We start from the raw sequence: 71,677 nt of genomic DNA, 5'->3' as shown, positions 1-71,677 counted from the left end.
TTTTTAAAGGGGGAACTTTGAAAAAAATGTAAATTATCACAGTTAATTTTTTTTTAAAATAGTACTTTTCAGTTTTTAGGTTATTTTTATGAACTTTTACACCTATTTTTTCAGTTTAATGTATATTTTTCTAAACTTAATAAAAATTTTTTTTTCTTTGAGCAGACCAAGGAGGTGCGAGATGAAACAGCAGATTTGCCTGTTTCACCCACAGCGTTAAAAAACAATTGAATAGCTTTTTCCGCTGAGGGTTCGCATCCAGCCTATACTTTAACATTGACAAACGGTTGGAGCGCGATAAGACCGTTTCAGTAAAAAAAAAAAAAAGATTAGAATTGCGGGAGAAGTTTCCGCGCTCGAAAATAAGAAAAAAAGACTTAACTCGCTCGAAATTACAAACTCGCTAACAATTGAATACCCCCCTAAGGCTTCATTTAATCCTTCTGGACTCAATGTTCTCCACTTAAAAATCCATAAGGTTTCTGCTTCACATAATTTCCTAAACCTGTCCCCAACTCTTAAAGTTTTGACAATTTGTTCAACCCCTGTTAAAAGTAGACCTGAAGGGTCACAATTATGAACTTGTGAAAAGTGTCTCGATACAGTGCGAGTTTGCAAATCATCATCATCATTTATTTATATAGCGCCACTAATTCCGCAGCGCTGTACAGAGAACTCATTCACATCAGTCCCTGCCCCATTGGAGCTCACAGTCTAAATTCCCTAATGCAAATCCAATTTAATGTTGCGTCTATGTTCTCTAAAACCAATTTTAAGAGGTCTCGTAGTTCTACCTATATATTGGTGTCCACATGGACACTGTAAAATATACACTTTCTGACTGATTAAAGGTATGAGTGAAAGATTAAAAGTGTTCTTGTTCAAAAATGAAACAAATTCATGTGCTAAATAAATCGTCAATATACCCGGTCATAGAACACCAGGTTTGCCCCATAAAGGCCATTCCAAATAAGTAGATCTTCCAACTGGCCCATATACAGATTGGCAAATCTGGGGGCAACTCTGGTGCCCATTGCCGTCCCCAGTACCTGTAAATAATATGTAGTGTCAAACAAAAAATAATTGTGGGTGAGAATAAAAAAAAATAGAATCTAAAATAAAAGAACAATGTGAGTAGAGATATTTTTATCTTTCAGAAGTGCCACTTTGATTGCTTCAATCCCAAGTGAATGAATATGCGTGTACAATGCTTGGACATCAAGCGTAAGGAAACCCATTTATGGAACCTAACTAAAACCTTTTAGTGCAGACAAAAGAGATAATATCACGAATATAAGAACATAAAGAGGTGACATGAAGTTGTAAAGAGTGATCAACGTAAAAAGATAAATTTGAGGGCAAAGATCCAATTCCTGAAATAATAGGTTGACCTGGTGGTTGTGTAAGAAACTTGTGAATTTTAGGTAAAAAATAGAACATGGGAGTGACAGGTTACTCAATAAGCAAAAAATTAAATTCTTCTTTCGATATTAACCCTTCATCAAGAGCTGACCTTAAAAATAACTGTAATGTCTGTTTATATTCAAATGTTGGATCCTAATGTATTATGAAGTATTCATTATCACAACTCCATCCCCTTTATCCATATACACTGAGATCACAGAGCCTTGCAGCCTCCAACTAGAGGTGGATCCAGAGAGACGAACACTGAAATAGCAGGATAGGTCAGTGTCCTTAAGACCTAGGCAATGTATGTTTGTATGAGGAGAGGTCAAGGAAAATTAGAAGAGATTAATGACATTTAGATTTAGCAGTGATGAACCATTGACAACCTTGAACAGTACAGAGTGTTGGGACAGAAAGCCTGACTCTTGACCATGGGCTGTTGTTACGGTTTGTTTAAGAAGTGATACTGCCACATAGTATATTAAGACTGATCAAGAGAGGACTAAATTATAAAATTTCATTTTCCCCATATGTCATTAAACACTAAAAAGATGCTGGTGTGAACTGTTTAGTTGAACCTTATATTGTTTCAATTCCTTAACATAATTTATTACATTATCTAACTGTAGATAACCTATCAACATGGACTTAAGTTTACCCAGATTATTCTTAAATAAAGCCTGGTCGTCTGATCATGTTACCAGAGTACAACATGGTGGATGTACGGTTTCCTGACCAAGGCATCACCCCTCTCTTACAATCAGGAAGTCTGGACTATCTACATCCCCTTCCATGTCAAAAAAGAATGGAAGGAAAACCATGAGGGGATGGCAGCTCTCCTCTCTCACCTTCATCCCCTTAGGATCTGAGAACCGAAAGCATCCTGGATGCAGGAATAATCCTGCAGTGTGGCAGGGAATTCTGAGCTGCTTAAAAAGACCCTTCAGGGGAGATTCTGGTTATTGGTGATGTTTACGAGTCCGGTCTCCACCCAGATCTAAAGGTTGACCAGATCGCAAACCTGTTACCTGGAAGAAACTCCGCTCCATTGTGATTCCTGCGACTAAGGCGCATCTGTGGTACGTATCCTGTGTACCCTCCTTGCTCCATCTGGAGTTGCTCATGGGTCTGTTCACCTGGTGAGCCTGCTGGAGCAGGGAGACTGGGGTTCAGATCCCGACCAAGTCGGTAGAGACCTTTTGGCCGCCTGGTTGGGCCCATCAAGCAAGTAGAGGATCACTGTGACAGCTTGGCCAGAAGAGTGTTTTGGAAGGACCCAGGCGGTCTGAAAGGATTTGCAGCTATATCTTCAGCACCAACTGGACTACAACTTGTCTCGAGAACAATTAACACAACAGGGTTTGTGTAAAGTAAAGATTGTTCTTTAACAGGGTTTTGTGACTTTATAACACTAGGGAATTTGGAGTGTTTTGAGCAGTTGGGAGTTGTTTAAAAAGGTATATTTCTTAATTTTGGCTATTGATTGCAACTGAAGTTTATCTGTTGTAATAAAGATACTGTTGTATCCTTCCTATCACTTTGTGTGATCCTGACCCCTGGATACCAGGACTTCCCTCTGGGTTCCTACCCTAAAGTCCTGGTATCATCACACTGAACTTGAAATATCCTGCCCTAGAATAGTCTACTGATACATAAACACTGGCAAATGCATCCTCGTCCCCTATTGGCCACAAAAGGGACCAGCTTTTTTTTTAATAGTATTGTTTCTCAAGCGGGGATATCAGATACTTGTATCCACCTTTAAATTGTCTGTAAGACAAAGCGTATGCTAATAAATATCTTTACATTTCTGTTTGGTTTGGCTATTCTGTGCTTTTCATCACTAATTAACGGCAGGCATTTCTAATATGATATATATGGTGGTAGCAATCTGGCACCATAGAAAGTTGAGATGATTTTTCCCATCACGGTTTACAGATTTTGCTGGTACCTGCGGCTCAGAGACGCACAATATGAGACGACACACTGCGTAAAGCGGCAAAAGACATTGTTTGTCATCTGTAAGCAACTCTCTCGGTGTTTGTCAAGCGAGGTAATTGGGAAATAAATCTCTCTTCTAACTTTTAGTGATGATAATAATTGTTAGAATAAAAGTAGGCGACTGCTAAAATTGACAGCCTGCTGAGCCTTACATTTCCAGGTTATTTTACTGTGAACATTATGAAAAACAGCGCTGAGCCTTTCTTTATAAAAAAAATCTGTAAAAACAAAACATCAAATCTAAAGAGCTGGAATAGTGGGGAGTGGGAGGGGGCGAGTGGGAAGGGGAGTGGGGGTGGTGGTGAGCGGGAGAGGGGGGGGGGTGATTGCTTAGAATATTCATGTATGTTTGGCAAATAAAAGGAAAATTAAAACTGACATAGATCTTATTCCTCATTATTTATGAGTATTTCTACATGTTTAACATACATGTAGAAATGTTAACACGAACTTATCCATCATTTACGGTATACTGTATGCCCACTATTCTGAGTTTCGAGTAGGTCTCCCGGGAGAGGATGGCATCCTCCCGCACCCTGCCCACTTCCTAACGAAGTGAGCGGGGTGGCATCTGTCATGATGCAATTTGCGGTGAATCGCATCACTTTAGGAAATTACACAACTGTATCCTGTGTTCCCCCTAATATTATCAATATCCCCAAATAATAACATTTTATACTCTAGAATAATATCACTGGACAGCATCCTACATGTTGCTAGGATTCTGGGTCGTGGACCTTTATTCTTATGCAATGAAGTGTGTGTTGATAAAGGCAAAAACAAAATCCCGCTGAGGCAGGTGACAATTTTTTCTCAAAGTGGGTTAAAGAAATCCTTCCTGCCCCTACAAAGGGAATGGCAATAATTCCCTATATGAACCTCCCTAATAGTGGCTGTAATATTTACAGCTGGAGATAACATTTCTTGCAAGAGGCTACAAATCCATTTTAGAAACCATGTAATGAATTGTCATCACCACCCCCCCAGGTGAAGAGTTGCAGATTCTGACTACGCTTACACTGATGAGCTCCTCTGTGTCGATGATGAAACAGTCTTTTTTTTCAGTTGCCACTTGCACAGCTCATTAGACAGATCTTTGTATTGACCTTGGATATATTTATACGTAGTAATTAGGTCACCTCTAAAGTGCTGTTTTTTTCCAATGTTATTTCATTAATCATGGCCTCAATACAAGATTCTCACATATATGGGATTCCTGAGTCTCATCCAAAGAGCAGGAGACACATCTACACCTCACGATGTAAGCTCACCAGTCATGATAGAGAGTTCTGATCTGCTTATTCCAAATAATTTAAAGATATGAATAATAAACAAGAAACAGAAATGAGATACAACAGCATAAGAATTAAACTACTGCATCATAAACCCACAAAGATAAAAGCAATCGCATTTCTTAGGACTCAGGTACAACTAGGAGTCCTCTCCGGGACATGACTATCGGCACTGTATGTAAATACCGATCTTATAACACCTTGTGATATGTATCATTGATCAATGTGCCGACAAGCATCCTTTATTATTCCCAGCACATAACGCATGTATAAATTCCCGTCTTTTTACATGGTCAGCTGTCTGAACAGCAATTATACCTGCACCAGGGGTATTGTCTGAGCCTTTTTCTTGCACCTTGTTCCACCCTAACATGAGCTACTGTCCAGGTAACCTGCAGAAAGTCTTAAAAAGAGTCTTGACCATAGATCAGTCTCTTTTTTAAGGAGAATTATTGTCAAATGAGGATCCTTTTTTAGTATAAACCCGTTTAGTATGATCTTACTGCCAAGCAAAACATGTAGCCAACGCATGTCGGAGTGCCCTCTGTGCAAGGTAATAAAAAGTGCCACATGGAATCACAATAGTCCAGATGTTCCTCACTCTCATGATTTATTCAGGGTGCTTTCAGTAGCATTCTAGGATATAAACATAAACGTTTGAGTAAAGAGACTGGGTGTGTTGGAGGGACAGGAGGCTGGATTTGGATGTTACATTTGCACAGTGATGTTCCCCCTGGAGTTACACTATTAGTTTGCAGGATGCAGAGAGGAGTTGTGCACCATGGAGTGAGCTGGGTGGACATCTAGGCTCACTAGTGCAAAACCACGGTGTCCTCCATTCACTGAAGGTCCAGCCACCAACATTGATATTCCACCATGACAAAATAATCCTTGCACCTGATCTTCTTAAACACCCCACCCTGTTTCGCCCAAACTCTCTGCCACAGCTCAGTCCTATCAAGATCAGCAAATGGGGGCAGTTGGAAGGTCTGCTAATGTTATATGTTTTAAAATAACTTAACTATACTTTTTGTAACATACACAAGATATTAAGAATTGCATGGTCTTTCTGAACGGCTCAAAGATAAGTAACTATAATAAAATGATCCAATTTTTCGCAGTGTAGGTAATAAAAAATATGCAAATACTGGAATTACTTCTAAAGAGTCATCAAAGGTTAATATACACACATACACTACAAATAATAATAATAATACAATGTAAGGTAGGTTTTATGGTGTATTTCAGTAGTTATGATTCTAATTTAAGATCAGATTAATATAAATGATCATAGGTGCTCAGAGCCACGGTCTGACTGGTATTTATTATTATTATGGTTTAATTTTGAAAGTTTTATTTATTTTGCAATAAAAGGAAGGGGAGAGTAAAGAAAAGAAAAGGGTAGGGGGACATATAATAATTTGGCACCCCCCCCCCCCCCCACCCCACACACACCTTCGTCTCCCTCCCCCCCAATTCCTTTACCCTTTAATTATACTTTGAGGTTCTGCTTCATTAAGGCAAAAGGAACGTGAATTACGTTTATTTTAGAATGCATATAAGTCGGGCATACGCACATCCAATCCAGCAAGGAGCGGAACTGAAGAAACGGCTCTTGTTAAATACTGATCTATGTCCGCTCTCCGCTGACAGACACAACGTACTGCAGGATACGTCCAACACATACAGTATGTGGAATAATAATAATGTAACGTCACAGCAGGACGCACAGGAACAATAAAGTATTCAGTTAATGTTACCTGTTAATAATATAGTCATTGATGAAAAAACATTTAAAAAAGTTTTTTTTCTTCATTTTCCCCACCCATAAAATATATTTATTATTATGTTACTAAAGTATACTATACATAAAGTACATTGTTACAGTTGCTGCTGACTGCAGACACGCTCTAACATGCACATGTGACCGCTATCACTCAGCATTACACCTGTCCTGACGCTGCTACAAGTGATACTGCTGCACGGTGCGCTGGAGCTCAGCACGCCCCTTACTGTACACGGGCTACGTGCAGGTACCTCGTCCCTCCCCTGGATTGTAGGCTGTTGTAAGGGTTCTTGTCTGCACTGGCATAGGGTCTGTTCTGGGCATGTGCAGAGCGATTTCATGCAAGTTACGGCACGTATTGTCATTTACATTCCTTAATGTTCTCCCAGAAGCGGTCAGGATGTGGAGGTTATTCTTACTGCTGCTCTCTAGTAGGCAACGTACCACCACTATCTGTGTGAGGTTCACAGATTCCTCAAGTTGATGCCGGCCACTTTGACGGACAGTTCCTGAGCCTGCAGGTGCTTCAACTCTAGAGTTAGTCACTAGGCATGGGTGGTAGATAAGGTATACACTGCCCCTTGGCACAACCTGTAAATACAGTGGCCACTATGTGGGATTTCAAGTCAAGCACTTGTTGTGGGGTGTTTTGCTTCCACAGTAATAAAAGCGTCTACAATCATCAGTTTGTGAGGAGGCGTTCCTGGAGGGTAGAGAAAGTTCACAGAGTAGATGAGCTAATCGTCATAGTTTGTTGAGCTGTCCATGGACTTGTATATCCTTAGTTCACCATGAAGATAGCGTAGCAGGTATTGAATGATGCCTTGGTGGGGTAATTCTTTGGTGTCAAAGATGTCACAATATTTAGTGAAACTGTTTAAGCCTAATAATTTGAGAGTTTTCCATGTCGCATGAAGACTATATTTTCATACATATCCGCAAATATGTAATTTTAACATTATTTTCATATAACATTTCAGGGTGAGATTTAATTCGGCAAGAGGTGACGCCGGAGCATCTGCGAAGACATCTCAAGCTGATGATTTGGCTGGAATCTGTGTTCCTTTTTTCTTGCATGAAAAATGAGCAGATTCCTAACGTAACAGCCGCTAATGTGCGCAGCGCCATCTCTGGGCACCACATCACCTGCAAATGAATCTTCCCCTTAGGTTGAAATAATCTTACCTTGGACTGTGAGATGTCATATATCGGCAGACACAGCAATAAGCAATGTGTGTATACGTTAAAAATCACCCAGGTGAACTGTTGCAATCAAAAGCGTCGTTTATTCAGCAGATGGCAAAACAAGTGAGTTGTACAGATACCCGTCAGAGGTTGGTACAAGCACATCGTATACACGTGACAGAAGTGCAGCTGCTAGTCACCTCAAAGATCACATTTACAGACCAAAACCACTGGTTATATAACCCTCATTATTCCCACAGTACTGGAGCTAAAGGAGGGTGTATTATGATGGTAGCTAGCTTGTGATAGGTGGTAAGATGATAGAGCCAACTCCGGAGGGTCGTCCCCTCGCTGGCTGTGGACCGTTGGTTCCCTGGGGAGTCTGGACCAGGGTACTATTATGCAATGACCGTGTTGGCCAGAGGACAAAGTGGATGATATGGAGTTTGTTTAGCCCACGCATCTTGTTTTGTCTAATCCCTGAGCACCTATTCCACCTGGTGACATTTGAGGCTGGGTATACACTACAAGATCTTCAGTCGATTATCGAGACAATCACACGACAAACGACCATTCAGCCTGATATCACATTACTATGTACGCTCCAACGATAAACGATTATCGATCCAAAGCACATCGTATAGTTTCATTTGATTTTTAAACCAAACTAAAAATCTTGTTCAACGATGGAATAATGTCGTTCAAATTCTGCAGTGTGTCTGCACTCAGGACCGGCAGTGTCCATAGATCTCTATGGAGGGTGCAGAGTCAGGTTCTTTTCAGCCGATGGTTATAACAGATGAAGAGCACCGATCTGAAGGTAAATCTTGTAAAACGTGTTTAGTGTGTACACATAATACACATGAATTGGCTGCTGTTCGGGACTTTTTTAGTTTTTTTGTCAGTCATTGGTAAAATCGTTAACTATATCGCATCAGGTGAAATTTTCTGTAGTGTGTTCCCAGCCTAAGAATCAATCTGTCTAACATATAACCAATAGCCTAAAATATACATGGAATATAATAGAGTATGTTAGCAAACGCATATGGACACAAAGTACAATAAACTTTAACACAGCAAAATGAGAACAGTTCAGTATGTATAAAGAGATGATGGAACGTAAATGTGTCTCATTCGCACGAGTCCGAACTGAAATATACAGCTCACTATCAGCTGATAACTGGCTGTTCAGTGACTTTTATACCAAAGCTGAGTGACATCATAGAGGCTGTTTATGATGTCACTCAGTAACATGATCATCCTGCTGCTCCCCAAACCATTAATAGTAATATGATGGGCACAATGAGCTTCAAGAAATGAAGACAGAATACCCAAGTAGCCCTTAGGTTAAAGTACCTCCATCACTACCTTAATTATACCACTCAGGACACCCCGTTGTTGAGACCCCAAAAAGTTCAGTAAGGAGGAATTAAATGAGAATGATCTGAATAAAGGGAGAGAATTTGCAGCTGGACAAACCCACATTGTGATATTTGCATGCAGGGAAATACTGGCTGCATTTGCATGCAGTACACCAAAGTTGTGCACTTTGTTTTTATTATGCAATTTAGAGTTGACCTACTACATTCCCTCAACTATAAATCTCTACGTACATTTTAAATTTGCACCCCCTGCAGTGCAAATGCACCTTCACGCTGGATTTACTTCCAAGTTTAAATGAGGCGCTGTGTTTATTTTATAATAAAATCTAACTAGACTCCTGACAGTGTGATCTAAAACCGTATGTAATGTAAGGAAAACATCACTTGTAATTCAGCAATAAAAGAATAATCAACTGTTAATTTAATGATAATTCTTAAGTAGGATCTTCCTTCAGTAACCTTTACAGAGCCACCACAGCATAAACGTAAATATTTGTTTAGCTAAAGCCGTCTACTGGAAATATCACAGACGTTGGCATTTTGTCACTGGGAGAGAGATTTGTGAGCGGCTGCGTGCACAGTGATGACAATCATTTCCATACACTTGGTTTAATGATAGCTACAAATCCTCAGCAAACTGCTTCTCTTCGGATGAGATTATAGAGAGAGATTGAAGCTCTTGTAGGATTGCAGCAAATTACTGGGAGAATGTAATTGATTTTACATTTCGGTGGAAATCACAGTAAAAAGGTGCTGCTTGACCTGACGAAGGGAGATGATCTCTCAAAAGATTGTCTTGAAAATAAGCTGTTAGTTCAAATTAACAAAGTATCACCAACTACTATACAGTATTGTAATTTGTACATTGTTATCCTAAAGTACTGTGTATTTGGCAGCGAGAACAACTGCTGTGATGAAAATAATCATTTTGCCTCTCCTTAAACTCTCAGGGCAGACTTGTATGTACAAAACTCCAGACATGAGATCTATCCCGTGGGCTTCCTTGCAGTGTTCCTAATAGCATAGCGCTGGGAATAAAGTTACAGACTGCCCTATACGTACAAATCTATGCAGTTGCATTTTGGTAAATTAATTTGAAATAAAGGCATAGTAAAGGAGAAGTGAGAGTTGCCATGTTTTTTTCATTATTGCTATTCGACTTACATTTCAAGTGAAGGAACCAAATGCCATTATGGTAGCTGGTCTCAGTAATCCAAAATAAGTGTCCCACTAAATACCTTCTAGGCTTCCATAGGTGTACTGTTTAGTGTACAAAGAAGCATATAGGTTTGGACTCCCCCAAAGTTCTTTATACTGTCTTTGAATCTCTACTTAAAGATATATTTACATTTACAATACACTTTTTAACTGTTGTCAACTTTACTGAATGAGCGGATTGTGGCCAACGGGAAACCATCTTGGACATTAACATTCCATCTTCTAACGCACTGTTTCCCAACTCCAGTCCTCAGGAAGCTCTAACAGTGCAGTATCCAGGTGACCAGTGATATAATTACACCACCTGTGGATGTGTTACATTGTGTCAGTCAGTAATGACTACACCTGTGCTCCAGCAGGGAGATATGGAAAACCTGCACTGTTAGGGGTCCCTGAGGACTGGAGTTGGGAAATACTGTTCTAACAGCTACAAGACGGGTCATTGCCAGTAACTGACTTAAGCTGCCTCACACTCTGTGATATTGTAGTGGGTATCTGACAATTGGCCCAAAATTATAGAGTATACAGGAAAGGCCACAATGCAGTTAATGATATTGTCACAAGTGATAGGATTGTTAACCGGCATGTTGGAAAATGCAGTCGGCAGGTGACCACTAATGGTATTTATGTGCCATTATATTGTGTGCGCATCACAATGGGCCTCAGTGACAGCAGAGTGGACGGATCCTGTGTAATTTGGTTACACGGTATACAATGAAGGAGTTTGGTCTGTGTCCCATGAATTTGATTATTGTGAGGAAACTCGGCTGTCTGTTGCAAATCTCTCCAATCGTCACCATGCACTCAAATATGAGATCTCGAATATTGTTCCACTATTGGAGTCATTCCTTCGGTCTGACCATTGGACTGAGAGAACGCAGTCCAAAATATGGACAAAACAAAACTCAACGGTCACTGACAATTATTATTATGCAGGAGACCATGTAATCAAAATATTTCCTTAACCAAGGTATCTGTTAGAAGCAGTAGGAAGGACTTTAAAGCTGCACTATCACATACATATTACTGACCTCATACCTCTCATAGCCAGAGCTCTGTGGCCCACTCCATGCAGCTGTCTTCCTCATGGTTCTGGTACATCTCACAGCCCTGGAGGAAAATAGATGTGGAAATAGGCTGTGAGCGGAAAAAGACCAATCACAAGCTGCAATGAAAACAAATGTGGCTTATGATTGGTTCGTCCATTTACACATTACCCTCCCTTTAATATATAGTGAAAAGAATTGATTTGCAAGTTCTGTATTGCACATGTCAAAGACCATTTTGCATTCATTACCCTCTTTTATTCGTCCTAAGTTATAGGCATGATATAAACCGTGTTTTGTAAACAATGATGTGATTACATAACTCTGACAGCTACAGATGACAGCTGTTAGTGCACCACACTTTTTTTTAACTAAAAAATATATACTTTATGTGCATAAGGTGTGCAAAACACAGAACTAGGAAATAAATCCAGAGTACTGCATTGCAGCGCAGGATAAACACTGTGATACATAAATCAGTCATACTTTATAGCAAAATACAGGGCATATGGTAAATGTGACATCTTACGCTATACATGTACTGCACTATTCATTCATCACTTACACAAGACAACAGCTTCAAGAGAAGATGAAGTGGTGATGTAGGTGGGGAAGAGGGTAAAGGACTGGGAATCACAGGCACAAAGCTTTACTGAAAGACAGAGACATACATGGGAGAAGGAGAGGGGTGTTCAGGCCTCTTTAAGACCTTCCATTATGGAAGTCTCTTAGCAGACTGTGAATCGGTCTGTGAAATTCCTGGATCGCCTTTGTCTCCCTTTTCAGTATGTGGCAACTCATGGTAAGCCACAGTGTCCTTAACACAGTTCAGGAGTCACCAGCCTTCATGGATTGCCCCAAAAGTATAAGTTCCAGGAAATAGTCCATAAAGAACCAAGTGGTAAGAAGGGTTATTCCTGGCCACACGGTTTCATAGTTCATATTTTAGGGCATCTAACTGTGCCTGTGCAGACGGACATTCCCAAGAGAGGTGCATAGCAGTATCTTCTCTCACAGGTCACCAGGACAATGTATGTATCTGCACAGGTTCTGGGAGAGCATGGAGGTCCTGTACAGAAGACTCTCCGTACAGCCACGTCTATGTCTGCTAGTGAGCGTCCCGGAGGCCACATTCTCCCATACAACATTTGTTGTTGCAGCAAGAAGCCCTGGAATAGACTCATATTATCCTTAGCTTTAATGAGCTTGTTGCTGGTTGTTGGTTTCCACAAGTCTGGCCTAACTCCCTTAAGTTAGTACTCCTCACACATCAAGGGAAAACCAAGGAGTGTAGTAAGAGATGTCCCAGCCAATGACCCTCCAGAAGGCTAGGAGGAAAAAGTGAGACATGGAGATAGAGTCCTGTGGATACAGTTATAAACGAAGACGGCTCACAGCATGGCCGGGGTATCAGGAATCCCTTTACCAGTTTTGAGGGGCTCCTTGTACATAACTGCCTACTTTACATTTTGGAGCCCCAGATAAAGTCAAACACTGTCCTAGTGATGGCCCTTCAGACTGCGACCAGAGGGGGCCCAGTCTAGGCCGTGTACTGCAGAATGAGAAGAATCTTGATGTGCAGTAACAGTATCTTCCCTTCAATGGGAAGGTCTCCGAGACTCCACAGTCCAATTTTCTGTTTTACTGTCACCCGTCTTTCTTCCCAACAGCTGAGGGTCACGCCCTCTCCACCAACCAGACTGCCAAGATCTTAATGAAGCCAAGCTTCATAGTAAAGAGGAATGAAGGTGTGGATAACAGTTGTCACTGCCTGAAGAGCACCGCCTTTGAATTCCCGCACTTAATTGCTGTCACCAAATGCTAATCTCCGCAGAAGACGGGTGACATCATCCATGTACAGCAGGCACATGGCTTCTGGTCAACTGGGTCCGGATGTGATGAGTGCTCTAAACTCTGGATTGTCTGATGCATACAGCGAAGAGCTCTATACAACACAATAAAAGGGAAAAAGCCTTGTCTGACCCCAGACAGAAGTTGAAAGGGGTTAGTCTTCCAGCCATTCAACAGCACCAAGCTGTAGATATCAAACTACATCAGGTTAAGACATGAACAAAACCACTACAACATGTGAAGATCCACCGCACTACTAGCTACAGACTAGTGTTAGTGCACAATAAACAGACAACTCCACATTCTTTTTCACTTACTGCAATCAACATTATTCTACAGGTCAACTCAATTAAGACTAAGAGACAACACCTGTATGCAGCCTTTATAAGGACTTACTCCTACCCCTCTCTGCACAAAGTTGGAGATTTTATTTCTCGGCTGGTGCTTCAAAGCGTCGTTTTATTTGCCTGTTTATCGTCTTTGGCTTCACCCTTAACTTCGGTTTTGTTCAGCCCCCTAACCCATCCACTTCAACTTTGTCCCTCACTACTCATCCTCTCTGGACCAAGCAGCTAGGCTGGTCATGGTGTGTCTCTGACAGCTACCCTAACTGGTTCTCTCCTGGAAGCAACCAGCACTGTGACATTCTGCCTCTACATGACCCACACCGGGGTAGAGCTATGGGGTGATGCGTTACACCACTCAGTGATACGCAAAGCAGAGATTGGCATCCTGAAGCAAACAGTTCTTGCAGCTGATGCCGCTCAGCCAGCTCATTCACCTGACAGAATCACAGATTTTTGTCTGGGAACCTAATAGCTACACCCTTGCATTTTGATGACAAAACCGAAGGATCCAGATTCACTTGGCAGTTCAAACTACAGCATTGTTCTCCAAAGAGTGGATTGAAGTGGGACATGTCATCTCCCTGCTGACTGGCCAGGCTTTGACATGGACTACACCACTTCATGAGAAAAACAAAACATTGATGGGCAACAGCAAGGAGTTTTTGGCCACACAAAAGCTGGTATCCGACTCTCCAGATCCTACCACCACTGCTTTTGCAAAAAAACGTGTTACTCAGTTGCCCCATAATGCCAGACTATCTCAGCAGAGACCTACAAGCCGCTAACCATTTATTTTCAGAGAGGATTGGCGGATTAATTTAAACACAAGCTCACTTGCTGGTATCTTCCACCTCCCTGGTTGGACTCATCGGACACATGCATTCAAGATTGTCAGCTTCAGCGTAAAGCTGGCTGCATTCCTGTTATGTCACCAGCCATCAATGATCTGCAGAGAACAAGCTGAGCTCTTCAAGGAGCCAAAGCAGCTATGGAGAAGTACTGATCAATACTGGGGTCAGATAGACTTTGCACAAATTATGGTTCCACATCCGGACCAATCTTTACACATTGGTAAATGTATACATGCTTTTATCTACCAGAATCAGTTTTATTTAGTTCCCTATTTCTTCATTGCTAGAACATGTTGCACTTGTCATTGGCGATGTTAAGACAAATTCAATGGCTTGAAGTCATCTAGAAGACAGCAACACTCTCTATAATATTCTCCAGCTGTAAAGTTTGGACATTACCTTGCCAGGAACGGAGAAAACCCAATTATTCTCTGTCTGCAGAGAGGCCCAATATTCACACAAATGGAGAATAATTTTCTTTTGTGGTGTAAAATAACTCCAGGTACTAAACTTTATAAAACCAGGAACGAGTAGAAGTTTATTGGTTATAGGTGTAACATCTGTACTAGGAGAGGTGACCGTGAAAAAAAGATTTTACCCATCAGATTTAATAAAGTTTGAGAGCAGATGGTGCATAATATATGCTTGCCCAGGCTACGGCATTCACATTGTAGTCAAGCAAATCCTGAGCCCCCTAAAACTTGTCCCTCAGTCAGAAACAACCCTTTACTGAGACAGATGGACCAGATTATGATTAATAACAAATCTAATTGACTTGATGTTGGATGGCCCGGTTTTGGCCGTCGCTGGGGGTTGAATAACTAGAGACGATTCTCCGCTTTGAGAGCAGACGACCTTCTCTAAAGTCTCCTCAGGATATTGACATACTATGAATATCGTGGTCAACACCGTTGATTCTTTCATGTTCAGATAATATTACACAGCCATACATGCACAGAATCCTCTTGTGTGTCACTGAATAGCCAATGGATGGGCTCATCATCTTATGCAATTCAATATATTTTAGTATCCTCATCTGTGCTCTGTTATTTCCCTATAGTTCTCTTGATATTCTAAAAATACTCAAGTTGCTTATTTCTGTTATTTAATTTCAGCTCCCATTCGCAAGGTTAAAAATCAGTGACTGTGCAATCAAGCGCTCATTGTACTAAATGTTTTTTCCTTTCCTAATCGTATTTGAAGGGATTGATGCTGACTGGATTCCAGTAAAAGCATCAGCCAACTCGAGCTTCCACAATAAAAATGATGCATGCACAAGTCTGTTGGCAATGACTGCTAGGCACTTGTGGTTTGTGGTTATATTCTATATGCATAGCGCTACTAGATATACACAGCAAAGATTAAAAGGATTCCAGACCCTATATTTTTATTTTCCTTTGTATCTGTTCAATGTAGATATTAAGAGACGGCTATAAAAAAAAATATTATTGCAGTAGGACTTTATCTAGTTTCTGCAATGGTTCTCGTAAGGCTACCAAGCTCACCAGTACAGTTCCATCATTTACTTTCTCTTTCTCCAAAACTTGTATCTGCATCCACAACCCTTCTGTCAGTCTTATTGAGCATTTACAATCCACTCACAATGAAAAACGTGAGGTCTTGGAAGTAATTGTACTTTTCATTAGCAAAACATTAAAGTTGCAAACACAACCTGAAATCAATATCTCCCCCATAAAATAAGTCAGATTCATATCTCTACAAATGGGTATTGATATGGACCAAGGCCGGACCATTCTTAATTTTATTGTTTTGAAGGCGACACACGTCTTAATTGTTACCCAGTTTGGTTAAAAACAACCTACGGCCTGATTCATTAAGGATCTTAACTTGAGAAACTTCTTATTTCAGTCTCCTGGACAAAACCATGTTACAATGCAAGGGGTGCAAATTAGTTTTCTGTTTTGCACATAAGTTAAATACTGACTGTTTTTTAATGTAGCACACAAAATTCAACTTTAAATTTCAGTGTACAAATAAGCTATCAAGTATTTGTGTGCTACATGAAAAAACAGTCAGTATTTAACTTATGTGCAAAACAGAAAACTAATTTGCACCCCTCGCATTGTAACATGGTTTTGTACAGGAGACTGAAATAAGAAGTTTCTCAAGTTAAGATCCTTAATGAACCAGGCCCCTAATCTGTAAATGTGTGTACCTTAATTATACCTCTTCAGACATTTTGTACGGATGGAAGAATCTGAAAAATAGGCACCAACTGTTATTTTACGCTTGTGGTAAAAGATCTGTGTCTCAGAGTGCATCCATACAGAGCAATTTATCAGCACAATCTTGTTTATTAATAATCTGTACTACAGAAACATAGTAACGCCCCATGATTCCCAAACAGGACATATTTTTTGTTTAAAAAAACCCCCATAATAATGCTGGAAGCCTTTAAGAACTGTGACTGTCTATGTGCATCAGGGGCAGTTGCCAACCATGTATAATACCCCTTTTTAGCCCTCTAGCCGGACTCCTCTGTTTAGCCCCAGTCTCTACATAACACTCCTTACACCTGAGCTCCTGCGTGGTCAAGCCGCATGCAATTCTGCTGTCACCCTCTAGAGGCGCTGTGTCTCCCAGCTACGTGCAAAAGTGTCACGCCTTCTGATTGGTCGCCGCACCACCGGTACCGACACACAATGGCCGGCATGGAAAATCAATTGATAATGACTGTAAACCTCCTTCACCCCGTTATCCAGATTACTGTTATCCCCTTCACGACCCGGGACCGTTCCCCGTCTCTATCCGCAAGTTATTGTGCAGCAACGTATAAAGGAGAACCTGCTACTTCCCACGCAGGGAACAGACCAATCAGCAGCTGCTGTTCGGTGGTTGCTAGGCAGATTATGCTAATGCAGGCAAAGCCACCATCTCTGCAGCTACCATTCTGAGGTAAGAACGGGTTGTGAATTTCCATTAAAATGAAATAATGTGACGGCTGGAGAGGGGCGGCCGGGGCGCTGGGGGCTCGTACACACCCCGTGGTAGGTCGGGGTGGGGGTAAAACCCGGGGGCACCGTGTCGAGCAGGTTTCCGTTGCTGTAGGATTTCTCTTCGTCCCCGTCCGGTTCTGTGCTGTGGGTTGGAACGGGGGTTGTTGTCGTTTTAGTCCCACCCAAAATGGCGCTAGAGCTAGTTTTCCCCGGCTCCTGACCAGGACATGCGGGCCAGGGAGCGGCTGGGGACGTGTTATGGCCGCCAAGGATGTTACTGGGGCCGCCTGGCCGTCCGCTGGCGCCGACACATCTAGGCCTCTCGCCTGTGTGCGCCCCGCTGCACAGCGCTCTGTGGTACAGTCCATCCCCCGCCCCCTTGGAGCTGATGGGACGCCGCATCTTACCCGCACCGGCCGGGGGGAGCTGCGGGGATTCCCGGGGCTGAGGAGGGAGCCTCTGACTAGACGAGGCCGGTGTCGGTCTGTGGCCTGTGGAGAGTGTAGGTCAGGGGTGGTACATGGCGGGTGTCATTGTCATGGAGCGACATAAGGGGTGCTGGTCACCCCTAACTCGCCGCGTCCCCCCCCTCCAGGATGAGGCTGACCGAAGGCCGCTTTCCCGCCATTTTCATTCTTACTGTCATCAACCTGAGGGCAGCATCTCCCTGCTGGTGACCCAGTGACAGGGGGTGATGGGGCCCCGGGGGGTTACCTCAGGGTTTGGTCCAGAATAGGAGTATAATACCCGTAGTCATGTAATAAGTGTCAGCCCCCTCCCAGCATCTGGTCCAAACAAATAATACAGTGTTACCCCCCTTCTAGTCCAGTATAGTGTATAGTACTATAAGAAGGGGATCCAAGTGCTGGTCCTGGGTTATTGAATAGTAATATAGGCTGAGGGGATACCATTCATAAAGTGCTGACATACTCCAGGAACAAATATACAATTGTGAAAATTAAATTAAATAAGACTAGATATTGCCATACAGGAATAATGTAAGAGCGGGGGGGTTAGTGCTGGTCCTTACTGAGCAGTAGTAGAAGACCAGAGGTTGTTCCTACTAATCATTAAATAATATTTATATAGCACCAGCCTTCTAGAACAATCTTATAACGTGGGACAAAACATAATATAATAAGACTTTGTATTATAATGCAGACAAAGCAGTACGAGGACACTGCTCATAACCACATGTGGTAAATGGCTACTTTCCTGTGGACTATAACCTTAGGTGCTACCAATGACATTGGTGCCACCAAATTGCAATGGGGAACGTGGTTATTGGGGTCACACAACAATGTTGGTCAGAGGGTTGTTTGAATATAGAAAGAGAATGTGAGTTTTGAGGGGTAGTAATCTGTAATACCACGTTCACACTGACCTAAATACCCGGGATATCACCCGGACGAGCCCCAGGGAGCTGCCAGTGTCAACGGTGCCACCCGGGTTTTTTAAGCCAGGTTATGCAGAAAGAAGCAGATTTAAATGACCTTGTGTTTGTCAGCCATTCATAGCTCCTCTTGTGATGACTCGCACTTAGTGCCAGGGCAGACGCGGGTTCAGTATGAACTGGGTCGACCTGGGAATTTCACGGATCCAAGGTGCAGTGTGAACGAGGTCTGATGAGCTGGGATGCTCTATGACACGGCAATATCCCGGCTTCAAAAACCCGGGATATTGACGGATTTGTAGTGTGACCGTAGTATTCGAATAGCCGGCCGTGAATCCCAAACTTTCTCAGTTCGAGGCAGCCTTAGGGTCTCCATCATTTTTTCAGGCACCCCTAAGCCAAAATGGTTACCAAGTAGTCCCCCGCTTTGCTTACCATTGGCCCTGGCCGCGGCACCCCTGTGAGATCGCCACGGCACCCCAGGGAGCCGCGGCCACAGTTTGGGAACTACTGGCCTAGGGAAATTAAAAGCTTCTGAGGTCATGCCATGTGCAATTCTCCTGTCGCCCTCTAGGGGCGCTGCATCTCCCAGCTACGTGCGGAAGTGTCACGCTTTCTGATTGATAGCCGCAAAGCAAAGGGAATTGCAAAATCAATGCGGGAGATTGAGTGCATGAACATGTCTTATATGCGCGTATTGTGGTAATGTTTCTTACACGTATGTAAAAGGATTTGGCTGCAGCTTGAACGTGGGTAACTAAGGGCAGTTCTGAGTCAAGGACCACAGCTAGTCAGTGAGCTTGAATGGTAGGATTTATTGTTGTATTGTCAATAGAAATGTCAGGTAGGTAATTTATTGACTGGTGGGAATATTATTCGCTCCGTTTTTGAAAGGTATAGGTGGTGAGAGGACATCTGATATGAAACGTCAGAAAGACAATTAGTAATACTGTCTAACACTGATGGCAAGAGTCCCGGAAATGATGGATATGTTTGGGTTTCATCCGTATAGTGGAAGACTGTATGATAGAAAAGATCAGGAGGCCTAGAACTGAGCCTTGTGGTCCTACTGATCGAGGAAGCGGAGAAGAGGTGGATCCAGATAAAGGACACTGAGAGATGTTTGATATGAAGGATGAGAATCAGGATAGGACAGTGTCCTGAAGACATAGGGAATGTAGTATTTGTATGAGAAGAACTATGAGTGCTGATCAGGTTTATTGAACTGTAACATAAGAGTAGGGGATATGACTTATTACTGGTCTTGGGTTATTCAATCGTCATATTAGATTATGGAGTTAATGTTATTGAAAAATGCAGTGCCAGGTGGTTTTAAGGTTCATGTTATTTAACTTTAATATCATGCAGGTGTCTTCTATGATTTCATGTTATTGCACAATATCAGGGCTCCTAGGACTAATACCATCACTGGTGGCAGTTTCAGCAGGAAACTGCAGCGTTGGCTCCTGCTTTCCAGGTAGCTTAGAACCCTGCGGTGCTCTTTAGGTGTCTGCGGAGAGTTGTATCTCATGGCTTATCCGTGTTTTTATGATGTTGCTTTATTTCTACTACTTAATGGTTGGACCTAAACATGATATCGCTTCACATTCTGCGCCTCTGATTTCATAGTATATTGGAATGGACAAGATTTCTTCCCAGCAAACGGGAAACGCAGAGCACCCGCCATTATGAAACACTAACTTCTAATAGGGCATTAATCCAGAGAGCTGTCCATTTGCCGGTATACAGTCAGGAAGGTCGTTACAATTATATGAATTGCTGCAAGTGCTTTCTCTTTTACAAAGCTGATTTGCCCGTATATTTTGCAGTCATTAATTTGAGGTAGTACTCGGTCTTTATACTACATAACCTTTTATCTCAAAGCATGTTTTCACACATGAACTTGGAGATGAACTACGTTGCTCCTGAAACATAGTTTGTTGTTTTAATTCCCAATGTTGTGCACCGAGTATAAAATGGAGAGAATGGAGTTTGTCTGCACTAAGCCCCAGTTAAGCCTTTAGCTATTGCTTAAATTCATTACATCTTCTCTGTGTAAGATTCCACTGAGAGAAAATGCTTTAGTACAAAGCGTTTCGCTGAGAGATGCCACATGTTAGCAACTGAATCCACTAATAATACAGAACCTTGGCGTAATACCCAGTTGGCCTTTATGTCTTTGCTCAACAAATTTCTTGTTTCACTAGTCTACAATACCCTGTTCTCATGTGTATATACAAACCTGCTGCATCAGCTCAGAATTTTGAGGCTTTTCTTCACCTGTTGACTGAGTGAAAGTATTTGCAGGTTTTTCTTCACATTAGGTATAGCAAGGCTATATACACCACGTGCGGTTATGCATTTTTTTTTAGGTGAGTCTGACTAGAACAATGTAACTTCTTTTTTTGTCACAAACAGCTATAAGCACTTCTTAGTTGAGTTTGTATTGAGTTCCCACTGAGAAGACATTTTTCAAAAATGTTCTCTAGTGCTAGTTAAACACACAAATATATACAATCCTATTTGGTATAATGTTTTGGTCTTTTTATTGTGTCGCTGTGCAAAGTATGCACATGGAAGCGTTTGTATCTGCTTCTTCCCGGGGGGGGGGGGGGGAGAGAGCCAGTCAGTCATAGAGCTCCTTGTGACAGAAGGTGGGGGCCAGGCCTGCTGAGAAGGGTGGAGTTCTAAATCCTCTACTTGCTATTACATGTCATGTGCCTGTGTTTGCCATGGTAATCGCAAGACCGCACTTAAACTAAATTGTTAATAGCATGATGGCAGAACGAGACAAAATTATGTGTTGTCTTACAGGTAACCATATTGACTTATGTTTAAGAAATGCACCTCATTAATATGGTGGATTGCACCTTAACGCCAGTATGTACATGTATCCATTGTAATTTTTGCGGCTAATCCTGATGTTTCACCTCTGCATGCACTGCAGCGTTACAACTTGGTGCATTTTTCCCACATTAAGGAGCGCCTGTTGCGTACACACAAATAAGTCATGTAAATGCAGCCCAGAAACTTTGTGCTTCCGTGATGACAGGATCTAGTATTTGATTTGGGGGTATTCACAAAATAGCTGCCTCCTTTATGTGCAAGCAATGAGCACTTTAACATGCAACCGGAAGACTAGCTGTTTAATCCTGTTACAAATATGCGCCAGACTTCTGTATAATGCAGATTAAATTGGACAGTAACTCTCCATGTATAATCGTCCAAATCTGGTGCCATGGAAATCAATATGTTGTATTGGTAATTTTATTTTCAAAAACATGTCATCATGTCCTTGACGTGTGTTCCAGCATTTACAGTGATGATAGAAGCTTAACTCGTCCTTTCAGTATTTGGTGTTTATTAATATACGTGAAAATGTGCAAGTAACTCAACCAGTTGCCCAATTAGTCTAATTTGTGTTGGATTGATCTTTATGAATTGCTTACTGTAGGTGAGTGCAGTGTGGTTAGGTGGGAAACCACCTCTGGTTACCCTTTAGCCCCAGTCGATCATAGCAGATGCTAAGCACAAAGCAGGGTTATTGCATCTAACCTCCGTCCTTTTCCTGACCAATAAGAAGCGCCTGGAGAGCTGAAGTGCAGCTGGTGCTGGAGGACTCTGCTCGGCCTGTGCTACTTGCATGCCAAGCGGAACAGGCATAGCTGTGCCTCCAGTACCAGCCTTCTTCCTGTACCTATGCCCTCTGCTCAGGAAAGCTGACAAAGAAGGTAGATGGTGCTGCCCACATTCGGTGCTCTACAGAGTGGACCTTCTTTTTAGGGATGGGGGGGGGGGGGGTCTGAGCATTTTACTGAACAATACAGATTACTAATCTGTAATCTTTTCAGTAAATTAAACCTTAATGACAGGTTCCCTTTAACAGTGTGTAATAGTATCCAAACATTATGTACATGGCCTGCTATTGCTTGTTATTCATTCCGATCCAACCTTTAGTCCGTGTAGTACATCATTGGGATTGCTTTGGAATGCAGAGGAGCGCCTGCTCGGTATGCACAAAGTGTGCATTTATTTTGAGAACCCCCTGACCACTAACCCAGCAGCATCCTTGGTAGTGTGACAGCTAGCAGTACTCCCGTAATGATCAGCTGCGCAAACACAATTATTGTTCGCTAGTGGTCAGGTACAGACTTCTGGAGACAAATTTATGTAGCAAGATGGTTTAATGTACACAAGTATTTACCATCTCCAGACAGTTGGACGCGTTTCACTCTGGAAACAAAGCCCCACATTTAGTGGCCTTTATGCAGAGATATTATTAGTCACTTTATATTGTACTGAAAACCACATTAATTATAAATAATATGAAGTTTGCACTTATCCCAAGTTCTTAGAGCAGTTAATACATCACCACAGACATTCTTGTACAGATGAAAGCAAACTATGAAGATTGGACTGATCACGGCAAACCACAAGAAAAGTTTATAATAAGATATTTGTATTACGATAGAGGCATCTCGTATATGTGCTGTAGGACAGATAAAATGCCAGAATTCTTCCACTTTTTCTCACACTTAAATTCTTTTCTGTCCTTCCCTTTCTTATAAATAACACTAATCTTACAAGTCACGTCTGTTTTTTCCGGTCACACACGTCTTACAAATACCAGCTGAGTGTAGTGCCAGCATGTCTGCAGCATTCACGTGATGTAATTGCAGCCATGATTTTATGGGGGAGATTTAATTCAACGGTCATCTCTGCTCCCTTTTCTGCGCCCATCTTTGGGAGCAAGGAAAAATGCAGTTTTCAGCCTGGATATCGCCTCGCAATGACTGTGGACTGTTCCAATGGCACATTGCGTTGGAAGTGAATCTCCCCCGTGTGTCTAGAATTACATCTCAAATCTCTTAACCCTTGTATAATGTAAGTAATTAGATCAGGACAAAGCATAATGAAACAATAGGTAACCTAGTGCTGTGCGCTAATTGTGCGTCCTGCATTTTCAGCAGACTCTAAGAGAACCTTCCGCTGATTTCTGTAGCGTGGTGGAGTGGTGCAATGTGACAGACGGGCCGCTGGCTCATACCTAACAACTCTCCTGGGAGAGTAGGACATTCTCACCCATCTGCCCACTAGTGAAGTGAGCAGCGTTTGGATCCTACATGACATGATTCTAAGGGAATTGTCATTTTGCCCTCCCCTTAGCCAGTAAAATTATGTATTTGCGTTATTGCATTGCAGGGGCGGGGCCAAAACGACGCAATTTGCCGAGTCCTGCCCCCACACTCGCACTTATCTCCTGAGGCTAACTTTTAAAAGTTGCCATGCTGTGTGCTTTGCAGTAGACCTAAAGGAACTAATAAAAAGATGAGTTTTCAGAGAGTGTTGTAAGATGTGAAGGAGGTGGGAGAGTCTGATTGGGCGTGGTAAGGAATTCCATAAGTGGGAGCAGCATGGGAGAAGTCTTGTAGGCGGGAGTGAGAGGTGGTTACCAGAGACTAGACAAGGTGCAGGTCAGAGGTAGATCTAAGAGGGCGGGAGGGAGAGTATTTTGATATGAGATTTGAGATGTATGCAGGGGGGGTGGTGTTGTGGGCTTTGTAGGTAAGGGTGAGTAATTTGAGTTGGATTCTGGAGGACACAGGGAGCCAGTGTAGAGAACTGATAAGTGAGCGGAGAGAGGAAGATCCGTCTTGTAACATTGAAGATGCATTGAAAGGGGGGTAGATGATGAGGGGAATGGCAGGAGGTGGTGGAGAGTGAAAGTGTGTATACGGGAAATGTTTTGACGGTGGAGGTGACAGGACTGAGAGACAGACTGGATGTGATGGTGTCGGAGCCTATGAAAGGTCTGTGGGGTGCATGTAACCCTGAGGCGTCAGTGGGACAGCCCTGCCCCGAACAAAACCTTCTTATCTTTTGTTGTTGTTAATATGATAAGACTATTTTCATGTGTGTAAGACGGCTACTCCCGGTTCACTTGTACAGGGCCTGCGCTTCCTCCACTTCCGTTTCGGAGGGATGATTATTGTGGCACCTTCTGCTGAAGTTTTCTTCTATAATTACAAGGCATATTAAATGCCATGAAATGAACTGCAGAGTGTAGCAGTCTCTGTGACCTGTGCACGTAACTGCCCAGTGGCAAAGTGATTTTCAATATCACAAGTGTTTGCTGCATAAATTGCTTGGCTCTTTTGAAGTAGAAAATCTCCAACAGGACAATCGTCTGGGGAGAAAACATCGGGAACGGGTTGTTAGAATATTTTTTTCTTGTGCCATCTTGTGGTAAAAGATGTCTCTTCAGTATAAAAGCCAGGCTTGTGTTTAATACACTTCTATTGAAATGTTTTATTAATCTGGTGCTGTGACACATTCTGTACAACATTCCAGGTCCCCATCAGCTCAAATACACATTGTATGACATACCTAAGGAATATGGGGCTGATATATACCGTTACCCCCATACTGTATCTATGTATCCAGTGTCAATGTGCCTTAATGTCTCTGACATTTATTTACTGGTACTGACAGCAAGAAAAGGACGAGCAGAACTGCGGGTTAATCTACAGGGATTGTTTTTAAAAGTCTAACACTAAATATTCAGCCTTAGTAAAAGCCTAATTACGGTGTAATATTATTAAGACACATTGTATTGTTGAGTAAGTCCACTATAAACAGTCCCTCCCTCTGTGTGTAATAAATACATTGGGCATTATTTAAATCACATTTCCCTACTCTTTGGACCAAGGGCCAAGTGACGTCCTGATTGGATCATTACTGGACTATTAGGAGGATTCTCTGAGTCCTACATGCTGTACAAAGCTCCTTCACATCTGACATTGACCACCTATACCTCTCATCGCACGTGTAACTGGTCCGCCGGGGACCGGCTGTCCCAAGTGACCAATAGGAATCTGGGTTTTGTTATTATGGAAGTGTTGTGTAGCTGCCATGATGACCGTTGACGTAAAAGGACTGTCCCCACATGGCAGTGATGGGTTGTTAGCCTCTCGCTGTCCTCTACAGATTTAACAAACATTTAATGTCTCCACTGCAGAGATTCAGCCGTTTCATCATATCCAGGGTGTCAGTAGATGAATGGGCGAGAGTCATGATGATGATTTATGGTGTGTGAGGAAAAAGAGGGACTCTGCCATGGGAACAGAGGGAAGATAAAACAAGGACGTCACTGTATTTGTTGGGCAATGAATCAGTGGATGAGCCAGGAGCAGCCTGTTCTATACAGAAAATAGCACAGGGCTGATCTGTGGAATAAAGGAGATATTTAGACGTATACCCATAGGAACAGGTACAGACGCCTCACCTGTAGGTGAAATAATTATCTGTCCTTCGTGTCATGTGGTGGGCTGGGGGCAGTGGTGACGGTCGCTGATCAGACTGTACGGTGTGTTGATGGGTTCTCTGTTACTGACTCTCCCCTGCAAATCCTAATATTGGAAGGAGCAGCATACGGAGATATGGGCTCCACCTGCGTTCTTTGTAGGACATACTTTACATCTTCTCTGGCTGAACAACATAAAAACACTGGTGAAATTAAAGTCTTTATTAGCTGTGCATTAAAAAAAGCCTATTCTATATTGCTCATATACTAAAAAAGCCCAAATAGTTTTACGTTTGCAATGTGTCCATAGAATTGTTGTAAGAGGCCGGTGGTAATAGCACCTAGCTGTGTGGTTAATAGTATAGTACCCAGCCGGTGGTGGGGTGTTCTTCTTACCCCCAGGTATATTGTGCTCTTCGGACATAAAGTTTAGTGACAAGTAACATTTCAGTGAACACTTTGAGCCAGATGACCACTGTCCGGTGGGAGTTCTCTTTCTCACCTTGGCTACAATATGACTCTGCCGGCTGTCCCTCCTACTAGAAGCCACGTACAGCTGCCACCACTTTTTTACTTGGGTATTTGATTTATTTCAGTGACCCAAATCCACAGCTATAATGAGCAGTATCGTTGGACATTCAGTGCCTCTCCATAAGGACAAGTTTATTGCCCCCACCCATCCTTAAGCTGCTCCAGGTTTAGGGTACCTGTCCCGTGGCGTGGATGTGCCTACATCACCTAATGTACACGCCAGCAGCCAGTGTCTGCACACAGCGGCAAGTGTCCTCTGTGTATATTACCTGGTACAGAACTGTACAAGCTGCCATTGATGAGCAGCAGAGAGACCTCTGCCTAGTGATTCCCGTTCTGTATCTCCTCCTCCCCTCTCTACATAACATCCTTACTGTGGGCACTGCCATCGTGTATCTGTACAATGTAGGAAGCTGCAGGATCACTGTAGAGAATCCATCACCCGGGTAATGGCTGAGCAGTTTTATTCTCTTCCCATCAGATAATGGATTAGTGAGGCAGGTGCAAGTGACACTTACTGCGTGGGAGGCTCCTACGGGAATTGGCTGATCTACACTTGTCTGATTATTGCTGCTGTCCCTGGTACTCTCCCAGCTTACTGCTGGAGCAGTGATGTATATCACAGGGAGCCTAGTATAACCACCTTACAGCAGTGATGTATATCACAGGGAGCCTAGTATAACCACCTTACAGCAGTGATGTGTATCACAGGGGACGTAGTATAACCACCTTACAGCAGTGATGTGTATCACACAGGGAGCCTAGTATAACCACCTTACAGCAGTGATGTGTATCACACAGGGAGCGTAGTATAACCACCTTACAGCAGTGATGTGTATCACACAGGGAGCGTAGTATAACCACCTTACAGCAGTGATGTGTATCACAGGGGACGTAGTATAACCACCTTACAGCAGTGATGTGTATCACACAGGGAGCCTAGTATAACCACCTTACAGCAGTGATGTATATCACACAGGGAGCGTAGTATAACCACCTTACAGCAGTGATGTATATCACACAGGGAGCCTAGTATAACCACCTTACAGCAGTGATGTGTATCACACAGGGAGCGTAGTATAACCACCTTACAGCAGTGATGTATATCACACAGGGAGCCTAGTATAACCACCTTACAGCAGTGATGTGTATCACACAGGGAGCCTAGTATAACCACCTTACAGCAGTGATGTGTATCACACAGGGAGCCTAGTATAACCACCTTACAGCAGTGATGTGTATTACACAGGGAGCCTAGTATAACCACCTTACAGCAGTGATGTGTATCACACAGGGAGCCTAGTATAACCACCTTACAGCAGTGCAGCAGATCCCAGCATTGTCTTAGAGGCAGCTATGCTGATTGTGTCTAGTACAGGAATACACATGTATGAGAGATATTATGTTATTGCTCTATGCCGGCCTTAGGGGGTTGTAACTGCTACAATTTCCCCTGTCTCATAGTTCTGGCTCTCTAGACTCCTCACACTATATAGATCACCCTCTCCTTCCACACCCCCAAATCACTCCATTGTGGCAGGATCATTGCACATGAATAAGATTGCCAGGAGCGCTTTGGTAGCGGATCAGGGGATTATGGGTACAGACACAAGACAATGGCAGTCTTCTGCATGGGTGGCTTTGTCAGCAGCCTGTTGGAATTCTTATACATTGGTCTTTACCTAGTTACATTAGACTGCACAAAGGGAAAATGTAAAATATATGGTTAGTTTACCTATTAAATGCATAGAGTTACTAGTCTATTCCCTACTCTCCCAAGTATTCCACAAGGACATGTATTAAGGATTTAATTACAGTGTTTCTCCACCTTGTGATCTGGATAAGGATGGTACTTGCCTGCATCTTGGTGTGTACTATGTACTACCTTACACAATAACATTCCAGTACATGCCAGTTACCACGATGGAATGATGTGGTGTGTTAACGCTAAACAAGTTCCAGTTTTAGAATGGAGCAATTGGTTAGTTACACCTGGAGTTTTCTTAATTTACTGTTACCTATTCATACAGTAAGTAAAATATATTGGAAATAAACTGAAATCTAACTGCACAATCCCAGCTTGGTTAGTGTACTCCCTGTCACTCTGAGCCTCTTGGGACTGTCCCAATTTTCATTAGACAATCTGAAGATATCTTGGGAAGAAGAAGTTGTGGCCCAACACTCACCTCCCGATATTTGTGAATCTGGCATTAGGACAGGGGGTGTGGCCTAATTTGTCCCATTTCTTTAAAGGAGTTTTGGTTTAGTTGTCTGACTTTGTATATCTACAAGACTTCATATACTTAAAGATTACCTGCCTTAACACAGCGGAGGCAGCCATTGCTGAAAGAATATCAATTGGATTGCAGCTGATCAGTTCTCTAGGACAGTTGGTATAGTGGCCGCATACAGCCCTCCAGACATGTCTGACACTGCAATAGGTAGCAGGTTAGTGTGTGATTGGATGGTGATGTCACAGCGCAGTCACACAGTCTATGTAGCAGGTTAGTGTGTGATTGGATGGTGATGTCACAGCGCAGTCACACAGTCTATGTAGCTGGTTAGTGTGTGATTGGATGGTGATGTCACACAGGGTGCGCAGTCACACAGTCTATGTAGCAGGTTAATGTGTGATTGGATGGTGATGTCACAGCGCAGTCACACAGTCTATGTAGCAGGTTAGTGTGTGATTGGATGGTGATGTCACACAGTGAGTGCAGTCACACAGTCTATGTAGCAGGTTAGTGTGTGATTGGATGGTGATGTCACAGCGCAGTCACACAGTCTATGTAGCAGGTTAGTGTGTGATTGGATGGTGATGTCACACAGTGAGCGCAGTCACACAGTCTATGTAGTAGGTTAATGTGTGATTGGATGGTGATGTCACAGCGCAGTCACACAGTCTATGTAGCAGGTTAGTGTGTGATTGGATGGTGATGTCACAGCGCAGTCACACAGTCTATGTAGCAGGTTAGTGTGTGATTGGATGGTGATGTCACAGCGCAGTCACACAGTCTATGTTACAGGTTATTGTGTGATTGGATGGTGATGTCACAGCGCAGTCACACAGTCTATGTAGCAGGTTAGTGTGTGATTGGATGGTGATGTCACAGCGCAGTCACACAGTCTATGTAGCAGGTTAGTGTGTGATTGGATGGTGATGTCACAGCGCAGTCACACAGTCTATGAAGCAGGTTAGTGTGTGATTGGATGCTGATGTCACACAGTGAGCGCAGTCACACAGTCTATGTAGCAGGTTAGTGTGTGATTGGATGGTGATGTCACAGCGCAGTCACACAGTCTATGTTACAGGTTATTGTGTGATTGGATGGTTATGTTCTGAGGCTACAATAAGTAAATAGGCAGGAATGTGTAACCCCCCATCTCTGCGTTCTCCTTACCCTTATCTGGTCTGCTATTGCCCTCAATATACTGATATAGTCTATATCCGAGATGTCTGTAACGGTGCCCTTATATAACCATCCTGTCTGGTTTCCATGCTCCTGGCACATTACTAATTGTCCTCTGTGTTATCTTGCAGCCATGTTGCCCAGGTGCTCCATCCTGTGTCTGAGCAGAGACACAGTGGACAGATGAGACCTTCCTACTAAGCTGCTGCGATCGCTAGCTCCAAGCCTCATACAGGATGGACTCTAAGCAGGACAGTCCGCACGTGTGGTCTCCTGCGGGGGATCAGCAGCCCGGCACAGCCCAGGTGACCATCCGCTTTGTTAGCGGACCAACATTTTACCAGCAGTTAAAAAGATCCGTACATAATATTGTCAGTTACATCTTTGCTCTTATTTTTGTTTGAAATAAGTATTTCCAATTTACTGATTGTGCTTTATTTTTCTTTTTGATAAGAATCTATCAGTCTGGTGTAGTCACAGGGATGTTATGTCAGCCCAACACTCAGTAAACCCTGTCTACAGACCCTGTAAAATCTTCTGTTCCCGGCTGCAGGTGCATTTTGTTCCAGATGGCGGCACCGTGGCACAGATCGTGTATAGCGACAACCAGGATCGCCCCTCGCAGCAGGTGGTGTACACAGCGGATGCCTCCTCATTCACATCAGTGGACGCCTCTGAGCACACCCTGGTGTATATACACCCTGTGGATGGGTCACAGGTATGGCGTGAGTGGTGGAGGGTTGATGGGAATACAGTGTGGCCAGTCTACACAGGTTTATTCTGTAAGAAGTGTGTTTATTTTAATGCTATAACAATATGCCTGTGTGCACATATAAACATATTGGTGGTTTGTGGTCTCCTCTAGGCTCTCTTCACAGACCAGTCCCAGGTTGCCTATGTTCAGCAAGATGCCACCACCCAACAGGTAAAGAGCCTTTATTTAGTGTGTTTAACACTGAGACTGTAGATGATGCCTATAATGTTGTCTCTGTGGCACCCACGCTTCTATCAGTCTGTATTGCACTATATGAAAGCTAATTGCTGATTGGTTGCTATGGGTCTCTGGACTATGCACGTTTACTCCGCTGTTCTATGAATGTTACATCCGCTCTTGTATCATAGGTAACGGTATTGCTGCCCGCATCCCAGAGTATGAATGCTGCCAACCTGGCCGTGCTTAGCAGTGTCCCCGAGTCTGGCCAGGCCATGTCATTAGAGCCAGTGTCACAGGTGAGCAGAATAACCTGTAGTAACGTGGAGTCTTGGACTATGATGATGTTGTTACATTGGTCCTTATACTGGACCCTCTACTTTCCTATAACCTCCTTCTGATGCTGATAGCAGCCACCCATTGTCTCAGGCTGGTTTTGCTGAACATGTCCTTTGTGTATTGCTGAAAGATTTACAGAGTGGAAGGTGTGACGGGGGAATGGATGACGGTTGTCCCCTGGGGGAACCAGCAGCTCTTTACTAATTAACGCTTTTTCCTCTCATCCCACGCTCGGCTCGGAGTCTGAGCAGGAGCCCGCACCTGTCTCTCGCTGTCTGTCTGTCCCGCAGTGTCTCTGTCTCTCCCCCTCTCTCTCTTTTGGGCAAACAAGACTAGAACAAAACATAGGTTTCCTACACGGCATCAGCTGCTCTGAGTCGCCCCTTATGCTAACTACGCCAATTAAGTCTGCAATCTAACGTCTATTCTCTTATTAAGAGGGCTGTATTATTAGGTGTAAGGTTCAATCAAAAGCTAATAATAAAGCGTAATGTGTGAAATACAGCATAGATCCTATTCAGCCTATAATTAGGGTTTATATATGGGATAATATACCCCCTGCTGTATATTAGTCACAGCCAGCGGCCACGTGCCTTCTATGGTCATGGAAGTTGGAGGTGATTTGTAACATCTGTAATAATGTATAGTCTGGTGCGTTATTCCTTATAATACACAAGTTTCCTAGCCGACAATGAAGCTTACTGTGTGTACAGGTATTTATGTGATATGTGGCATGTTTGATGCTAGCTCTGTCTGCTTCTTGTAATAATTGTGTCTAATCTTCTCATCGTTGACTTATTCAGGCATCGTTATCTGCCCATGAGAGGGGCTTACCTCCTGTGGAGGGCACAGCAGACATGCACACTCTGCAGGGCACAAATGCTCATTCTCAGGTCAAGATCGATGAAGACGACGATGATGATGATGACGAGGATGAGGACGAAGATGACGAGGAGGAGGAGGAAGACGACGACGGGGAGGATTCTGATGGAGATGAATGGGATCCAGATCCACCGCGGCCTTTTGATCCTAATGACCTGTGTGAGTGATCTAAGGCATAATTGTGTATTCAAGTTTAATAGGGAGAACCTGGTGTAGTGCCAGCAGATCTGTAGTTTATAAAGGACACTTTACATTTAAACTACAATTGTCTTGAGTTTACTATACTGTTCAGGATTGTGTGTTCTAGTTAGAAATAAAGGTAGTTACTGTAATATGGAAGTGTGCATTGTGACGTGGTGGATTGGTATCACTCCTGCAGTCTCTTCAGATACTAGCGCCTCTGCTTCAGCTCTGTACAGGATGATATGTCGTCTGAGTCCAGCTCGCTCTGCTGACTTCTGCGTAGCAATGTGTAGTAACAAAACTGGCACCAGGAGTGAGGGCCGGTGGGGGCGAGTCTTGTTTTACCATGTACTCCCCACAGGCTACATAGGTGGCCAAACCCTTTATTGGAGATGTTGTCTCCTTTTGGTGCCTGTTGTTGTTATACGGGCTCTGCTTGTGCATTCTAATGGGATCACACATCAGCTCAGATCAGACATGCAGGCGGGGCGCGTTTGGGGTGACGGACATGCAGGCGGCGGGGTGACGGGCAGTTGGCATGTTGGGGGTGATTCACTACTTGGGCAACATTATTTGTGAATGCAGTTACCCTTTAAGTTCGTTCCAGAGTGGACAAATGAGTTGGGACATTTGAGTGATTAACACGGACTGATTCATGTGCACACAGTCTGTACCCTACTGTCCGCCTGTGTTTGTGATGCTGTTTTGTCTTTTTATTTTGCAGGGTGTGAAGAATGCAATAATGCTCACCCCTCGGTGTGCCCTAAACATGGAGCCCTCCACCCAATCCCAAACCGTCCTGTTTTAACCCGAGCTCGAGCCAGTTTGCCCTTAGTCTTGTATATCGATCGGTTCCTGGGCGGAGTTTTCTCCAAGCGCCGTATTCCCAAGCGCACACAGTTTGGGCCTTTGGAAGGACCTCTAGTTAAAAAGTCTGAGCTGAAGGATTGTTACATTCATTTGAAGGTTGGTGAGAACATGCTGGAGCGGAGGGAAGAACGGGAACATTTAGAGTTACCTAGGGGGGGAAATATCAGCAAAGTGGCTGGACACTTAGTATCTTGGTAACATGAGGGAGAGACGACCGTGGAAGGAACAGTTATTGTTTGAGGAAGGAGAGTAGTGACTTATGGGAATGAGGTCTGGACTGTGGTGAGAATGGAGGAGCGGAATCTGCTGAATTTGGACAATAACTTTGCGGGAGAAAAACCAGTGGATGGTGACTTTTAAGCGGGGCAGGGTGGAGGTGACTTGTAAGGGGGGCATGGTGACGGTGACTTGTAAGGGGGACGGTGACTTGTAAGGGGGGCAGGGTGACGGTGACTTGTAAGGGGGACGGTGACTTTGTATATGACAGTATTTTTGTTTTCTTTCTAGATGCTGCTGAATAGTTCCCTAGAAGCCCAGGACAGCTTTCAGGAAGATCTGTGGTTTGATCTATCGGAGGAGAGTCTTTGTAACTGGATGATGTTTGTACGTCCGGCCCAGAATCACTTGGAGCAGAACTTGGTGGCCTATCAGTACGGCCATCACATCTACTTCACCACCATAAAGAACATCGAGCCCAAACAGGAGCTGAGGGTGCGAAACCTCACGTTTAATAATTATTGACCTGGACGGATGGGAAATGTGGGGGGAGGGCAGGAAAAGACGGGGGGACATTGAGTTACTTATTTCATTTGTTCCACCTGTTTTGGGTCAATATTTCACAACAAATGCAAATCCTAATGAATAAAGTATCTGGTGGCCGTGAAGTGGGGTGTAGCATTGGGATCATAGGTCCATCTTGGAGATGTAGCCGGAATCAGTAATACGTTTCTTGTCTGTAGGTTTGGTACGCTGCTTCCTACGCAGAATTTGTCAATCAAAAGATCCATGATATCTCACTGGAGGAACGTAAGGGTAAGAGCCGCTGTTACTAATAACTATCCTTGTCTTTAGATGAAACCTTGTAACTATCCCATGATTAGAAGGTTCTAGAAGTGATTCCCTATTTGTTTTTTCTTTCACACAATACGTTGCTTCCTGCACCATTTCTGTATTCAGTGCCCTCTTTATTACGGACATCTGTCTAATAGTTGTGGTTACCGATTAGCTGACACCAATATATATAATATATCATTTATTTATACTCTGCAACCACCGGCCAGCATTGTTGGCAGCCCCCTTCTATCCTTTATCCTGCCCATTCTCCTCCTTAACTGCCAGCATTGGCATAAGCTGCCCACTCGGTGTATTCCCTGTAACATTGGGCATTGTCCTTCCACAATGTAGTGCTGAGGGAGCAGGAGAAGAACTGGCCGTGTTATGAGTGTAACCGTCGCTTCATGAGCTCAGAACAGTTGCAGCAGCATTTAAACTCCCACGATGAGAAACTGGACTTCTTCAGCAGGTAACCTGGGACCTTACTCTGCACTGTGAGGCTGGTACAGGCGTGTTCTGTGACCATCACGTGTGTCTGTATGTCAGCACAGCATTGCAAGAAAAGATTCAAATGAATTTGTTGTGTAAATAACTTCCGCTGGTGTGAGGAGACATTCTGTGGTTATAATGTACCTGGCGCTCATACATGTACCGACCACCATGTTGTAACCATCATTCTGTGTCTTATTACACTTCATTGGTACCAGGAACAAGGGAAGAGGCCGCGGGAGAACAAGAAGGAAATTTGGACCCGGACGGAGACCGGGGAGACCTCCGAAATTTATGCGCTTGGATATCACTGTGGATAACCGGGATAAATGCGGTCTTGGAAGTCAGGTGAGTGAACTGTGCGGTACATTAAATGTCTGCACACACTGCCTCGTTCTTTATATATATATATATATATATATATATATATATATATATATATATAGTTAATGTATGTATTATATTATGCACTTCAGTCACCTGTGCCCGATTACCCTGTACTTAGATGTCACCGGAAGCAGATATGTTTTGGGTTATTTTTTTTTATTTTTGGGTCCCTGTTCTTATTAATATGGACTCTGCTTTCTGGGTGAGTGATATATTACATTAGTCAGTACATTAACTCTTTTATGGAAATTACTGTAGTACTACTTACCTTTCACTATTTTATTATAAACTTCTTTTTTGGCATGTACAGTGAAACATGAATATAGTTAGTTCATTAGATATTGTGGTGTATCTATACAATATATAGGGCTGTATTATGACCTGTGATGGTCTCTCTGGCTGCACGGAGAGGATCTTATAGACAGTGTTTATATGGTTATAATCTCTTGTATAGTCTGTGGTGTAGTTGGCCTTTACACATGTCCTAGCCTCCTCTGCACAAAGAAATGCTACTAAAACATTTTAATTGAAGCTAATTTCTCCCATTGCATCCTATCCGTCACTGTGAATTACTCTGTGCACAATGTGCTCTGACTCTTGCAGGACCTTCTGCAATTTCAAAATAAACTCCCCCTGTTTGAAGAGAGCGGTCATTCTGCAATCAACGGCATTGACCAGTCTGAGCTGTCTCTGGACACAGCCACACAAGGTACGGTGGATCCGCAGCCAGAGAGCCAACTTCTGCCGCCCGCCCCACCGGTGCAGCACCCAGCCACCGTGACTCAGAGCATCCTAACAGCTGAAGACATGCGACGAGCTAAACGCATCCGGGTAAGGCGCATTTTGTCCGGTCAAATAATTTTGAGTGGCTTAGACAGCAGTGTTATGGGTACAATGCTTGTAGGTTGGCATCACATGTAAGCTGGCATCTTTGATGTAGTTTGTAATTTGTAATTTGAGGCTGCCTGAGCCCAGTCCAGTACAGAACAGACAGAGTATACGATGCAGAGTGGAATAGGGGGATTTTGGGGGTGTATTTGGATTTTTATTTTTTTATATATTATGTTTTTCTACTCTTTTTTTAAGAATGGAAGTGAACATTGTGTCTGGCTCTAGCTTAACATTGAATGCAGAACATGTGGTTTGTTTCCCTGTCACATTGATTGAGTGGTACCAAGTACATGTGTACTGCATTCACCCACTAGTCTTGTCCCTTCCACCCCCTGCTGTTTCTCTGCTCATATCATTGGTTACTAGCGCTCCTTAGCCTGCACTGAGCTCTGGGTGACGCGGTGCGTAGTACAGAACAGGGAACGGACTACTATATCCAGTAAGAGGATGATGACATCTCCCCGTCTCATTAATGACACGAAGTAGTGTGTATTGTACTGTAGGGGGGCAGTATGGTATCCTAGTTACAATGATGGCTGACCGGAGTGTACTGTGTATTAGATTGGTTGGAGTGTAGACAGGAGGCTACGTACTGAAGATGGAGATAAGTGGACAGTGGGGGGCTCTGTATTGGAAATAATTATCATTGTTTATTTATAAGACGTAACAGATTCTGCAGGGTCAGACAGTCATTGTACAGATACAGGACTACAACATAGCAAATACATGAATACACGTCTGTATAATAAAAAACACAATTAAGCATAATAGCAGACATGTGATACAAAACCCCAACTATTGGAGTGATGCTCGAGCAATTATACACAGCACAAAAACAAGTGTGAGTAAACAATCTGCAGAACGATCAGCGCAGGACATCACAGGGACAAACGAGGTAGATATGAGACATATAGAGGACCCTGGCCACCAGAGCTTACAATCTAGAGATTGGACCACATGGAAAGAAGGATTATTATGCACTGAGTCACCTGTAAGAGGGGGGAGAGGCATCTTGTGCACTGAGTCACCTGGGGAGAGGCATCTTATTGTGCACGGAGTCACCTGTAAGAAGGGGGAGAGGCATCTTATTGTGCACGGAGTCACCTGTAAGAGGGGGGGCATCTTATTGTGCACTGAGTCACCTGTAAGAGGGGGGGCATCTTATTGTGCACTGAGTCACCTGTAAGATGGGGGTGAGGCATCTTATTGTGCACTGAGTCACCTGGGGGAAGGGGGAGGCATCTTATTGTGCACTGAGTCACCTGGGGGAAGGGGGAGGCATCTTATTGTGCACTGAGTCACCTGGGGGAGGGGGGAGGCATCTTATTGTGCACTGAGTCACCTGTGGGAGGGGGGAGGTATCTTCTTGTGCACTGAGTCACCTGTAAGAGGGGGAGGTATCTTATTGTGCACTGAGTCACCTGTAAGATGGGGGCGAGGCATCGTATTGTGCACTGAGTCACCTGTAAGATGGGGGCGAGGCATCTTATTGTTCACTGAGTCACCTGTGGGACGGGGGAGGTATCTTATTGTGCACTGAGTCACCTGTAAGATGGGGGAGAGGCATCTTATTGTGCACGAAGTCACCTGTAAGATGGGGGAGAGGCATCTTATTGTGCACGGAGTCACCTGTAAGAGGCGAGGCATCTTATTGTGCACTGAGTCACCTGTAAGATGGGGGTGAGGCATCTTATTGTGCACTGAGTCACCTGGAGGAGGGGGAGGCATCTTATTGTGCACTGAGTCACCTGTAAGATGGGGGAGAGGCATCGTATTGTGCACTGAGTCACCTGTAAGATGGGGTTGAGGCATCTTATTGTTCACTGAGTCACCTGTGGGACGGGGGAGGTATCTTATTGTACAGTACTCACCATAATGTGAGAATGTAGATTATGGGTCTACATGAAACAGAGTTCATACATCCATCTTGTTTTGTTGCTCATATCTTTCCTCTTTCTTGATGTATATATTTTCCTGATTGTAACTAGCCACCAAAATTCCATAAAATGTAGACCAATAAATTTCATAGACAGGAATAATACTATATTCCTGCTCAAAAATCCTCAGTCCCTAAGTACAGTTGCCCAAAATTTGCTTCCAATGTCCAAAATAGAGAACACAGCTGGTAACCGGTCTCTCTCTCTTCCCACGCTGACCTCTCAGCTGGAACTGCAGGTAGGTGGGATTCCTGCTATTCCCATTGGCCGGGCAAGAGATATCATTACACATTCTATGTCACCCTCTACAGAAATGAACCATCATTAGTAACACTACTGTTCCAGGTGCACACCCCTCACCACCATCCCAATCCTAGTGTGAATCACTACTTTTGCTAATGAAACTCTACCAATAACCGGTGACTTGTTCGTTGCAGAACGCTGCTCTCCAGCACCTCTTCATCCGCAAGTCTTTCCGGCCGTTCAAATGCCTGCAGTGTGGCAAGGCCTTCCGGGAGAAGGAGAAGCTCGATCAGCACTTGCGGTTTCACGGTCGAGATAGCAATTGTCCTCTGACCTGTGACATCTGCAACAAGGGCTTTATCAGCACCAGCTCTCTGGACAACCACATGAAATTCCACCTGGACCAGAAGACCTACTCCTGTATCTTCTGCCCGGAATCGTTTGACCGCCTGGATTTACTGAAGGACCACGTCTCCATACACGTTGTCGATGGCTGCTTCAGTTGTCCGACCTGTAAAAAACGCTTCTCTGATTTCATTCAGGTCAGATAGTTTTTCATTTTTCTTTCAACTATTCACAATTTTATAGTAATTTATCTCTTTCATATCTATAAACTCTTCAGTTATAAAATATTACAGTACAGTGGAAGATCTAGAGCACACCGGACATTGTGTTACCATAAATTAGGTTTGTCAGTACTTGGCGCACACATCCGCTTTTAACCTTCATGTGCATTAACCAGGTGAAGAAACACGTTCGCAGCTTCCACTCGGAGAAGATTTACCAGTGCACGGAGTGCGACAAGGCGTTCTGTCGGCCGGACAAGCTCCGCCTGCACATGCTCAGACACTCCGACCGTAAGGACTTCCTCTGCTCTACGTGCGGCAAGCAGTTCAAAGTGAGTCCTGCTCTATACACGCACACGGAGGTATCAGCAGGGTCCTATCCCATGTCTGCTGGGACGGAGTTCTATCTCCGTGCGTTAGAATATGTACATGTGGTGGGAATACAACCTGCTAGGTGACCTAAGGAGTTTAAGAGGTGTTTTATTGGTAACTTGAGAGATACTTGGAACACGCACAACGTGTTCAGAGACACTGACCTGTCAGGACAGTGATTTGTGTAATATCTGCTCGGGGAAGGTGGTGTTGAGCTTCAATGCTCTTCTGCTTCAGCAACGGTATCGTTGTATTTGCTAATGTGTTAAGCTTAGGTTTCTGGATGCCCATTGGGTTACTTATTAGATGTGGTAGTGAGAATTCAATCTGGGAACGTGTTTTTGGCTTTAACACCTCTTTCAGGTAAATTATGAATTGTATATTAATAATTGCAATTTATAAATGGTTTTTGGCTTGTTTTTTTCTTTTTATGAATAAAGCCATGTAATAACAGACACATATAGTACAAGTATAATACACACAATCTCCACCGGACACATTTGTAAAATCAGAAACTGCAGTCAGTGTAGTAATACAAGTCACAGCGACCCTCTGGTACAACATCCTCCACCGGTACTTTGCATTTCAACTGTGAATGGACTTAATAGACTGTATAGTTATTAAGATTCTTCTCTTTTATTCAGAGAAAAGACAAGCTGCGAGAACACATGCAGCGCATGCACAATCCAGAGAGAGAAGCCAAAAAGGCAGACCGCACGGGGCGCACCAAGACCTTCAAACCGCGTCTCGCTTCCACAGATTACGAAAGCTTCATGTTCAAGTGTCGTGTGTGTATGATGGGCTTCCGGCGGAGAGGCATGCTGGTAGGAGGGCGAGATAACTGCGGTGATCGCTCTATGGTCTGGATTATCACATGGCTTATTCTTATTTACGTTCTGCTTTAGGTCAATCACCTGTCAAAAAGACACCCGGAGATGAAGATCGAAGAGGTTCCTGAGCTGACCTTACCCATTATCAAACCCAACCGGGACTATTATTGCCAGTACTGTGAGAAGGTAAACTCTATATATGTCAGGAGATTATATATTACACGTTCTTAGAACGCTGTGCTGAGCTACTTTTCTATTGGACAGGTTTATAAAAGTGCCAGTAAGCGGAAAGCTCACATCCTGAAGAACCACCCAGGAGCAGAGCTGCCTCCGAGCATCCGGAAGCTCCGTCCTGCCGGCCCCGGGGAGCCTGACCCCATGCTCAGTACTCATACGCAGCTCACTGGAACGATAGCCACGCCGCCAGTCTGCTGCCCGCACTGTGCCAAGCAGTACAGCAGTAAGGTTAGTGCGAGCTGGTCCCCGGGTTTCTTATAGTCCTTTATTACTTATGGCTGAGTGTGCTTGGATTTACAACCCCACTGTTAATCTTTTTATTTAGACGAAGATGGTCCAACATATCCGAAAGAAACACCCAGAGTTTGCGCTGTTGCCTATCACAGCACAGACCACGATGATCAGTGCGGCGCCCACGGTGCTCACGGCTGACGGCACAAGTGGTGAGACTGTGGTGGTAAGTATCCTGCTGTTACTAGTCACCATGCTCTCCTACCGGCATCATCCTAACACGCTCGACCTCCTCTCCAGACCACCGATCTCCTGACACAGGCCATGACGGAACTGTCCCAGACTCTGACCACAGAATACCGCACGGCTCAGGGTGATTATCAGCGGATCCAGTACATCCCAGTATCGCAGGCCACGGCTGGCATGCAGCAACCACAACACATCCAGCTGCAGGTGGTGCAAGTGGCCCAGGTAAAGCTGGAAATGTGATAAATGCACAAAAACTATATTACAATATAATATAGACTCTGTAACCAACATGTTTAATTAATTGTGTGTTTGGCAGTGGGGTGGATGTTGTACAATATATATCCTTACATTCTTTTTGACTAGGAAGCGGCCTTTTTTGAGTCTCTTGTCCATTCCAATGCTTCCCTTTTCTTTTGTGCTTTTCATTCATTTATAAGTGCAAAGGGTACAAAAAGTGAAAACCATAAACTAAGTGCATAGTTTCTCCAATGAATAGATCTGCTTGAAGGATCAGCCCATCGTTACTCCCCCAATCCAGGGGTTGCACAAATTGTTGATGAGAGAGATTCTGCAACACTGAGAGACTTGTAGTCATTCACATCCGCCAGAGGCCAATTAAATTGCCATTATCTCTGTGGACATTTGGAGAAAACCAGAGTACTCCAATGATACCCACACAAATACAGAGTCCACGTACATAATGCTCTGGTCAGAATTAAATCCAGGACCCCAGAGGAGTTCAAAATTGGGAAGACATAGGGCCCCCGACATGTATATATTTAGTGATCTGTTCTCTAGCGTTGTGGTCTGGTTAGACGTGGTCATAACGTGCACTGATTTGGTTTGGAATGAGTGGAGTCTGACAATTGTTTCTCCTGTCCAGGCGTCCTCTCCTCACCAGTCCCAGCACTCCACCGTGGACATGGGACAGCTGCAGGACTCCCAGGGGTATACCCAGCATGCCATCCAAGTGCAGCATATCCAAGTGTCTGAGCCTTCCCCCAACAGCCAGGGCCCCTCTCAGGTAACCGCCCCAGGAGCTCTCCTGTAAGGGTAATTCATCCTTTTATTGCCTCATGTTTAGTTATTATGTTCTGGATGTTCTCAGGTTGGAGGGCAGCCTCTCAGTCCCTCATCCCAGGAAACTGAACAGGATGTCAGCCCTTCCCAGATGCAGACCTCAACTTCTCATACGCAGACCAGCTCCACAGTGCAGCACGCCTACTTGCCCAGCGGCTGGAATTCTTTCCGTGGTTACCGTAAGTCTGGATGCTGACGGGGTAGAGTGGTGAATACCTAAGTGTTCACCTTGTCCACATACAACGCTGCCCTGAGGGACCTTCAGCAGCACCATCTCTTTCATTCATATTTCTGATGGGCGATATGTGATCAGCTGATGACTGCTGCAAACTGTGTCTGATCATTGAGTCTGGTCGATCATGTCTGGCATGTGGCTATCTTCTTCATCCAGACCACATTCAGGTTAGGTGTGTCGGGTGCGGTCAGAATGCACTATTGTTACCCCCATGCAGTGGTTCCAGTAGGCTTGCAGGTAAACAAACGAGGAGTGCAACATAGTAAGTGTACTATAGCCTATCCACATAATGTATAGCAAAAGCAGAAAGGATAGGCAGCAGAGTAAGCACAGCTTATACCTAGTTTCTTTTTCATTTCGGGTCAGAAACTGCCCCCCTTTTTTTTTATTTCAAGATTTTGCACCCTTTCTAGCACCTGGTCGCAGGAGTGAACTATGCCTCTTTGACAGAGAGAACCTGTACCGCTCCGATCAGGTGGTATATCAGCTACATACGTAGCATAATTGATGCTCTGCACTAGAGGCTCCTCCTCCTGGGCTTGACAGCTTTGTTCTGCAGAGTGTGTATGGGGGTTGCTAGTGGGATTAGGCCCAGGAAAGCCGCTGTTTCCTCACTTTGCTCTCTTTCTTACAGCCTCCGAGATCCAGATGATGTTGCCTCAGGGGCAGTATGTTATTGCAGAGGCGGCTGTGGGCACCCCTGTCACCCCGGTTAACGGTGGTCGGGTGAAAGCAGTAACCCAGGTATGTGCTGAATCTCACATGATAAATATCTACTGATAATGTTCTGACTTCCGGGTATACTTACGTACTCTCTTTGTCTCCCGCCCAGACGCATTATGTCATAGCTGAGGGGCAGAGCGACTTGGAGATAAAGAAGACCTCTACTCTAACAGAAGAGTCCACAAACCCAGACCACATGGATCAAACAGCAGCCAATCCATCTCAAACACAATACATAATTACCACCACCACCAACATGAACGGGAGCAGTGAGGTACATATCACCAAACCTTGAAACCAAGCTGGAGATGAACCCTTTATGGAAACATCCCGCTGACGCGTTTTACTGCCCCAGGAACAAGTTTTAGAAGATTTTCCCCGGCAGAGTGATGTGACGTCGCCACAGTGCAAAACTCTCTAACTTACGTTGCATAATCTCTTGCTGCTTTGAAGGTGTCTTATTTATTAACATTTGCAGCACTGATTATCCTACACCAGGCTTAACATCAGTTGAGACCACTTTGGCATCGGACAGTAGATCAAGTTTTGGGTGTCGCCCAGGCGGTGATGTCTGATCTTGGTCGTCGAGCATGGCTGCACATTTCTTACCTTCATTCCATGTATTTAAAGATCTTCTCAACTGTATCAAAAATCAGACATGTTGCTGTCAAATTATTATACCTGCAATAGAGACGGCGAGTTTCATGCTGCTTACATCGACAGAGAAGTGGTCGTGCCAGCGCTGTGGGAGTCGCCATTTTGAACTATGTGGGAACCGTTGAAAAATGTTTAACGAGACATTTAAGTTTTATTGGTTTCCATACCTAATTCATGCCTGCCCACAACCGTTAGAAAAAGGATTGTTCCAAGGGCGTTCCATGGGATATACTGGAATTGCAAATGTGTTATTTTGTTTGGAAAGAGAATTTTTTTTTTAATGCAGATTTTACTTTTTTCGTCTGTACTTTTCTTTTAGAAATCCACATAATGCCAAGAGCTCCGTTTTAAGAATTGTTCAGTGTAAGAGTCCCTAATATAATTCCCCAAAAAGTTTCAGACCGACCTATCCCAAGTATTATAAAGTGCCAGGTTCACCCTTGATTCGTGTACAGAAATGGATGGTCGGTGTATACAAGTAATGACTGATCAATATATTGATTAGTGGTAGATTTTCCTAGAAACCTCTGTAAATTGTCCATTCACTTCTGCATATCAATCCATGCTTCCGGTGCTGTGATTGTACATGGGTGGATCTGGCACCATAAAGAGGGATAAATACCACTTACGTAAACAGTGTCCTACAGACAGATCTATGGTTGTCTTATGTATTCCTAGTGAGTGTCGGCACTGAGACGTGTCACTGACGGGATACAGAAACTCTCGTCTTCACAGCCCGTTCATCAGTCCGATCTCACATCTCTGTGAACGTTTTTATATCCCCCAAATAGTTGTGAGCTCTGACCCAAAGGTGCAAGGTACTGTGACGTCAGACCTCACTATTTGTCTTTCCTTAGATTACAGGGAAGATATTGTCCAGTTACAAATAATACAAAAATAAATACACTTTTTGAGCTGGGCAGAATTTCTCTTTTTTTTTTTTCTGTAGGAATCTGAGAATCTCCTGCATTCACCGATCCAACCATACAGCTCATCTTCATTTCTAAACAGGAATGTATTTTAACACAGAACTCTATGAAAACATATTACTTTATATTGTGTGTTTTCAAGTATATTTATAAATTATTTATTTTTTACTTGGGGCCCATCCTGATGCATTAAACAAGAATGATCATCCTGCCTGACCACGCTTCCTTGACAGTCATTATTTTGGGGTGCAGCGGAAAGAGTTGCCATCCTTCAACATTGTAAAGGTTTTCCATAGTCAGTGCCCCCATCCGCAGGTCGTTGTGAACCAGTCCCCGACGCGCAGAGGAAGCAGCCACTTTGTTGGCTGTACTACTACTGATAAGAATAGTCCGTTCTGTGCAAGCAGTAGATTACCTGTATTATGTCACCCTCGTTATACCAGCGATGGTGCCCACTTCCAGCCTGCTAGGGGCACTTCAATAAAATCTGAGCTTCGCATCCACTGGGATCCTGGTGGCATCCAGATAATTAGTACTTTCTCACAGTTGGTGATAATTGCGCCTTACAATTAACCTGATTGGTTCGCTTGACCAGTGTGGTCCTTGTGGTGTCAGTGGGGAATACACGGTGTATGAGCAGGAGAGACGTTTCCTATAGATTACTGATTCCAGCTGCAGCTTTGTACTAAATCTTGTGGTTACAGATGACTAGTGTGATGCCCATTGTCGGTGCCATGCTTGGAAATGGGTATTAGCTGTCTGGCATATTTTGGACAGGAGTTGCCTGTTTGTTAAATCCAATATATGTTGTATTTGCTATTGTTTTCTGGTAGTTGTCTAACATGCATATTTTCTGTCTCACAGGTGTCATAAAAGCCCTTTTATAGAGATATCTTATTTCCCACCATTAGTATAGACAGATTACTGCATTCCCTGGGACCCTTCCTTATTGAATAGGACTTCAGCAGTTCAATCCATAGATGGCTGATTTGTTTAATGCACGGGATTAAAGTTCCAGAAACGGACACCACCATTTTCACAATAAATACTACAAGAGGCAACTACTATAAATGTATCCGTCTTAGTTTGGGGGGAGTTTAATTTTAATTTCTCTTGCTAGGTACATTTGGGGGGGTGGAGTTGTATCTATTTTCAAAGCAGTGTAAGTTGCATCCTTCCACTCATAGGTTTTCCAGATCTAAGCTCTAGCGAGGTGATCCAGAGCCAAGTCACACTTTGTGACACAATTGTTCGGACTGTCACTACAGATCTGTCAGTCCCTCTATTGGTTTCTGAGGATGGAAAATATTAACAAGAGCTGTCCCTCCATTTGGGACTGGACCACAGATACCAGCCTACAGGGATGGAGAGCGGTGCTAGGACACAAAGCTACCCATAAACGTACTCAGAGTGCTGTTCAATGCTCTGGTAAGAGCACGGAAATTCCTAAGACTGGCCAATTCACATTCAGTTGGACAATGCTATGGTGATAGCATATCTAAATCATCAGGAAGGGGGGCACAAAAAGCACCCTAGCAATGAAGGAGACCACCAGGATTATTCTGTGGGTGGAACAGTATGTTACAGCAATTTCTGCAGTATTTATTCTGGGAGTGGACTTAAACAGATATGTCACTCAGCTCCGAGAATGATCTTTTGTCAGATTGTAGAGAAATTGGACCTTATACCTGAGATCCAGACTTTCATACAGGAAGTTCTACATGTAAAGCTATCTTCTGTCCCACTGCTAGCTTCTTGGAACCTCCTCTTGGTCCTGCCGCTTCTGGTGACATTAGATTTCTTACTTGGAAAATGGAATTCCCTGTGGCTATATCCTCAGCAAGAAGTGTTTTGGAATCGGAAACTTTGTCTTGCCAGTCCACTTTCCTTGTCTTTCATGATGATGGGGCTGTCCTGCGTGCAAAGCCATCCTTCAAGCCAAAGTTTCAGTTGAACCAAGATACAGTAATCCATGCTCTAGAAGAGGATATGTTCTCTGGTGAGGTCTCCTTACTTGTTAGATGTGGTGAGAGCCTTAGAGGTCCAGCTTGATAGAACTTCATCCTTACACAGAACTGAAAGTCTAATGGTTCTTTGCAAAGCACAGAAAAGAGGCTGGCTAGTGAGAAAACAGACCAGTGCAAGATGGATCAGGGCCTGTGATTCAACAGCTATATAACTGCTGGAAAGCCGGTTCTGGAACACATCACAAGCTGCCCACTCTACCCGATCCGTACGTGCTTCTGTATGGCCAAGTGGCTACCTGGTCTCAGTCCATACCTGCACAAAACTGTACAGTTTTAATGTATTTGTCTTCAAAGAAGCAAACTTTGGACGGAATGTTTTGCCCACAGTTGTGTCTGCACATACCCTCCCCTATGGGCAGCTTTGGAATGTCCCCAAGATACCAGTGTGTAATTTAATTTAGGAATACTGTGTTCTGGCCCCTGTTTACCCTCTGGTTTGGTAAGGTTATGTGTCGTGTTCCTTTATGGAATAATTATTTTGGTTGCTTGATTATTCTATCGTACAAAAATCCTATTGGTTCATTATATCCAGACCCATTAAAAAAAAATCATTCAGTTGTCAAAGTTGTAAAACGTCAAGAATCTAATCTCATGACAACTTATAAGATTTTACAAAACATAAGGCAACATGAAGAAGCCACATGTGATACAATAAGTACAGCCTTATTGCTTCTATCTCAATCAAGGAGATAATCTGAGCCCGATGCTGCTAATCAGATGCACATCATTGTTTGGTCTTTGGGCAGTACTGTCAGCTCTATATAAAGCCAGAACCAATGGCAGTTTGGAAGTAGTTGCTGCTGCAAAGGGTTCCAAGGCAATTTCCAAATAATCTGAAACCCATAATTCTACAGTGAGAGGTTATTTACAAATGGAGACTGTAGCTATTTTTCCCAGGAGAAGCAACCAAATATCAGAGTATAATGATGCTGCAAGAAGTAGCAAAGATCCCAAAAGCTCCGTCCAGGGACCTGCAGGTCTCTCAACACGGTAAATGTTAATGTTCAAGACATTACTGTCCGGTACCTTCAAACATCAATTCAGAAGCAGTGCAGTAAGGAGGGGGCCGTAAATCCTAAAATACAATGTAAGAGGTTGATGTGTGGTCCTGGATCATGGGCTGTATTTCTTTGAACATGACTTTCGTTATTTTTTATTGAATACAAAATTGCAAAGTCAAATATGTTATTTGTCGCATGCAAATAGATTTATTAAGTTTTAAAGCAGTGTTCTCACATACCCAGAAAGGAGCTGAAGGTATGTACTATGTCGTAAGTGGCTGGTACAGGTTTCTTGGGGAGTGAGAATAACAACAACACATTGTCTATGTGTATATTAGGGAATTTAGACTGTAAGCTCCAATGGGGCAGGGACTGATGTGAGTGAGTTCTCTGTACAGCGCTGTGGAATTAGTGGCGCTATATAAGTAAATAATGATGATGATAATTGGCTGCAAACAAGATTAGTTTACTTTCCAGAGTAGCTGTATTAATGCCTAAATATTATTAAAAATAAGATAAAAACAATATGTATGGAGGTGACAATGGGGATGAACTGATGCTATAAAAGCATAAACTTCCTATTGTAACAATAAACCACTGAGTCTGGCACTAAATTCTCATATTCCTGATCCACTGACACCATAAGGATGGAGTGACTGCAGGAGCAGGATAATGGCTGCAATATATCCCAGCCCCACACAGGGGTAAAGGATCCCTATGATCCAGCCCCACACATGAGGTGACTATAGGGATAGGCTGGGCTTCTGGCTCCTCGCACTACATGTCCCGTCATGCCCCGCTCTCCTGTCTGTCTCCCGCTGCCTCATGGGTACTGGAAGTGTAACCCGCGTGTGCAAGTTTGTTTCCGGCGCGTCACTTCCGGCGGGGAAAGCGGAAGCCGGCACCGGGCAGGATGCTGGGGAGGCCGCGGGGCTGCGGTGTCCGGTGCGGGGAGACCGGTGCGAGCAGGTAGTGGGGGGTCCGGGGGGCTCTGTCCCATCTGTTACTGCCCCCCCAATATACCTGTATTATATTATATCTCCTCTAGTCAGTAGGTGATGGATGCCCTGGACACTATGCTGACTGACCCCCTGGACCTGGGGCCCTGCACTGACAGCAATGACACCGGGATCATGGAGGAGTGTCTGTTGGGGGGAACCAAAGTCAGCCTGCCGGAGGATCTGCTGGAGGATGTGAGGACCCTCATATATATATATATATATATATATATATATATATATATATATATATATATATATATATATATATATATATATCTCTATCTATATATATATCTCTATCTATATATATCTCTATCTATCTATATCCATTCATCCATCCCCTGCCCCAACATTATCTGTCACATCGCTGTGTAGGACCCTCATATATATATATATATATATATATATATATATCTATATATATATATATATCTCCTGTCCTAACATTATCTATCACATTGCTGACACTTAAGGGGAAGAATCTTTATAGTTTAAATGGTACAAATGACTTCTGCTGTGGGCAGGAGGTCTAGTGAGGCTTTCAGAAAATATGTATATGTATTAAGGGAGTAGTTTAGGGAATTGTTCTGGAGAGTGATATTAAGTTACTGTGACAGTTTGAGTTCCCTCTGTCAGATTTCGTCCTATCTAACACCCCCCTCTTCTCTTCTGCTGCCCCCAGCCCGAGCTGTTCTTTGATGTGGTCAGTATGGACACGTGGCAGAAAGTTCTGTCCGACTCGCAGCGTGAGCACCTCCGCCAGTTCCTGCCGTCGTTCCCAGAAGACAACGCTGGGCAGCAGGAACAGACCGTCCAGGCTCTCTTCAGGGGGGATAATTTCCGCTTCGGGAACCCACTGCACATTGCTCAGAAGCTCTTCCGCGGTGAGGTCTAGTATTATATCCTACTGCTTGGTTTGGAGCCTTGGTCTACATTACCAGTGACCTGCTCTTCAGGGATTGGGGGAGAATGAGGCAGGAAGATTGTAGAAGGTCTCACATGTGATCTTATAGTGACATATAACTAGCCTGTCGCCTATTCTGTGATTAGCTCTGTGTTACCGTAGAGGTAACTGACATACTGCCCAGCATACTCCATTCACTTAAACTAGCTGAAAATAAGAGGTCCATGTGGTATGAATGAATATAATGGAATACTTCAAAGGAGATATTAATGGAAGTGCAGAAAGTATAACTTCTAAAGGTTAGTTTGTGTTAGAGGTTACTCACATTACAGGGTGCTGGGTATAAGTTCACAGGTGAGAAATAAGCAATAGAAAGAAAATAGCGTTGTGTGTAGGATTACTGTAGGTAAGATGGGCCTGGGAATGTACAGCATTCTCCTTACTCGAACCTAGAACCTGGCTCCTTCTCCAAACATCTACTCTTTCATTACCAGGCTGCTTCCAGGGGTCCGAGAGGCGGTGTGAGATGATTATTTAAAGGACATGTTTTATTTCTGTGTATCAGACGGTCACTTGAACCCGGAAGTGGTGAAGTATCGGCAGCTGTGTCTGAAGTCCCAGTACAAGCGATATCTGACGTCTCAGCAGCAGTATTTTCATACCCTGCTCAAACAGATCCTGGCATCCAGGAAGGTACGTTCAGATTCCCACCTCTATGCCAAACGCACTGCTTTATATGGGGCTTATTCCATTCCTCTGTGCTGCTGTATTTCATGTCTGTCTGTTACCTCTTGTTGATTGTAGGAGCTGCTGGATGTTGCAGGGAGGAATGGGCCGGACCTGATGATGAAGAGGAAGCCCCCGTCCCTACGTAACTCTCCGGAGGAGAGGGAGAGGCGGGCACAGCGCCGTTATCTGAAGATCCTACGAGAGGTGAAGGAGGAGTGTGGAGATGGCACTTTGTCTTCAGAGGAGGAAGGTGAGGTGTCCAACACTGGACAGGTCTTCTGCTCATTTCTCGGCCGTTCTCCATATACTCACATCAGCTGTGTGTCCTTTATTCATAGATTTCAGTTCCTGGCTCCCAGGGTCACCCACCCATTCTCCAGGAGCGGGTGTTCCCCTCCGTTCTATCCCCACACTTTCCACTCAGGACATGAAAACGGCAGGTGAGTCTGGCACGTTCCTGGCGTAGTATATCAGAAAGGTATCTGCCATGAGGGAGGGGGGAGTGGAAGGGTTGCTGCTTCTAGTGCGAGAGAGGATCAGGGTGTTGCTGCGTCTCGCAGTCCAGGTGCATGAATATGGTGCACACTTATAAATAAGATTTGGTGGGGGAGAAAGCACCTTTAAGGGGTATAATCACGTTCTAAGGGCTTTTCATATAGTGTAATAAACATTCTAATATGCAATAAAGTCCTGCTGTCCCCTGACTCATAAATTGGACAGTAGTTTAGAAGAGATAACATATAATTGTATTAAACAACCTTATTAGTGTTCAGCTTCTGTACTGCGCTATATTTACATTTTCTGTACTGTAAATATATAAACCCGCTTCCAGTTAACCCTTCATCCACCGCTCATCAATATTCTCTGCGTCGTCTTAGTGTCCACCCTCCATTTATTAGTTATAACAGAGGTGTCAAGTTTTGTAAAAAGCATCTAAGGATTAAACCCAAATCATCTTTCATTAAAGATAAAATTGAACTGACTGAGCGCGACTTGAAGCTGCTGCTGCGGAAACACAGCGAGAAGAGGAAACATCAGCCGGTGAGTTCTGCGGATCCTCCGCTCAGTGTGTGTAGGATACATCCGTTAATATGGTAAATGTCTCATAACAATACACCAGGTATTGATCAGATTTCAATGGATCCAGCTGTTTATTCCACAAATGTTTGACGGTTATCCAGGAGAGTTCAGTGTCCGGGTCTCTGTATCCTCCCCCACCCAGTGATGGTATAAGTACAGCAGTGTCCTGGTCTTTGTATCCCCCCCCCCCCCCCCCCCCCCACCCCCCCCCAGTGACGGTATCAGTACAGCAGTGTTCCGGTCTCTGTATCCCCCCAATAATGGTATCAGTGTCCACAGATGTGGTTGGCAGGGAACCCCTCCATTGTACTGATATAAGGGCTGACATGTCCCACACACTGGTATCGGGGTAATCAGAGTGGCTATTACACAGCATAGGAAGTCACTGCACTCATTAACAATGACTTTGTGTCTCGCTGAATTTCCCTCACTCACCCTTTTATCTGAATAATCAGCGTTGTGATCCTAACTGTGTCTACACCACTGTGATACAATGTTATGGTATATTACATTGTTGCAGCAAAGGAACAATACCAGTCTTTCAATACCTTTAAACTACATTCCCAGCATAATGAGTTTTCAGCCACAGATCTCTCTGGATCACGTCTTCATGTCTAATAGACGTTGAAATAAGAGCTTTCAGCTTGCGGGAATGGGTTCGGTTGTGTTTGATCCTCTGGGGTTAGAGTCTGCTTTGGTGAGGTGCTTTGGGTAAGTTGTATATCACTGGTGACATCGCTGCTGGAGTTTCAGGGTCTTGTGTATAATGGTATCACTGTTGTATGCTGGGAAATAATGGCGGTATACCAAGGTGCGCAGGGGAACCGTTTATTGATCCAGCTGTACTACAGTGAGTTTCCCTAATGACTAATACACGTTGTGTATATACTGAGATTGACCAGACCCTGGGCTGTTGATTTTAGAGAAAGTAGTTGGTGAGATTGGATTAAATGGTAATTGGTTTCGATATTACTCCTTAGTGTGTGATTGTCATTTGTATCTGTTTTATGTCAATGTTTATCTGTGTGTTTGTATTGCACAGTCCCCATTTGCACCGTTGGGTGTGATGCGTTCTTTTGTGGAATATATATCTGTATCTCTCAGGTTAAATGTTTATCAGATTATTTCACATAAATGAACGTTTGGTATAATGACAGAGGTACAGGTAGCATTGAATTAGATTGTGATGTAATATACAGATTGGTTATTATAGATCACTCTACAGCTCATCCCCTTCTCTCCCCAGGATCATCCCGATCTAATGACCGATGGTGTAACCATGAATGATATAATGACTCGGGTCAATGCCGGCAGGAAGGGGTCATTGTCAGGTATTGTCCAATAGTCCTTATAAATACTAAAGTGTTCTATAGTGTGTGTGTCGGCCAACACCTTAATATTTGTCAGACCAGAAGCCCCATCCAGTCACACACCCGTTTAGCAACTGGGTTTGAAAGAAGCATTACTGAATGTCCCAAATGAGCGTTCTGTTTCTAGCATAGACTGTGACCACGCGGAGCCGCAGCTATATCCGGTCATTGTCTGTTACTGCTCTTCCACTATTGCAGATGAGGCTGTAACTGTATCTCTGGCATAGAACCCTCAGTTCTGCTAGATGGAGGAGTTGCTCTTTAATCTGTTATCCGGTACCATTTTTAACTCCAAAACTGGGTCCCGGCCATAGAACCGGGGTCCTGACTGAGCGTCTGTCGTGGTCTGAACACTGTTGATGTTTTTCAGCTCTCTATGACCTGGCTACAATGAAGAAGCGAGTAAAAGAAAGGGATGACAGGAAGAGGAAGAAACTGAAACCCATCAAAACGGAGCCGGACGATTACCCAGTTGTCCCTGAAGAGGCAGAAATGATGCCCGCCCTTCTCCCCAGTGACGCCATCACCCTGACCGCTGTGAAGGAAGAGTGAGTACGCCCTCAGAGGGTGATATGGGCTCTGTGTGTGTATGCCTGAAGATTCTGTCTATAGTCCCTGCCCCGTATATATCGCTGCTCTGTATACGTGTCGTGGTCCCTGGCGCTGTGTGACCGTCATGTGCTTGTTCTTATCACACAGACCCATGGAAGACGTGAAGCCGCATTTACCTTTCAATGAGATCTCCCCCTGCTTCTTCAGCCTGCTGCTGGATATTCTGGTAGCCGAGGGCCCGTCCAGTGTCATGCTGGTAAGGAAATAAACCCCCCATTAGGACTCTTGTACTGACATTGGAATTATGTATAACATTTGTACTAAACCATAGCAGCCAATTGGACACCTGCTTTCATTATCCAACTTGCACTAGACAGATAAAAGCCGATTACTGATTGGTTGCTCTGGTTCAATGCAAATTCTCCATCTAAAGGTTGTATAAATGAACTTTGTTGTATTTGAACCTGGAAAGATGTCTGGTAGAGGAGCGGCCAAGTGGAGCATACAAGGGAAAGTGTCCGGACCGGCTTATGTTGTAATTGAGGGGCTTACAGTTGGCATAATGGTCATGAACCTTTTATTCTGGATGCCCAGTGTGTCGATGGCGCCGGTAGTAATACGAATGTGTGTTCTGTGATGTTTGTCTCACAGCTGGAGGATAAGGTGTCCCACTGGCAGTCGTCTCCCGCCAGTACCCTAAACAGCTGGTTCTCTGCGGACCCTAACTGGTGCGACTTGGTGCAGTCTGCTCTTCTGTACCTGAGCGGAGAGAACAAAGGTGAGGTGTAAAATCTGTGTTCTCCAGTACGGTGTAATAACCGGTACAGCGCTGCGGAAACCTTGTGGTGCCCTATAAATAAAGATTAATACTAAAGGCTGCCTTATAACCTCACTCACTATGTTTCTTCTTTCTCATTCTTTTGCTTTACCGTGTTTAGCCACTGGACACGTGATACACATGTACTACCAGTTCCTTGCTATATGTATATGCCTTCTGCAGAGACCTGGACTATACAGCCCAGACTGCTGTGTGGTATGACAGTGCCCCCTAGTGCCTAATAAAAATATTATTATTATCGTTATTATTATTTATAGGGCGCCACTATGTATCCGTAGCGCCGTACAGGGACAGACAGAAACACGATACAGGGTGAGACAGCACGGTACAGTTAACAAAAAGCACAGTAACTCGGAAGCTCAATGTACAGCTAGATGACAGATGAAAGCCCCCAGCGGGGTAGAAGGGCCGGAGGACCTCACGGAAGAGACAAGGAGCTGGAGAGCAGAGTTAAGGTGGTGGAGAACAGAAGGAGAGGAGGCCCTGCTCGAAGGAGCATACAATTTAAGGGTAGGACAGACAGAGATACAATGGTAGGAGGAGGGAATGGGGAGAGGGGGGGAGAGGAGAATGAAAAGGAGGGAGGTAAGAGGGGGACAGGAGGGGGAGGGGGAGACTGGGAGGAGGTCAATTAGGTGGGGGACTGGAGGGCTTTAAGGAAGAGTTGGGTTTTTAAGGCCCGTTTGAAGCTGGACAAGTTGGGGGAAGTTCTGATGGAGCGGATTCCAGTGGAGGGGGGCAGCGCGGGAGAAGTCTTGGATGCGAGCATGGGAGGAGGTAGCCAGGGGGGAAGAGAGGCGGTGGTCATTAGCCAAACGCAGAGGGCGGTATGGAGATTAGGTTGGAGATGTAGGGAGCAATGGAGTTGGAGAGGGCCTTGAAAGTAAGAGTGAGGAGCTTGAACACGATTCTGTAGGGGATGGGGAGCCAGTGGAGGGATTGGTAGAGGGGGGAGACAGAAGAGGAGCGGCGAGAAAGGAAAATGAGCCGAGCGGCAGCATTGAGTACGGAGCGAAGGGGAGCGAGATGAGAGCGGGGGAGGCCAGTAAGGAGGAGGAGGTTGCAGTAGTCCAAGCGGGAGATAATAAGAGAGTGGACAAGAGCTTTAGTGGCATCTTGGGAGAGGAAAGGCCGAATGCGTGCGGTGTTGCGCAGCTGGAAGCGGCAGGATTTAGCGAGAGAGAGAATATGAGGGGCAAAGGAGAGAGAGGAGTCCAGAGTGACGCCGAGGCAGCGAAGTTGAGGACCAGGGGAAATAGAGGAGTAGAGAACGGTGATAGAAAGGTCGGAAGGGTGCCTAGCTCTGTTTACTGCAGGGGAAGCAAATCTCTATTTTGCAGTATAGCAATCATGGCTGTAACTGTCAGTCCCAGTGCTAATAACACGGCTCATACATACTAATGGTCACTGCTGGCTGTATTCGCTGGCGTGTTGCTGTAATTCCTCTTTTCATGGCGTCCTCTGGCGCTTGGTTTAGATTTAGCCTTATCTAAGTTTTGCTGTTATTGGTGAATCTGAGCCCCAGTGTTTCTCCATTTACTAAACACTTTTTCATTACTCTCCATTATTTGCAGATGCTTTGTCTGGGTTCACTCCATTTGTGGAATTTAGGGAAAAAACCCAAGAGTGGAAATGTTTTGGTGAGTTCCCCAATTCTCTCGTCCCATCCACCCTGTGCTGGGAATAAGAGGCTGATGTCTCTGTTGTGTTTTATGTACCCACAGCGCCCCCTGCTGACTGTGAGAAGGAGCTGGTGGCTCTGTTCCATCTGTGGCTGGAGACAAAGGATCAGATATTCACCAAGGTGAGATCACGGCACGTGTAGGTAGTACATACATGTCACATGTGTGCTATCTGTGTTACGGGTGATCAGAGGCCCCGTTTCCATCTCTAGGGGAGATCTGTGGTAAATGTGTTTCCCGTGTAATCTTTATTGTTCCCTCTTAGGAGAATGAAGAGAGTCCTGACACGGGCACACCTATCCCGAGGGTGTAAGTAACACAGTCTCCTCCGCACACTTCTATGCTGTACAGTTTGTTATTTACTGCAGTATATTGATGATTTGTTTTGTCATATTTCAGGCGGACGGACTACATCGTGCGGCCAAGTTCCGGGGATGAGAAACGGATCTTCCAGGAGCAGGTAGGAGTTCACCAGAAATGGGACGTTAGCCTAGCAGGAGGTCAGATCTGGGGTGATGCGGTTACGTCCTTCTAATCCTTACATATAAACTGCAACTCTGTATGCGAACTCCAGCAGCCAATCGGGTGTCTGATTTCTTTTCCTAGAATGTGTTAGACAATAAATGGAAGAATCTGTTTGCTCTTGGTAACTGCACCTTTTTCTGTTGATGTTTTAATTATCTGACATTTGTCCTTCTGTCCTCCCATTTCCACCACTTCCCAGGAGAGACACCGGTACCTCCAGCCTCACAAAGCCTTCACCTTCCGCATGCACGGCTTTGAATCCGTTGTGGGTCCTGTGAAAGGCGTCTTCGACAAGGAGACCTCTCTCAACAAAGCTCGTGAGCACTCTCTGTTGCGCTCTGACCGTCCAGCTTACGTCACCATACTTTCTCTAGGTAAAGTGTTACAAGCTCTGTTCTGGGGGCTCTGAGCTCTTACATTGTAGTTCTGGGGTTCTAATGTGTTGGTGATGAACCTGAGACTGTTGATGTTGCAGGGTAAATATTATTATTTCACCCACCAGTTCGTGATGCTGCTGCCCGTCTGCCGAACGGGGAGGGGACGCGTGCTGAAATCTGTGAGCTACTAAAAGACTCTCAGTTCCTGGCGCCGGATGTTACAAGTGCCCAGGTGAGTCACACTGTGTGCACACTAATAGTGAGAGTTGTGTAAATGTCATATCTATATGTGAATTTCAGCATAGATGCAACTTTAATTCAGATTCAGAATCCCTCTTCCTGGCAATACTTTAATCTGAACCAGATTCCTGGCTTCTGCTCCACGGATGATTAGTTTATCCAGCCGAGCAGTGTTAGCGTGAACTGCGGGTCAGTGTGTGTGTGATATTAAACCTCCTCTGTTCCTCTGATCCGTAGGTGAACACAGTGGTGAGCGGAGCACTGGACAGGCTGCACTATGAGAAAGATCCCTGCGTGAAATACGACATTGGGCGCAAGCTGTGGATCTATCTCCATCGAGACCGCAGCGAAGAGGAGTTCGGTGAGAACATTACGTGTGTGCACAGCGTGATATTTACTCCATAGAGTCCCCATCTCATATTGTCTCTTGTGTCCCCCAGAGAGGATCCACCAGGCTCAGGCCGCCGCAGCCAAAGCCAAGAAAGCCTTGCAGCAGAAGCCGAAGACTCCGTCAAAGATTGTACGTTACAGCTTCTGCTTTTCCTCCTACTTCACTAGTTTCTGCTTTCTGGGACCCTCTGCTGATCTGTTTTACCGTGTCGGGCCACAGAGATGTGTCCTTAGTGTAGGGACTCCCAAATAGGGTCCCAGAATGTGTTTTATGTTCCCCAAATTGTGATATATACAGTCTATTGGGAATTGGCACTTACTGGACCCCAGAACCACGGTACAACGACCAGAAAGGGGATAATGTGATGAGTTTATTCTGGTGTATTTGCAGAAGTCCGGCAACAAGGAGTTTCCTTTAAAGAGCGGTGGGACCCCTGAGCCAGGACAGCTGAACCTGAACGATTGCAGTATGCCGCTAACACCGGGGACCCCCAGCACCCCGACCACACCAGCACTTCCGACTACACCACTGTCCCCCACAATATCTGCTGCTGTCAGTAAAATAGTCACCAGCAGTGCCCCAGAACCCCCTAAATCCAGTCCCAGGTAAGAAACCTCCAGGAAGTCTAAACCCCCTGCTCTCGTGTCGTTCTCAGTATAAACGTTTCTTCTTTGTCCTCTCCACAGCGTCCTCCTGGTGTCCTCTCCCGCTATGCCTCAGCTGAGCACCTTGCTGACTCCCTCTGTGACTACTCAGGTGACCCCAGCGCCTGTAAGGACCCCCAGTCTCTCCTCTGCCACCACCATTCCCCAAGTGCGAATAGTGACGGCGTCTGCCGCTGTCTCGTCCACTCCGCCTCCTGCCATTGTCACCCAGTCTCTGTCTCCGGTGTTGTCTCACATCAGATTGCCGGTCACCGCCACAGCCACCAAGGGAATAACACAGGTAAGTGGCGGCTGGAAGCCTGGCTGTTCATCACATTCGTTAAACCTTAATTACCGGTATTATCTAAAATGGTCCCTTCACCATCTCTTACAACGCAGGTAGTGACGATGCCTGTAAAATCACAGCCGACTGTTGGCGTTCCGCGCCTCGGTACCTCTGTCACCACTCTGGGAGGTATTTCTGTGACTACTTTGGCCTCGTCTACTGTAGTCTCTTCCAAGCCGGTGGTTAGTTCCTCAGCTGGCTCTGCTCCGACCATCCTACAGAGCATCACCGGACAAAGCATTCTCAAACAGGTAAAAGTGTAGAGGACGTTCTCCCGAACACCAAGTTCTTCCTGCTCGTAATTTACACATTCAGAGGCTGATGTGTGATCTGCTAAACCTGCTGTGTTTCCATCTGGAGTTCAGTACATCGTGTGTGTTATAGAGCTTTGTAGATTGTTACCTTTTGGTCTGTCAAACTGTTTAATACACATATAAAATGAACACTCTCCAACTGCACACAGTTACTGGCAGGAAAGTGGTTGTACATTATTATGGGTGCCTGCATACCTGCCTACATGCTGTTGCTCTCTAGTGCAGGTTTTCTCAAACTCTGTCCTCAAGAGTCCCATAACAGGGCAGGTTTTCCAGGTGACCAGTGATATAATTACCCCACCTGTGGATGTGTTACATTGTGTCAGTCAGTAATGACTACACCTGTGCTCCAGCAGGGAGATATGGAAAACCTGCACTGTTAGGGGTCCCTGAGGACTGTGTTTAAGAAACACTGCTCTGGTGCACTAGGTGACTGAATACTGTTGGTTCTGTGTCTCCTTTAGGACGTTTTGTAGAATTTTTGACCATGTAATTTCTTCCTCACCAACAGGTGGCACTGTCCGGGCAGCTTGGCATGAAAACCCAGTCTGCCTCAAGTCTCCCACTTTCAACCACCAATCTCCGGATACAGGGCAAGGACGTGCTGCGCCTTCCTCCGTCTTCCATCACCACGGATGCTAAGGGCCAGACTATTTTACGCATCACACCTGACATGATGGCCACATTGGCCAAATCTCAGGTCACAGCCGTGAAGCTGTCTCAGGAACTTTTCTCCACTACCACAGCAAGTGGCTCCGGCAAGGGACTTCTGCAGATGTCCTCTAGCCCCTCTTCTCCATCTCCTCCAGCACCCGCCACCTTCAAAGTTACCCCTGAGGCTAAACCGGCAGAAACAAGCAGCTCTGGTTTCAGACTAATGCCAGCTCTGGGGGTTTCTGTGGCCGATCAGAAGGGCAAGGCCAGAACTAGTGCCGACACGAAGCCAGCCACAACTATAAGGATAGTGCAAGGACTCGGTGTTGTGCCGCCTAAGGTTGCTGCCACACAGAGCATTACAGTTACTGCCAAACCAGTACCCGTCGCTTCCTCCACTGTGGTCAAACCTGTTCACACAGCCACCACTTTAAGCCTATCGTCTGTGACCAGCACTGGAATGAAGCCTGTACCTACTGCCGTCACCATGGGGGCCGCAACAGCCACTATACGGCAGATTCCAGTCACTACACAGCAGCAGGTGAGAACCTATAGGGTGGGCAGAGACCTGGAGCAGAGCCGTGGTCTCCAGGGTTGTATAAGAACCTCGCACAGCGGCCTCTACAGAAGACCAGGGAGGCTCTTTGTACCACAGAAGATGTTTGAGGACCACAGTGATAAAGCCACTAAGCGGTTAAACCCTTCATTAGTCTGTTTGCATGAAAATGTGCTACAGAGTGGTTTTAATACATAGAGAGAGGTCGAGGTTCAGAGAAACTGTCTGAGCTGCCAGTGGTAATGTACAATACATTGATAATCCTCTGTAACGTGTGTTAGTGTTACCAGTTCTGCAAGAGAAGATTATTAAACCTCTACACAACCTGTAATTACAGCAACACCACTATGCGCCATACTGAGGGCTACGCTGTATATTATCTGCACCATCCCTTAGTAGCCGCTGGCACAGGGATCTCTGGTGGTTCTGGGTGAGCGTCTGCGCCTCTTCATCTTTTTTTTTACATTTGTATTCATCTTTCAGGGTAAACTACCAACGCGGATCACGGTGCCGCTCTCTGTACTCAGTCAGCCGATGAAAGGAAAGAGCGTCATGACCGCGCCAATCATCAAGGGCAACTTGGGAGCAAAGTGAGTCTGCCACTTGTTTATCCCCGTCCTGGCTAGAGCAGTCTAGGTCCATGTATATCTGTGTGTGATATAAGAGTATATAACGTTCATCCACCATAGCCACAATCTGCCTTGTACGGAGCGTGATTTATTCAGTTTGCCCAGCTGGCTCCTTTCGGCCAGGTGATAGGACGTCCTTCCACCTGGTTCCGTTATTAAAGGGGTGAGCTGTGACCCCAGTTGTCGCTGCACAGGTGGAGGGGTTATGTTATCCAGCTCTCTGCAGAGTGAAATAATTATTACTACAGGTATCAGACATTAATAGACCTGTGCTCCCGTCTTATGTTCTCATCGCTGCTATTTCTCTCTCTCTATAGTATCAGTGGACTCGGGCGTAATATAATCCTGACCACTGTGCCAGCTGGCACCAAGCTGATCGCTGGTAACAAACCTGTCAGCTTTCTGACCGCTCAGCATCTGCAACAGCTCCAGCAGCAAGGACAAGCTACACAGGTATGTGGGACCCCACTCCCTTCCAGCGCTGGGTTACTCCTCATTTATGAAGGGAGACAAGCAGCCGGTGTACCCGGTCAGTCTCTGCAGCTGCAGAGGAGGAGGAACACAACATGAATCCTGGAAACGCTTCCAATTGAAAAATGTGTTTTGTGATGGGGAATTGTATATTTGTACTGAAAAGCAGTTCAGAAAGAAAATGGCCATTTAATTCGTAGTCAGGATTCTTTATTTTTTTTTTTTATTTTATTTACTCCATTTGTCCAGAATGTGTAGTTCTCCCTTCAGGCACCAGGTGTCACTATTGCAGGTTGTGAAGTTCCCTTCCTCTGTGCAGGCTCCAGGATCAAGTGACCTCTCTCCTGCACTTCATGGTCTGAGTCTTATCAGTGTTGGTTCCTGTCTAACAATGACTCAGCTGTGTAGACGATTGGTGCTCACATTGTAAAGAGAGCAGTTTTGAGTGATGGGTCCTCTGCCAGAAATGTGGGTTTCATACTTTATAAAGGCTAAATCCATCCAGTATTAAAATACATTTTGGGTGGAATATGGTGACCTGGGATAAAATAAATACTTGGTTTTACTTGAAGGAGCTCATTAGATGAATCTATTGTGGGGTGGGGTCCCTCATCCTAAGGTCATCTCTCCTGCTTGAACAAATCTCCTTCAGGGTTATCCGATCCCCTGCCTTAAATCAGTATTTCACAAGGTTGGGAGAGACATTGGCAGGTCGAACAATACCTGTCCTATCACGAGAGCTGTTTTGCTGAATCCATCTAGCCCTGTTCAGTACAACGTAGTACTTTTAATTAGGTAAATTAACTTTGCCCAAAGCTGAAGAATCCATCATTTGTGAGAGTCCTCCACAAGAAATACTTAGTTCTTTCATAAAAAAATGTGATACTTTCACTTTAATGTCTCTAGTGCTTGTGAAATAAATGAACCTGGGAAACCTATGGGTAGAAGGGATTGTTGAATAACTAGGTCTGTGTTAGCTGTTGTTCCGCAAGACACAGTAATATGATTGCGGGTGCAGTAATAGACTTTATTTAATCTCTGCTAGGTGCGTATACAAACTGTCCCGGCCTCTCACCTACAATCGGCCTCCTCGTCTGCGGTCTCCAAAGCTGTATCCACTGTTGTTGTGACAACGACCCCTCCTGCCAAACCACCCCCGGAGCCACAGTGACTGGTGGACTTGTGTGATCGCAAAAAGTTTTAGTCCAGATGTGTTCTCCGGCTGCAGCACGTAATCGTTTCATGAAAGTGCTCATAAAGAGCAGCTGTAGAGCGACCAATAGCGGTTCTTAAAACTCCCATATATCAAGACACGGACATTTCTAATGGACACTCGAGATTCTTGAACCCTAAAAACTAATGAGCAATATAATTTTACCTTCATCCTTGTACAATGGCCCTTTGCTGAAGAAAATGTAGAGTTAGGAGACTCTGTGTTTTATCTTTTATGTTTTTATGTTGTAAAAGCAAATGGTAAAAAAAAAAATTAATATATATGTATTTTGCCTTTTGCTTGTAAATGTAAAATATATTTAAGACAGAATGAAAATATTGTGTTATTATTCTGTACCGGACATTTTTATGTTTCAGAGACTTTTATAGTTTGCACTTTTAGGCGAATACTTTTTTCACTGATTTAGAATTTACATGTCTTCTAAAATATAGATATGGTAAAGATGATATCACCATTTAGTTCCTTAGGTTCACAGATACAGTTACCTTTAACAGTCTAAGTCAGGTGCGGCCCTCCAGGTGTTGTGAAACTACAAGTCCCAGCATGCCCTTTCAGTTATCAACAGGTTGTCTACTGGCAAAGCATGTTGGGGCTTGTAGTTTCACAACACCTGGAGGGCCGCAGGTTGGACAGGCTTGGTCTAAGTCATCTCCAAGCTTTTTGTTGTGGAGATCTGGGACAACCAGCCCTATATCCAGGCATTTCCTCCCTCCCTCTTTCAACCTGGACCCTTGGCTGGCTAGAGTGTAGAAGGGTTTGGACAAGCCCTACACATTCCTGCAGTATCAGAGGGTCCCAGGGAGAAAGAGTTCCAGCTGTGCTACTGCCAGAAGTCTGGATCTCCTAGGAGAAGGGGGTCTAAACCTCTCCATGCATTTGAGTGGGTCTAGTCTTTGGCACAGTCTGTCTATTGCATTTCTTGGCTCCTTAACCTGCCTGTCCGCTAGGTTACTAGTCCAGTCCATCATGAACCTTATGGAGAATATTTAAAGGACTGCAAGTGCCTCGTTCCCTGAACCGCAAGCATACTCTGCCACTGATTGGGCTTCTGAGGAATGTTTTGAACAGCTCACTGATGGACCATCCTTTGAGTGAGGAAGAAAGCAAAACTAGGGACTAGACAATTTTGTAGACCCTCCAGCAACCAATGTTTACTGCTCTGACTGTCTTGTTTTAGGGTGGTACTTTCAACCCTGAATATTCCTTACTTTTGATCACGTCTCCTAGTTGTTCTTACATCGGCCCAGCTGTTTATGGAGTTGGTATCAGAGGAGTGCGGGATCCAAACAAATGCTTTTGAGCATTTTACTATTTTCCACAGTTGTGAGAATCCTTTGTAGCTGTGGACCTTCCGATTTCTCTGTAAATATAGAGAACCACGATTCCTCTTCCTGGCGGACTGACTTATCAGAGGGGTCCTTGAAAGAGGTTAAAATGTTCTTCTACAGAGTCTGTTTTTCACTTATTGATTCTCAGCCTTTTCAGCTGCTTGGATGCAAAGGCCACATGTTGTTGAAAAGAACAACTCTACAAGACGTTATAAGGGTTACAAGACGGCACTCCCACGGCTGAGCTGATGCAGATTTATCTGCTACACCAATGGCCTGGATGCTAGGGGACATTACCCTGTCCTGGATCATTAGAGGGGTCCGGTCTTGTACTCCAATCTGTTCCAAATCCCTCAACGTATTTGTTTTCTAATAGGAGTTTCTTCAGACAGTGATTCTGGCCAGTAGGGAAGGATAATTTCTGGATAACAAGCATGCTGAACTGCATATCCCAATTATGGAAGAACCACTATACCTTCCTCTGCTCCATACTTCCAGTTTTTGACCCCTTTTTACCTGTTTTGGACAATATTATACTGGAGGTCTGATCCAGGGAGTAGGCGCTTCTCAAACTTACCTTTCCAGCCACTGGAGTAACGCTGGCACAAAGATATCAGTGCATATATGGGTAATTACCATACAATCTAAATGAAAGTAATTCCAAGACTCCATATATAGAAATATTAAGAGGAATTGAAGAGTGGATGAAGAGAGAAGGTTCACAACCAATCCCAATAAAACAGAGACACTTCTTAGGAAGACTAATACTTCCCTATGAGTTTAATGAAAATGAACTGAGAGAAAGATGCAGATTAATAAGAACCAAACCCTATAGACAAGTTCTGCAGCCGCAGCAACCATGGCTTACAGAAAGGTTGTAAATCAGATGCAACAAATTATAACGGCACCGATCCATTTGGTATTTAAGGTGAAGGCCACCTACATGTGATTATGACCTTTAGCATTGGTCTCTCTCCATATAGCGATGCAGCAGATGATTGTTTTAGGGACAATTCAGCATCAGTACAAACCTCCAGAAGGAAAATGCCCCACAATATATACAAACTAGTGTAGAACGAGGAGTGGGACCAGAGGGGAGAGAGAGAGGGTGGAACAAAAAGGATACGCACATGGTAAAACCAGAAGGTATTGTCAATTGGAAACTTCATTGTGCTAAATAAAGGGCCACAATTTGCGCCCCCTACCAGACACAGCAAGTTTGATAGCTGTATAGATTACACCATTTTACAAACGTACTCTTAGACGATCCAGTGTAAGAAAGGATAAGGCAGTGATTAACAATAAGACATAATTCACACACACTTTGGAAACATGAAGAATCGTTTGATTGAAACATTCCAGCGAGGATCTTTAAGAAATACCAGAAAATAAAAAATAATCTTACACAAAATAAACATCCACAAGATCTAGAAGAAATAAGTAGATACAAAAGTCAGGTTACTAAGCCACTGGATAAGTTGGGGGCAGTAGTCCTCCTTTTATTATTAAAAAAATGCTCGCAGGTTGCTTGAGATCTTATAAAATGACTCCACCAAGGCATATGAAACACGATTAATTTTTTCTACTAAAGGAAACGACTTAAGAATTGTAACACACAATGAATATGATGTCCTGCGGGCAAAAGCCTTAACGCCCCAACCTTTTTTTTTTTTTTCCTCCTTCATCCACTCTGGGGGACACTGCTACCATGGGGTTGTCTGAGGCCGTTGGAGTTGGCACTTAAATAGTTAACAACTAAGTTTGACTCCTCCCCTCTGCAATCCCACAGACCTCAGTTATGTCTAAGTGCCCGAGGAGTTGGGCTGCGTTTGGTACTGTTTATCAGTACCTGCTGCTTAGTGTTAGACTTTATTAGGTTTCAAACGAGTGTAGGGGAGGTTTTAATGTTAACATTTTTTTCCTCATAGATATTTATAATGGAACAAAGTTCCGTTCCTTTAAGAAGAAAGGGGTTTTTTAAAAAAAACCAAAAACAAACTACAGTATCTGTGTGGTATTTAGTGACGGTGACAGCGCTGAGCGCCTGACATCACTCTGTCCCGGCGGGTCCGACACTGCCATAAGGCAGAGAGCGCCGCACTCCGTCTGAGGACCGGACAGGTTGGGAGATACCAAGTCCCCCGCTGAGGGGGAGCTTGAATCGCTATAGCCGCAGGAGGTGTTGTGGATGCGGAAGGAGTCCAGAGTGAGCAGTAGGAGAGGCACAATATACACTCACAGGACTGAACTGTCTGAGGTTTTATTTATGACAAAGAAGACGGCCGGCTGCTCAGTGGAAGATCCCGAGGAGGGAGATTTTCCCGCCCTTTCCTTTCTATGGGCGTTTGAACCAGCAGACAGCGGGGAGTGAGTGAGAGATTCTCCCCCTGTCAGTGGTACGCTCCGGAGCCGGAGATATATTCGCACCTTCTCCTGTCATCGCAGTCAGACTTCAGAGGCACCTCAGAGAGTTATACTGCTGCTGCTTCTCCTTGTGTCAGCTCAGTGCCCCATAGGGGATATGTATTAAAAAAAAGAAAACACCAGTGCTGGGAGTGTAAAGTAGAACCCCCCCCCCCCCCCTCTCTGCTGATTGGTACACTCCAAAGGCGGGAAAATCCAGCCAGAGGTTACCTCAGAGGATCCTGACTGACATATGGAGAATCTGCTGCTTCACTGACAGTGACAGCTGAGTACCCCGGGTGTTGGTGATATAAGCAGCAGAGTTATATATATATGTATATATGTGTTTACAAGAGGCATACAGGGTTATATAACTGGACTCTATCTGCACTGAGGTGATTTTATACAATATCCTCCACTGTTACAGTGTTATTACCACAGATATTTATATCACTGTTAGTCAGGGTCAGAACTAGTCATTATTATACTGTATTATTCTCTGTGAAAGTCGCCTAATCTGTATTTCCTAAAAAAAAAAAAAAAAATATAATGTCTGATAACAATAATTATTGTGCAGAATGTTATCCCTGATGACAATGATCTGTCAGATATCTGTGGGGTACAGAGAGCGGGGGCTGCTCAGTGTGACCCCGTCCTCAGCAGTCAGTACTGGGGGTAACTGGTTACTGAGGGTCCTTGTGATGATAGAGAGAGCACTATATATATATATATATAGTTTAGAGTTTTATTATAGAAGGCCCTAGAGGTAATGCAGACAGTATATTACATGAGTGTCCAGTCAATGATTATGAGATATAATTGTATTATTCCGAGATTAATTTCCATACTGTTTTGAGGCATTAGCCAGGATCAAAACAAATGTGGTTCTACTGTTATCTGTGTACTGTGGTTGTTTATGGTCTGTCTGTTTCTTTTTAAAACTATATACTGTGTGTGACTGACAGGCTGCTCTCTGTCAGCAGTATATACTGTGTGTGACTGACAGGCTGCTCTCTGTCAGCAGTATATACTGTGTGTGACTGACAGGCTGCTCTCTGTCAGCAGTATATACTGTGTGTGACTGACAGGCTGCTCTCTATCAGCAGTATATACTGTGTGTGACTGACAGGCTGCTCTCTATCAGCAGTATATACTGTGTGTGACTGACGGGCTGCTCTCTATCAGCAGTATATACTGTGTGTGACTGACAGGCTGCTCTCTGTCAGCAGTATATACTGTGTGTGACTGACAGGCTGCTCTCTGTCAGCAGTATATACTGTGTGTGACTGACAGGCTGCTCTCTATCAGCAGTATATACTGTGTGTGACTGACGGGCTGCTCTCTATCAGCAGTATATACTGTGTGTGACTGACAGGCTGCTCTCTGTCAGCAGTATATACTGTGTGTGACTGACAGGCTGCTCTCTGTCAGCAGTATATACTGTGTGTGACTGACGGGCTGCTCTCTATCAGCAGTATATACTGTGTGTGACTGACAGGCTGCTCTCTATCACCAGTATATACTGTGTGTGACTGACAGGCTGCTCTCTATCAGCAGTATATACTGTGTGTGACTGACAGGCTGCTCTCTATCAGCAGTATATACAGTGTGTGACTGACAGGCTGCTCTCTATCAGCAGTATATACAGTGTGTGACTGACAGGCTGCTCTCTATCAGCAGTATATACTGTGTGTGACTGACAGGCTGCTCTCTATCAGCAGTATATACTGTGTGTGACTGACAGGCTGCTCTCTGTCAGCAGTATATACTGTGTGTGACTGACAGGCTGCTCTCTATCAGCAGTATATACTGTGTGTGACTGACAGGCTGCTCTCTATCAGCAGTATATACTGTGTGTGACTGACAGGCTGCTCTCTATCAGCAGTATATACTGTGTGTGACTGACAGGCTGCTCTCTATCAGCAGTATATACAGTGTGTGACTGACAGGCTGCTCTCTATCAGCAGTATATACTGTGTGTGACTGACAGGCTGCTCTCTATCAGCAGTATATACTGTGTGTGACTGACAGGCTGCTCTCTATCAGCAGTATATACTGTGTGTGACTGACAGGCTGCTCTCTATCAGCAGTATATACTGTGTGTGACTGACAGGCTGCTCTCTATCACCAGTATATACTGTGTGACTGACAGGCTGCTCTCTGTCAGCAGTATATACAGTGTGTGACTGACAGGCTGCTCTCTATCAGCAGTATATACTGTGTGTGACTGACAGGCTGCTCTCTATCAGCAGTATATACTGTGTGTGACTGACGGGCTGCTCTCTGTCAGCAGTATATACTGTGTGTGACTGACAGGCTGCTCTCTATCACCAGTATATACTGTGTGTGACTGACAGGCTGCTCTCTATCAGCAGTATATACTGTGTGTGACTGACAGGCTGCTCTCTATCAGCAGTATATACTGTGTGTGACTGACAGGCTGCTCTCTATCAGCAGTATATACTGTGTGTGACTGACAGGCTGCTCTCTATCAGCAGTATATACTGTGTGTGACTGACAGGCTGCTCTCTATCAGCAGTATATACTGTGTGTGACTGACAGGCTGCTCTCTATCAGCAGTATATACTGTGTGTGACTGACAGGCTGCTCTCAATCAGCAGTATATACTGTGTGTGACTGACGGGCTGCTCTCTGTCAGCAGTATATACTGTGTGTGACTGACGGGCTGCTCTCTGTCAGCAGTATATACTGTGTGTGACTGACAGGCTGCTCTCTATCAGCAGTATATACTGTGTGTGACTGACAGGCTGCTCTCTATCAGCAGTATATACTGTGTGTGACTGACAGGCTGCTCTCTATCAGCAGTATATACTGTGTGTGACTGACAGGCTGCTCTCTGTCAGCAGTATATACTGTGTGTGACTGACAGGCTGCTCTCTATCAGCAGTATATACTGTGTGTGACTGACGGGCTGCTCTCTGTCAGCAGTATATACTGTGTGTGACTGACAGGCTGCTCTCTATCAGCAGTATATACTGTGTGTGACTGACAGGCTGCTCTCTGTCAGCAGTATATACTGTGTGTGACTGACAGGGTGCTCTCTATCAGCAGTATATACTGTGTGTGACTGACAGGGTGCTCCCTATCAGCAGTATATACTGTGTGTGACTGACAGGCTGCTCTCTGTCAGCAGTATATACTGTGTGTGACTGACAGGCTGCTCTCTGTCACCAGTATATACTGTGTGTGACTGACAGGCTGCTCCCTATCAGCAGTATATACTGTGTGTGACTGACAGGCTGCTCTCTGTCAGCAGTATATACTGTGTGTGACTGACAGGCTGCTCTCTGTCAGCAGTATATACTGTGTGACTGACAGGCTGCTCTCTATCAGCAGTATATACTGTGTGTGACTGACAGGCTGCTCTCTATCAGCAGTATATACTGTGTGTGACTGACAGGCTGCTCTCTATCAGCAGTATATACTGTGTGTGACTGACAGGCTGCTCTCTATCAGCAGTATATACTGTGTGACTGACAGGCTGCTCCCTATCAGCAGTATATACTGTGTGTGACTGACGGGGTGCTCTCTGTCAGCAGTATATACTGTGTGTGACTGACAGGCTGCTCTCTATCAGCAGTATATACTGTGTGTGACTGACAGGCTGCTCTCTATCAGCAGTATATACTGTGTGTGACTAACAGGCTGCTCTCTATCAGCAGTATATACTGTGTGTGACTGACGGGGTGCTCTCTGTCAGCAGTATATACTGTGTGTGACTGACAGGCTGCTCTCTATCAGCAGTATATACTGTGTGTGACTGACGGGCTGCTCTCTGTCAGCAGTATATACTGTGTGTGTGACTGACGGGCTGCTCTCTGTCAGCAGTATATACTGTGTGTGACTGACAGGCTGCTCTCTGTCAGCAGTATATACTGTGTGACTGACAGGCTGCTCTCTATCAGCAGTATATACTGTGTGTGACTGACGGGCTGCTCTCTATCAGCAGTATATACTGTGTGTGACTGACAGGCTGCTCTCTATCAGCAGTATATACTGTGTGTGACTGACGGGGTGCTCTCTGTCAGCAGTATATACTGTGTGTGACTGACGGGCTGCTCTCTGTCAGCAGTATATACTGTGTGTGACTGACGGGCTGCTCTCTGTCAGCAGTATATACTGTGTGTGACTGACGGGCTGCTCTCTGTCAGCAGTATATACTGTGTGTGACTGACGGGCTGCTCTCTGTCAGCAGTATATACTGTGTGTGACTGACGGGCTGCTCTCTGTCAGCAGTATATACTGTGTGTGACTGACAGGCTGCTCCCTATCAGCAGTATATACTGTGTGTGACTGACAGGCTGCTCTCTGTCAGCAGTATATACTGTGTGACTGACAGGCTGCTCTCTATCAGCAGTATATACTGTGTGTGACTGACGGGCTGCTCTCTGTCAGCAGTATATACTGTGTGTGACTGACGGGCTGCTCTCTGTCAGCAGTATATACTGTGTGTGACTGACGGGCTGCTCTCTATCAGCAGTATATACTGTGTGTGACTCTTAGGCTTCTCTCTGTCTGTGGGTACTACAGGTATCACTGCCACTGATCAACAGTATTCTGTGTCTGTCTGACAGGCTGCTCTCTATCTGCGGGTACTCTGCCCTAGATATGGTTCTGGAGGGATGAGAGTAGAATGTAAACGTAAGTTACGATTGAAATATTTGCACATAAGCGTATGCCTGCTGTATTCAGAGCTGAAGATCCTTCCCCTTGACAACACACCCCTCAGATTCTTGCATTCAACTTGCGAACAAGGACAAAAACTTTTTATTTTATGTTACAAACTTTATTGCTGTGAAACATCATATAAATGTGAATAACCTTGTTACTACAGCAGGAAAAACATTCCAACACGCATACAATTTTTTTTTTCCTCCTCTTTGTTACAACACGCTCGACAAATCCTAATCTATGGATGAGTAACTACTAGAGTCTCAGTAAGCGTCTGCGAATCATTTGCTTGTAATTTACTAGCACTTTGCAGTTTGGGTGTTCATCATAATCATCATCTGCTTCTAACACCTGCCCCTAACCACCTGCAAATCAAACTGTATCCCAGTCTGATTCCATATACAAATGCTCAAATATGTCCTCACCGTACAGGTGTAATGATTGGCAAGTGGCTGAGCCGCAGGTCTGAACAGCCTCGACTGCGTATGATCACTTTGTGAAAAATGCAAAGATACTCTACACAGATAGGCGTATGTCAGGCTGCAGTGCGCCTTCTACACAAGGAATAATATTCTCTCCCACTCTATTTATATACAAGTTTGAACATTTGTCCAGTACATGAAAGAATTGTGACTGAGCGCTGATGAAGACGTGATCTCTTTTCGGTGCATGATCAATAGAACAGGTTTATCACAGTAAAATCAGTCTGTGATACACAAATCACTCAGTGAAAAAATTGTTTGTCATAAAACTCTCCATATATAACGATACTATTGTTACACGTATTTATAGAAGCTTATAGCACCATTTACTGCACGATCATTTATGGCTGAAAACAATAGTAATAACCGCAGCACGTGTAACATAAAAGAACACAGACGTCACTTATTGTCTTAGTCTCGGCCTGCGCAGCTATTTCTGTTGCATAATTTGGTTCAGAAGACAATACGCCGCTATATTGGTCGCTCTTGAAACCATCTAACTGGGCACTACATTGCTTTACTGAATGTAATGCTGATTCCTAACCGTATAGAGCTTGATTTGATATTGTCTAAACTTTAATAGTTATTTTAAGTTATAGATGTATTTAATAACTTTTAAGGTACGGGTTTAAAATTCTGTGATCCGCTTAATATTTTGGCTGATACATTCCTGGTAAAGTGGCCTGAAATGTGCCATTGAGGTTGTATTGATGTAGCTGCTGCTTGCCTGGTGGTGGAGGTGGAGTATTTCTACCCCTTTACCTCTCTCACCTTCTACTCCTGTGTAGGTTGAGTAACAGCAAAGTATCACAGATTCAGCAGACGTACCTGTGTACAGTTACCAGGATATACATGTGAGCCAGGCCATCCCATTTGATGAAAAAAAGTAATAGATCTTTAATTGCACCAATCATCTTTACTCTCCAGCATAAT

The 71,677-nt window shown here is 44.4% G+C and overlaps 3 protein-coding genes across 6 annotated transcripts in view; 2 read left to right on the top strand and 1 right to left on the bottom strand.

The window, feature by feature from the left end:
- The first annotated feature begins 17,188 nt into the window (after positions 1-17,188).
- On the top strand, positions 17,189-44,490 carry PRDM10 (PR/SET domain 10). Of its 2 annotated transcripts, none has more exons than XM_075190543.1 (23): positions 17,189-17,282; positions 30,092-30,265; positions 30,514-30,678; positions 30,826-30,885; positions 31,083-31,190; positions 32,034-32,271; positions 33,020-33,261; positions 33,673-33,876; positions 34,125-34,197; positions 34,570-34,687; positions 34,926-35,055; positions 35,698-35,925; positions 38,360-38,707; positions 38,908-39,063; positions 39,748-39,927; positions 40,009-40,119; positions 40,198-40,398; positions 40,496-40,627; positions 40,702-40,872; positions 41,534-41,674; positions 41,759-41,909; positions 42,600-42,709; positions 42,798-44,490. In XM_075190543.1, the coding sequence occupies exons 2-23, from the start codon at positions 30,197-30,199 to the stop codon at positions 42,981-42,983; spliced, it is 3,522 nt and encodes a 1,173-aa protein (XP_075046644.1). In that variant the 5' UTR covers positions 17,189-17,282; positions 30,092-30,196; the 3' UTR covers positions 42,984-44,490. The 2 variants fall into 2 exon arrangements, with proteins under 2 accessions (XP_075046644.1, XP_075046646.1); XM_075190545.1 differs by lacking the exon at positions 17,189-17,282 and adding an exon at positions 17,594-17,680.
- Positions 44,491-48,162: 3,672 nt separating this feature from the next.
- On the top strand, positions 48,163-62,167 carry NFRKB (nuclear factor related to kappaB binding protein). Of its 2 annotated transcripts, none has more exons than XM_075190541.1 (26): positions 48,163-48,271; positions 48,351-48,495; positions 48,986-49,187; positions 49,773-49,900; positions 50,012-50,186; positions 50,275-50,376; positions 50,904-50,977; positions 52,263-52,347; positions 52,757-52,934; positions 53,086-53,194; positions 53,590-53,716; positions 55,351-55,416; positions 55,501-55,580; positions 55,724-55,767; positions 55,858-55,918; positions 56,183-56,357; positions 56,486-56,592; positions 56,838-56,961; positions 57,041-57,120; positions 57,382-57,596; positions 57,678-57,936; positions 58,035-58,232; positions 58,807-59,490; positions 59,989-60,095; positions 60,452-60,587; positions 61,651-62,167. In XM_075190541.1, exons 2-26 carry the CDS (start codon positions 48,361-48,363, stop codon positions 61,774-61,776), a joined length of 3,777 nt encoding a protein of 1,258 aa, XP_075046642.1. In that variant the 5' UTR covers positions 48,163-48,271; positions 48,351-48,360; the 3' UTR covers positions 61,777-62,167. The 2 variants fall into 2 exon arrangements, with proteins under 2 accessions (XP_075046642.1, XP_075046643.1); XM_075190542.1 differs by having other exon boundaries at positions 48,166-48,271; positions 48,355-48,495.
- An 8,162-nt stretch (positions 62,168-70,329) lies between these two features.
- TMEM45B (transmembrane protein 45B) overlaps positions 70,330-71,677 on the bottom strand; it is a 31,907-nt gene continuing 30,559 nt past the window's right edge. For both annotated transcript variants that reach the window (XM_075190525.1, XM_075190526.1), the window contains one exon: positions 70,330-71,677. This exon is cut by the window's right edge and continues 1,442 nt beyond it. The gene's annotated coding sequence lies outside the window, so the exon portion shown is untranslated.

The sequence above is a fragment of the Mixophyes fleayi genome, chromosome 11 (assembly GCF_038048845.1).
Source record: "Mixophyes fleayi isolate aMixFle1 chromosome 11, aMixFle1.hap1, whole genome shotgun sequence".
NCBI classification, from domain to species: Eukaryota; Metazoa; Chordata; class Amphibia; order Anura; family Limnodynastidae; genus Mixophyes; species Mixophyes fleayi.
The sequence above is the reverse complement of the archived record's forward strand: the minus strand, read 5'-3'. Positions and strand labels throughout refer to the sequence as shown.

What these genes read in the sequence shown, in the direction of transcription:
- PRDM10 (XM_075190543.1), top strand. Translation starts at nt 30,197, where the DNA reads ATGGACTCTAAGCAGGACAGTCCGCACGTGTGGTCTCCTGCGGGGGAT. An exon ending in GCTTCTCTGATTTCATTCAG is followed by an intron (nt 38,708 to 38,907) that starts GTCAGATAGTTT and finishes TGCATTAACCAG; the next exon opens with GTGAAGAAACACGTTCGCAG. An exon ending in TCCGGCGGAGAGGCATGCTG is followed by an intron (nt 39,928 to 40,008) that starts GTAGGAGGGCGA and finishes GTTCTGCTTTAG; the next exon opens with GTCAATCACCTGTCAAAAAG.
- NFRKB (XM_075190541.1), top strand. Translation starts at nt 48,361, where the DNA reads ATGGATGCCCTGGACACTATGCTGACTGACCCCCTGGACCTGGGGCCC. An exon ending in CGGAGGATCTGCTGGAGGAT is followed by an intron (nt 48,496 to 48,985) that starts GTGAGGACCCTC and finishes TGCTGCCCCCAG; the next exon opens with CCCGAGCTGTTCTTTGATGT. An exon ending in AGAAGAGGAAACATCAGCCG is followed by an intron (nt 50,978 to 52,262) that starts GTGAGTTCTGCG and finishes TTCTCTCCCCAG; the next exon opens with GATCATCCCGATCTAATGAC.